We start from the raw sequence: 60948 nt of genomic DNA, 5'->3' as shown, positions 1-60948 counted from the left end.
TGGGTCAATGGTGGCCAGTGGTCAGTATATAGTAGTAGATACGTATGTAGAAGTACTGTATTGTTCTTTGCATGATTCTGAGACTATACTGGAAACACTGGACATACTTATTTACATCTACAGGGGAATTTTGGCTCTTTTTAAATCTTTAATGATTTTTGGAGAGGCAAACTAAAGCCCACAGTTTTTTCTAAAGCTCACAGTTTTGGAAATGGTCACCAGATCAAATTAGCTTCTTCCTTTTGTACTCCTTTCAAAAACCACAAAAAAGCCCTGGTTTTCCCTGTCTGTGTGGGTTTCCTCTCTGTGCTCTGGTTTCCTTTCACAGTACAAAGACGTGTAGTCTGGTGGAGATACTAGGTATGATTGTGTGTGAATGCGTGTGTGTTTGCACTGTGATGGACTGGCGACCTGTCCAGGGTGTTTCCTGCCTTTCGCCCAGTGAATCAGACCCACCAAGATGGTAATAACTATGACTATGAGTGAATGAATGATTCTCCAGAAAACATTTTGTAAAAAGCAATAAAACAAGAACCTGCTTTGTTCATTCTCTTCAACTCTTATCCATCTGACATAACTACACTTAAATACGTGATGAAATAATGAAATTGTGTGTAAATCATACACATTTTATGATTTTTTTTATTTGACGCCTGCAAAACAGTCCAGTAAAGTTGGGACAGAATTGAAATAAGAGTATTTAGAATATTTAAATTCATTACATTATGCAGGTGAACTGGTAACCAGTGTAGGAATCATGTTTGTGTATGAATAGAAGTCTTTGCAAGCAAAGGTGGGTTACGGCTCACAGCTTTTTGTGCCAAACTTTGTGACAAAATTGTTTGTTTGGATTTTAACATCATGTTTTACACTTTGGTTACATTCATGACAGGAACAGTAGTTACTCATTACACAAGATTCATCAGTTCAAAAGGTTATAGCGAACACAGTCATGATGTCTCCAGTTCTCCTCACTTGCATGTCTTTGGACTGTGGGAGGAAACCGGAGCGCCGGGAAGAAAACCCACACAGACACGGGGAGAACATGCAAACTCCACACAGAAAGGACCCAGACCACCCCACCTGGGGATCGAACCCAGGACCTTCTTGCTGTGAGGCGACAGTGCTACCCACTTAGCCACCGTGCCTCCCTGACAAAATTGTCAATAGGGAAACAGTTGTTACAGTTGTTCGAGCCTTTGGACAGCATTGCATGAGAAACCGCCATGCTACTGTGATGAATTTAGCCCTGTGGGCTTGAGTGTACTAAAGAAAATCGTTGTGAAATAACCGTGGCTTAATGTACACAAACCGAAAGCTATACATCAATTCTGTGAAACTCTGCCAGGTCCTGTGGGCCTGAACTCATCTCAGATGGACTGAAAATGGTACAGAGTCCACATTTTGGTTTGTTTTTGGGGAAAATGTATGTCAGGTTCACTATGCCAAAGTCAACAGGTATCTGATGATCTGTCTCCTGTTGAAAATGTATGGTGCATCATGAGGAGATCCAAGATGGGAACAGCCATAAGTCAAGCTTCCTGTGCTTTACTATAGCACTGACAAAATTGGTCTAATTGATTGAAGTTTCCCCTCTTTTTTCCCTTTTGTTCACAGACTGTGGCGGACACAAAGGCCGGCTGTTCCATGAACATTTACTTATCATCAGCTCAGGAGATCTAACATGTTTGTGAGGTGAATGGAAAAACAGAATATTTAAAATGAATGAGAACTTCCTCCCTCTGTTATAGTTAGAACTCTAATTTGACATTATAAAATATTTTAGATGTTTTAGACAACATGATATTATGTTATTTAAGTAATATTATATTATTTAATAGCACTTATAATACATAATAGATGCATTGAGCTGGGATGAAATATGAATGGCTACCATTTTGCCCACAAAAATCCACCCACAATTCCTCCGTTTGTCGTGTAGCAGATGACGTGTCTATTGATCGTATTTCACTTCACGCCTGTTTTCAGGACAGCCCCGCCTCTTGTGTTCGTATTCACGCAAGAATATTTCACATTCTGCGTTTTGATTGGTTCAAAAGTTGAAGCCTCATTGCCGAAATCAATCCGAGTAATGAAGGCGGGACTAGCCCGAAAACGAGTGGGAAGTGAAAACTGTCGAACTAGAAAAGTAGGTTACGCAGGCAGGCAGATCGCTGCTAAACTGTCCTGCCTGAATTACAAATGAGGCTTTTTTAACATCGCTAATTTAGTTTTGGATAAAATAAGTGTTAGTTCGTCGACTAAGGCATCATGTTCGTGTTTCCCCGAGCCCGTTTTTTTTTAATGTCCGTTTTAATCAGCGGAGCTTTGCTGTTGCTACAGGACGCTGCGGCTTTCTATCTTCCGGGTCTGGCTCCGGTTAGTTTCTGTGAAAAACCAACAGAAGGACAAGAATGTCAGGTAGTACATTTTATAAACGTTCATTTTTTATAACCAACTTGTTTATTCTGGTCCGAATGTGTGCCTTTTTACTAAAAATATTCGCCGAAATATTGTTAGCATAGTTGGCGCTGGGTTGCGTCCCAAACCGCATATTACCTCACTATAAAGGGGACAAGTACATAATTGATAACAAAACATTACTACACACTACTTAGTATGGTATTGTTCTATTTGGGACGCGACCCTGGCTCAGTTGGTTGTTTAAACGCAAGACTAACTTTTAGGACACTAAATGCTTAATGGCTAACATTTAAACAAAATACATTAATAAAGTAAGTAAAAACTATTAGGGGTATTTTGTCCTCAGTGTATTTACTAGCTAAACTTTATACTAACTATGTGACAGACCCATGTCATGCTGTTTGGTGGGATGTGTCTGATTCCCACATTGATGTGCAGTGCACTACACATAGTGAATAATTCATGAATTCATCAGCAGTAGTGTACACGAAGGTGTAAGAGAAGTGTGTCATGGCAGTACCTGCTGGGTCAAAGGTTTTCATACATAGCTCCTACATTTTGTTTATTATTCTGCTAGTTCTTCAAAAAAAGCTGTTTTATTAGCCATTAGCAAGTTTCTGGCACAGCTTTTATTCAGTCTAGTCTTGGCCTTGATGAGCTTAAGGTTTTTGAAAAGGCCAATCCAAAAGCTTCATTCATTCGTTCATTAGAGCCTGATTACTTATTTGGATAGCACTTTTATTACAATAAACACTGTCTCAAAGCAACTTTACAAAGTCCAGTACAGACAGACCAAAAACCCCTTGAGCAAGCCAAGGGTGACTGTGGCAAGGAAAAACTCCCTTAAAATAATAGGAAGAAACCTTGAGAGGAACCAGATTCAGCAGGGGCCCAACCTCCTTGGGTGGCCCGGAGATTGGCTATAACACCTAATAACATCCAAGAGTTAAGATTTACTTGATGTACAGTGGACCCTTGACTTACGAATTTAATTGGTTCCAAAGGGCCGTTTTTAAGTCAAAATGTTTGTTAGTTAAATCTATTTTTCCCATAAGAAATCATGTAAATAGAATTATTCTGTGCCAGACCTCCAAAACCTCCCCCTTACCTTTCTAATGTCTTAAATGGTCTTTTTTGTTATAAATACAAGTATATTTTTCCTTAATCTTAAATTATAGAATAGACATTCCTGTAATAAACAATAATGAACAACAATACACAGTAGTCCGTCCTGTACAGTACAAAAAATAACACACACATCACATTTCAGTACACTACGTGTGCTGTATCATACACCATAAAACATTTCTTCCTTTTTTTTTATTTTTTATTTTTATTTTTATTTTTTTTTTTTTATATATAAAATGTATCTACCAGAAACAACAATAACTGATATTTCTCTATTATTTCCTTGTTCCGTGTTGTATTTTGCAGGTGTAATTGCACAAAGGAAAGAATACTTTACTCAGAATTCCTTCTTTTCTCTCACTCACTGTCCCCTCTGTCTGATACACAGTGACAGCTACTGGCAGGAGTAATTATACAACAACAAATAGTAATAGATTTTTTCATTTTTCAACACTACGCTTTCTCCGCAAAAACACCGTCCGCTGTCTGAATGTTTGCTCACTGTATATATATATATATATATATGTTTTTTTTTTTTTTATATATATATATAGATATATATAGATAGATAGAGAGAGAGAGAGAGAGAGAGAGAGAGAGAGACGGTCGGAATCAACTTGCACGTGACATCACATGTTTCGCGAATTTCGGTTCGTAAGCCGAAATTTGTTCGTTCATTAAGTTGAAAAAGACCGTTCGTTACCCAAAATGTACATATGGTAAACCGTTCGTAACTCAAGGGTCTACTGTACTTCATTTTTCCAGCCACTTTTTACAGTGCGCCAGTTTTACTCCTGAGGGGCACTACTGTGCTTGACAGTAGGTACCATATTGTTGGGTTTGAATGCTCCAGATTTTTACCTACAATCATCCTTCTGGCCATTATGGCTGAATAATTCATTTGACCACAAATCTTTTTTTTTTTTTTTCACCATGCATTTCATGATTACTTGGTGGTCTTAGGCTGGCTGTTTGTTTTGCATGCTGACATTTCTTTATACTGTATTCTTTCTGTATGTTGGGATAATGCACATCATACATTTGTTTAGTTACAAACCAACTTGAGTTTGAAATGGATTTCATTTTCAGTTAAAATTAGATTGAATTGTAATTGTAGGGGCATGGAATAAAACCCGCATGATGCCTAGGTCAATGTGTCATGACACTCTGAAAGGGAACGTTTTGTAAAGAGTTAATTAAATCAGCTTACTAACCAAATTCATTTAGCATAGATGAATGCTGGTCTTTGTATGGTTGAAGTGGAATTTTGCTTGTTTCTGCAAAAGCTAAGGGCTTAATGTTTTTTTTTAACCAAAAAACATACACTACTTGAAGGCGAATGACAAAAACCCTTAGGTGGCTGCTTTTAATGTATAATGCAAACTGTATTTGAGTTTTGGGGTGCTGGCTTTGAAGTGGGGGTGTTTTCTTACACAGCAGCTTCTAATCCTATCGTCCATGTCTTATGACCTGGGGTTGCTTTGGTATTTGGATTACATTTGTCCATCTGTCTTCACTAGGGATGTAATGATACACTCTACCCACAATGCAATGTGATTCACGATACTGGGTTCACGATATGATTTTTTCCTTTTATTATTTCTCTTTAAAAAATAAAATACTGTATTTGTGCTTATCTTTTATTTATCTAAATAATGAATGCCCTTTTATTTTTGAGGTAGGTACAAACTATGCAAAACAATGCTGCACATTTCCCTTTTTGTGTAAAAAAAAAAAAACCTGAAATGAAATAAATCCCACATTAAATAAATAAATGAATAATACAAATAAAGAAAGTATCCTCACATGAATATATTTGGCTGGAAAATTCCGAACCTGGCAACCCTGTAGTGACATCAGCCAGACGAGGTGGATAGCGCCAGTGCCCTCTGCTGTTTAAAGTGAATATCGATTCATTATACATGTAAACCGATTTAAATCGTTACACATGTGAATCGATTTTTTAACTGTTTTGTGGTGCATCGTTACATCCCTAGTCTTCACCTTTGGAGAACTATGCAGAGCTGTCTAATTTCCACAGTCTAATGGGTTCAGACAAACCAATCACCAACTAACCAGTGACCATCAGTCATCGTTCATCAACAATTCTGCTTCTTTGGATGCCCTGCCAGGTCTATAGCTCTCTCTCAGATTTAAGCTTGAATCCTTGAATCCAACTGAAACCCTAGTAGGGGTTGCCACAACAGATTATCCTGATCTGCATACCCGAATTAGCAGAATAGTATATACAGTGGAATGCCTTTATTTGTCATATATACTTAAACACGTGTACAGTACAATGAAATTCTTTCTTTGCATATCCCATCTTGTTTGGAAGCTGGGGTCAGAGTGCAGGGTCAGCCATTGTACAGCGCCCCTAGAGCAGAGAGGGTTAAGGGCCTTGCTCAAGGACCCAACAGTGGCTGCATGGCAAAGCTGGGATTCGAACTCTCAACTTTTCAGTTGATAGCCCAATGCTCTACCCACTAGGCCGACACGCAACCCTGCGTATTTTTATCAGGGCTTGGGACCGAAACAGAGAGCGCCCTGACAAATGCACCTCCTAATGGCTAGGCTATTTGTGAGTAATTCACAGTAGCCAGTCCACATACAGCATGGTTATGGAGTTGAAAAGGATCCAGAACATGACAAACATTTTAGACAGTGACTGGTTTTTAGGATGAAACCCAAGACCCATGTTGATATGAGAGACCCACTTGCTGAGTCACCTGTCCCAAAAGCTTGCTGCACATTTTCTAACGACTGGGCGGAACTGCTTAATATAGTTTCAATGTACATTATTACCCAGTTTGAGTGAGCAGTGTCTGTGAATGCTTTACGTTCTTGAAACCACAGATTTCTATAGTAGTATGCAAAAAAACCTGAGAGTCCTGTCCTGCCAGTCTGGAGGGAACGTTTTTCTGGTTTCTGAACCAGCTCTCTTTTGTGTCATCCTCCACAAATAGCACTATACAGGAATCATCTGACATTTAATTTATACATTTAAAAATAAAATATATATAAATATTCGTAATAATAATTTCGATCACAACGATCACGCCCCATCTTGACGTGTGAAGTCGCTGGATTCTTTTTTTCACCAGTTGGTGACAGTGTCCTACATAGAGCTCTAACACATAGAGAAAGATGCTAGACTTGCTGTAGTACAAATATTCCTGTCACTCGTGTTAGGACCCGAATACACAGACTGTTATGCCACCTAAGCTATCTCTATTGTTGTGTAATTACAACAAGCAACTATTTAAAGATGTCTTCCTCAGAGAAGAAGTGAAAGCTAAAATTGGTAAATTGGGCTTTAAGAAGCTACCAAAATGTACCAATCCAAACGCATTATTATTATGCGCTTAACTAATTTTTGCATAAAACAGTTTTCTTTTAGTGCCAGTTTCTTTTAGCAACAGTTTGCTAGTGCCTAGTTTACATTACACGATTTTTGCCCTGATTTTCGCTCTGTGATCGAAACTCGGCTCTCAATCGCTATGTGTGAACTGCTCAACAACTCGATCCGAGCGACTCGCCGATCACTGAAGAGAGATATTCAGCTTGTCGAATATCTGGGTCTGAGTTGCCCAACTGGCAATGAATGCTATGTTGAACAGCCAATGAGAACTCAAGATACGAGGTGAGGAGAAACACAGGGGAGGAGTTGTAAAAAGGTGGGACAGGGGCTTAATATAGTTTATATTAGAATACATCAGCACACGCAAGTTTTACAGTATTTCTGACCTTATCGTTCTCTACAAAACATAACACCACCGCTGCATTGCAAAAATATTTATTAACCTCCAACTCACTTTAGAACAATCCATGCTGTTCACGTAGCCAAATCCACTCCATTTTTTCTCCTTGATTTTACAAACTTTGATCGCTTGCTACTTGTTGACGTGCATTTTTGGACGTGGTATCTTTAAACTAGAGATGGGACGATCGGGGGTTTTGGCTCCGATCTCCTTTCAGGGACATCGGCCGATTGGGGGTGGGGGGGGGGGGGTGGGGGGGGGTGGGGGGTTTAGCAGTAAATAAAATAAATAAACTTAAAGAGCCTCACAGTGAAGATAAACCGGAGCAGCGCGCGCGCGCGTGTGTGTGTGTGCGCCTTTAGAAGAGACGCTTTGTTCACTGTATCGCTATAAGTGATTCATTGATTCACGAGTCATTTTTCGCGAAGCGCAAGTTTCTCTTCTCAGTTATCTCTCCGTGTTTACTGTTATTAATTAAATGTCGTGGTTATAAATAAACACCAGCTACTACAGAACATTTTGTGTGACTCTCTTACATTAAAAAGCTTCATTAAAAAGCTTAATTAAACTGCTATTACCACAGATCTGTAACCGAGTCAGACTCATTCCATCTAAGGAGCTAAAAGTTCAGCAGATGATCCTGAACTAACGAATTTGCTAATGAATAAACTTTTGCCTCTGATTGGCTCTGTAACGTCTTCTGTTCTCATCTACATCACAAGTAAGAACCGCTTACGATTTACCAAAGTGAACCAGGAGTTTATATAACGTGCTGATAGAATCGACTCAGATGTGACCGGGTTGAATTATCTTTTTAAAGTAAATATTACAATCAGCAAAATTACATCGTATGTATGATGCACAACGTTAATGATGTTATTTTAGGTCATGAAGAGCTTTCACTGTGGTTTCTGTACGATTGTTGATGAGTGGTGATGTGATGGTTGGCGCGTCGTAGCTCAAAGTCTGGATCAATCCACTGAGCTGTTAACTTAACATGGTCTTTATATATCACACGATCGGATCGGCTACTATTAGGAAATATCGCCGATCGCCGATAGCATATTTTGATTAAAAATCGGCCGATACCGATTCATAGCCGATCGATCGTCCCATCTGTACTTTAAACCTTTCATCACTTCTCGCGTTTGTTTTTGTGGAAGATCAGAGAAGCTCACCTGCGATTCCAGTTGGTGATAGATGTGTAGTATGAAACCCCCTATCGGCGATCAGTCGTGTAGTGTGAAAGCCACACCGACTTAAAAGACTCCCGATTACAAGAGATCCAGTTGTGTAGTGTGAACTGTACAGCGACCTGACGACTTGGAAAGTCATTTACTGTGAACTTGGCATAAGCAATACATTATGGCGCACCATTAAAATGTAAAACACGGCGCCCAGGTGGCACAGCGGAATATTCCACTAGCACACCGGTGCTGAGATTCTAAACAACCCGGTTGACTGGGCGCCATCTAGCGGGCACAACTGGCAGTGCCTGCAGCAGACACATATTGGCCACCATGTCTGCTGGGTGGGTCAATGATCGGACTATGTGGGTGGGGTCTTCAAATGCTGTGCGAGGACCCTGGTTAGCAGACTGAGGCGCCAGTACAGGAAGTGGATAAGCCTCATGTGAATCCATCGAAGCTTGGGCGTAAAAGAAGGAATCAACGCTAGGAGTGTGCACGCGTTGGAGGGCTCCTCGAGCACAATTGGGGATCCACAGCAGCGAAAGACAAATTGACTACGCTAAATCAGGAGAAAAAGGGAAAAAATACATAACTAAATGCAAAAAAATTTATAAAACACAACACAGTTTCATATCAAAACAGTAAGATGATCATAAAAACAGTGATCAAACATGAGATTTTACACTGTCAGTAGTAAACAATTGCTAAATTAATATGCATACCAAACAACATGGATTGCTCGAGGGAGGTGTATAGTGGGAGATGCTCTGTTCACAGTGAGTCTCAAATCAGCAGTCTGAACTTCTACTAGCTCCTCTCTCAGTTCAAATCAAGCCTCAGCTGTTAGAAATGAATCTGTTAAAGGGAGACCAGGCCCCCACTTGGCCCCTCTGTAGAGCAAACACATTCTCTACCCAGGCTAAAAGATGAATAACACCAGAACAAAATTTTACAATACTAACAACTAGAGATGGACCGATCGGGGTTTTTGGCACCGATTCCGATCTCCTTTCAGGGACATCGGCCGATAGCCGATTCCGATCGGGGGGGGTGATTAGCAGTAAATAAACTTAAAAAGAGCCTCACAGTAAAGATAAACCAGAGCAGCGCGCACGTGTGTGTGTGTGCCTTTAGAAGAGACGCTTTGTTCACAGTATCGCTATAAGTGATTCATTGATTCATGAGTTGATTCGTTTTTATGTGAAGCGTAAGTTTCTCTTCTCAGTTATCTCTCCGTGTTTACTGTTATTAATTAAATGTCGTGGTTTTAAATAAACACCAGCTACTACAGAACATTTTGTGTGACTCTCTTACATTAAAAAGCTCAATTAAAAAGCTTAATTAAACTGCTGTTACCACAGATCTGTAACCGAGTCAGACTCGTTCCGTCTAAGGAGCTAAAAGTTTTCTAAAAGTTCAGCAGATGATCCTGAACTAACGAATTTGGTAATGAATAAACTTTTGCCTCGGATTGGCTCTGTAACGTTTTCTGTTCTCATCTACATCACAAGTAAGAACCGCTTACGATTTACCAAAGTGAACCAGGAGTTTATATAACGTGCTGATAGAATCGACTCAGATGTGACCGGGTTGAATTATCTTTTTAAAGTAAATATTACAATCAGCAAAATTACATCGTAAGAGCTTTCACAATGGTTTCTGTACGATTGTTGATGAATGGTGATGTGATGGTTGGTGCTTCGTAGCTCAAAGTCTGGATCAATCCACTGAGCTGTTAAGTTAACATGGTCTTTATATATCACACGATCGGATCGGCTACTTTTAGGAAATATCGCCGATAGCATATTTTGATTAAAAATCGGCCGATACCGATTCGCAGCCGATCGATCGTCCCATCTCTACTAACAACTATAAAGAAATCCTCACCTCAGTAACCCCCCAAAAACTGCTTAAATTATTAGGAGCAATAGGATAATAGAAGCAAACGCCATATAAGATATGAAAAATCAATTAAACTCTACACCCTCACAGTTACTCAAACACCCTAATTCATATAAAGTCTTTTCATGAATTCTTTTAAAGAAACATATTGACCCCCACATTGACTTTTTAAAGATAGGTGTTATTGCCCTGTTAATAAATGACCCGCTGTTATCACACTGTATTCGTAAGTTCAACATTATTGATGTTATGGTTATGACAGGGTGGCTTTTAAAGCCCTTGAACATTTTTGTAGCTATATACTATTCTAACTCTGAACTTGCTCTGTTCTTTTGTTTATAGGACAAAATCGAGCTGTTTGTGAACAGGTTGGACTCAGTGGAATCTGTTTTGCCATATGAATACACAGCGTGAGTACATCTCTCTTTTTTTTAAATAATCTGAGCTAATGGAACATTTCAAGCTGCTGTAACAAACACACACTAACACACTTAAAAAGAAAACTACCCCCTGCCCCACTGGTCCAATAAAAGACTTAACAAATTCCTTTGCAATATTGTTACCAATAAGATGTCATTATTGTCTCATAGATGAAAAATCTTTTATTAGGGGCGCTCAGGTAAAACACGCTAGCGCACCCTGTGGGTTTGAAACTCGGCTCTGCCGTCCGGCTGGGCTGGGCACTTACACGAATAGCGATAAGCGTGTTGTTCATACAGGGTGGGAGCCGGGCGGGACCTCATAACTGATGCAATTACGACCTCTGCTGACTGATTGAGGGATTCAGGGTGTGGCCTCGTTACATTTGCAGCATTTAGCGGGCGCTATTATCTAGAGCAACTTACAATTATGACTGAAAACAATTCAAGCAATTGAGGTTTAATTGACTTAACAGTGGCAACTTGGCATAGGTAAGGCTTGAACCACCAATGTTCTGATTCAGTACCTGGTCCAGTACGTTAACCACTGAGCTACCACTACCCTAGTGGTAATGATGATCAGTATTCCTAAAATATATATATATTGTTTATTTTTTTGGCTACTCCTGTGTTTTTCTTAGCGGCCACCACAACATAGCTGACCTGTCCCAGATTTATGCTGGATGCCCTTCCAGAGTCAACCCTTCTTGTTTTTATCTGGGCTTGGGCCATTACTGATAGCGTTTTTCCACCAAAAGAACCCTGGTTCTTGAACCGGTTCTGTTCAGAGTCGAAAAAGCTTCACGTAAAAAATAAAGCATAATGTGGCTGAATGTACTAAAAGTACGACATAGAAACACTACATTTCTCACCGTTATTACTGGTTATAAGTGCTCTGTACTGCCCAAATTCATCAGTCGTTGTTTTAGTGCAACAAGCCACGTTACGCTTTATTTTTCACGTTAAGCGTTTTTCGCACTGTCCTTGCGTGTAACTTTTACCACGTTATATCACACAATTCATCTTTTTTTAAGGCGCTTTGAAAATATAATTGGCAAAATTTCTTGGTGCTGTGAGAAAAATACATAAATGTTGGGGCAAAATGCATCCATGGCACTTATTGTCATGCTGAAAGCACAGAATTCTGGTGCAGTGTTGCTTGCTGCTCAGATATCTGTTAATGAGACAAAACATCGAAATTATATATATTTACATATTTATATATTACATATTTAGTTGTCAGCGTTTATAAATGTTTTATTGGCATACAAATGTCCAAGCAGTGGTCTGCACAGAGGTCCAGTCTATGAATATAACCAAAGTGAGTAAAACATGATGTTAAAATCCTAATAAATAAATAAATAATAGAAGAACTTCAAAGCTCCCTAACAAAATCACATGAGACAGCAGTTGGACCAGATTACATCCATTATCAATTCTTAAAGCACTTTCCATATGGTTCCCTGACTCTTATTCTCAGAGTTTATAATCAAGTCAGGACAACAGGGAAGATACCTCCAGTGTGGTGGGAAAAAGCGACTGAAATCCTGATATCTAAGCCATGAAAGGACGATGGTGAGCCAAACAACTATCGACCAACAACATGGGCTAGTTGCCTCTGTAAAACAATGAAAGGATTGTCAACAACCGCCTTGTCTGGCTACTGGGAAAGGAAAGACACCTAATAATTATTGGGTGTGCTAGACTTACACACATTTTTGATACATGGTGAAGCTGCCTTGTATTGTAACTGACATAACTTCACTAAATACAAGGGAATAGAGACTTCCCTCCCATTTGTTGACCTATAAGACACGTGTCACAGCCTTTCCTACTATGAACTTGGCCCAAGGATAGACCTGGTGTTAAAAACTAAACACTAAACTAAAGTGACAAATCCACCTAATAGTGTGCTTTAGGATTTTATTTATTTATTTATTATGATTTTAACATCATGTTTTACACTTTGGTTACATTCATGACAGAACGGGTAATTACTGGTTACACAAGATTCATCACTTCAAGTTTAACGTCAAACACAGTCATGAACAATTTTGTATCTCCAATTCACCTCACCTGCTTGTCTTTATACTGTGGGAGGAAACCCACACAGACACGGGGAGAACATGCAAACTCCACACACAAAGGACCCATACCGCGCCACCTTGGAATCGAACCCAGCACCTCATTGCTGTAAAGCGACAGAACAAAGTAGTACTAGTTGGCAACTTAAGAAGATATAACATACCAAACTCTGCACAGACTGTAAACAGGTGTAGATTTTAGCCCGGATCCCAGACCCACAGCAAATCTGTTCTGCATACAAGACTTGGCACAGTTTTTATGCCAGCAGCCCTTTCTGACCCAACCCTTCTAATTTTATCTGTGTTTGGGATCGGCACTGAGAGCAAACTGACAACTTCAAATCCCAATAGCTAGGCTGTTTCTTGCATCTATTATTTGCCACAAAGGGTGGCACAGTGGCTCCGTGCCTCACAGCAAGAAGGTCCTGGTTTTGATTCCCAGGTGGAGCGGTTTGTGTCCTTTCTTTGTGGAGTTTGCATGTTGTCCCCGTGTCTGTGTGAATTTCCTTTGAGAGCTCCGGTTTCCTCCCACTATCCAAAAACATGCAAGTGAGGTGAACTGGAGATACAAAATTGTCCATGACTGACAACTTGTGAACTGATGAATCTACCTGTTCTGTCATGAATGTAACCAAGGTGTGTAAAACATGACCGTAAAATCCTGATAAGTAATAAATAATAGTATTATTTACCACAAATTAATTCCATCAGATCTACTGTATGTGGGATTGTTATAAGTCATGTTATGTTTACCGCATAGTCCTATGTGTGAGAGTGCTAGCTGGTAAGTTGCCATGTGAATAAATCCAAGACGTTGTTACCAGTTCAGGTAACCTGGTGTGTGCACACGAACCCATTTTACACAAAACCTGGGCGGCACGGTGGCTCGGTGGGTAGCGTAGCACTGTCACCTCACAGCAAGAAGGTCCTGGGTTCGATCCCCAGGTGGGGCGGTCTGGGTCCTTTCTGTGAGGAGCTTGCATGTTCTCCCCGTGTCTGTGTGGGTTTCCTCCGGGTGCTCCAGTTTCCTCCCACAGCCCAAACGCATGCAAGTGAGGGGAATTGGAGATACAAAATTGTCCATGACTGTTTGATATAAACTTTTGAATGAATGAACGTTGTGTAACGAGTAACTATCGTGTCTGTCATGAATGTAACCAAAGTGTGTAAAACGTGACGTTAAAATCCTAATAAACAAAACAAAATGCACAAAACCTGTATAAAGGCTTCAAGTATCATATAACACACTGCTGGTAATAATCTGTTTCCTTTAGGGATGTCCCGATCACGTTTTTTTTGTTCCCGATCCTGATCCCGATAATTAATTTTGATCCCGATCCGATACCGAGTCTCAAACCGATACTTGTATTTTCTAGATATTGTCTAGATAAGAACTAGATAATACTGTTCACACAGTGCACACTTCAAGTGCATTACAGTTATTCAAATTAATCCAATGTATATGTTGACATGAACAATAGCTCAGTACTGAATAACTGAATAGCTCTGCAGTGCTGTAGGAAAGAAATTGCCTGCCGTGTTGTAACTGTAACAAACTTTTCTGTGGTTGTATTGTGACAGTGGTTTGATGGACGTTTCTACATGAAGGGAGTGTGTTTTGTCCCTTTGGGGCTTCCATAGTGCGTAAAATAGCGTGCTTGGCTAACGCGATGACTCTAGCTGTCCGCTATCCGGTACCGTAACAGAAGAAGTTAATAAAGTGTTATTCTCCTGACAATTTGTGAATATACCGTGTTTTTATTTCTTTATTAAGCAAGTGCATCACTACGATGCTCGGTTACATAACTAAGCCAATCAGAGTGCTTGATACTGAGATGTCGTTCAGTCTTGTAACACGTAAACTCGTAAAAGCTGTATGTCCTGAAGTTTTCATACTCGGATTAAAAGTTATTGTTTTGTAAACCGGAGTGATCCTTGACTCACACACCATATAAATAGTAAAATTCTACAGTAGTGAACGCGGCTCTGCTACTACCGCCTCGTGAAACGCTCGTATTGCAGACATTACACTTCACTGTTGGACTTGTTTCACTTTCCAATTTAAAGTATTTCCACACAGCGGACAAGCTGAAGTAAAAAGAAGGATCGGGATTAGGATCGGGTTTAGTAAAGCCGATAGCGATCAGTTTAAAAAATGCCTTGATCGGCCCGATTCTGATCTTTGAGATCGGATCGGGACATCCCTAGTTTCCTTACTTAAATATACTGACTGCAGTACTGTTATGTATATTTACTCATGGGTGACGGGATATGTGCATTCACTTGTGTAATTTAGACCCTATACACACTGAACTTGTTGGACAGGGTGTGCTGTTTGCCCTCTCCGCTTTGCTGTCGTGAACTTGGGAGTGGTAATCGGGTATTGGCTAACATACCTTGTGTTTGATGTAGACTATCATAAACATTAATGGTACAGGATATGCTTGTGGGCTTCTGGCATCACACTGCCAACGTCAAACTGATAAAGATTCGCTACATGATTTCCCAGAAGTCTTCATGTTTACATTTATCTCTGTTAGCAGAAATGTTAAAGGTTTATTAGCAGGCGTAATGCTTCCACAAACGGCATAGCAATTCCCGCTTTCCGGATGTGACACATGATTTCAACATCAATGACACACTTTGCACTAGGTTTTTGAACACTTATAATTATATTTACACTTAAGCTCTATGGGTCTGTCCGAAACCTAATGAGCTGCCTTGCTGCCTACCTAGGCAGCCTCCTAAGTAGGGAGGATTCTAATAAGACATAGAATAAGACAGATTATTCAGACACACTACTTAGACAGCGGTTACGTGATCGCAGTTTTCGCCAACTAAGCTATCACAGTTAGCCTCAGGTCATTCAAACCAAAGGACTGAGGTGGGACAACCCACTAGCATGCCAGCTAACATCATCCCCCTCTGTGTACCGAAAATGGTTACATTGTCACTGACAATGTTTATTGTCATGTTTTACACACTTTGGTTACATTCATGACAGGACAGGCAGTTACTGGTTACACGAGATTCATCAGTCAAACACAGTCATGGACATTTTTGCATCTCCAATTCACCTCACTTGCATGTCTTTGGACTGTGGGAGGAGACCGGAGCTCCTGAAGGAAACCCACACAGACACGGGGAGAACATGCAAACTCCACACAGAAAGGACCCGGACCGCCCCACCTGGGGATCGAACCCAGGACCTTCTTGCTGTGAGGCGACTGCTACCCACCGAGCCGCCCAAATTAGCACTAATAAAAATGTGAGAATTTTTTTTTTACATTTAAATAGAACTTCCTTTATTGTTCCGCATTCGTCCACAATATTTGAAATCTGTGTGGAGAAAAGTTGTGCCGCACTGAATGCTGGGATTGCTCGCACTGCTAAGGAAGCATCAGTGCTCCCTTGTTATTCAAACAGTTCATAGCTTTGAAATAAAACACCTCAGTAGGCAGCATTTTTAGGTATCTAAGAATTTAAACAGCCTTCTTCTCGGTCGTGTGTAGGATTACGTAAAATGCTGTTTATGTAGAGCGCTCACCAGGTTTTCGGACAGGCCTTTTATTTATTGGTTGGGGTGGCTCGGTGGGTAGCACTGTCGCCTCACAGCAAGAAGGTCCTGGATTAGATTCCCAGGTGGGAGCGGTCTGGGTCTTTCTATGTGGAGTTTGCATGTTCTCCCCGTGTCTGTGTGGGTTTCCTCTGGGAGCTCCGGTTTCCTCCCACAGTCCAAAGACGTACAAGAGAGGTGAATTGGAGATACCTAATTGTCCATGACTGTGTTTGATATAAAAAACTTAAACTGATAAATCCTGTGTAAGCAGTAATTACTAGGGATGTAACGATACACTCTACTCATGATGCGATACGATTCATGATACTGGGTTCAGGATTCGATTTTTTCCCTTTTTTAATTTGTGCTTATCTTTTATTTATCTAAGTAATGAATGCCCTTTCATTTCTGAGGTAGATACAAACTATGCCAAATAATGCTTATTGTGTAAAAAAACTGAAATGAAATTTTAAAACAAATCCAATGTTATATAAATAAATAAATAATACAAATAAAGAAAGTATCCTCACACAAATAAATTTGGCTGGAAAATCCCCTACCTGGCAACTTCATGAAGTGGCGTCAACCAGGCGAGGTGACTAGCGGCAGGGCCCTCTGCTGTTTAAAGTGAATATCGATTCATCTTAAATGAATAACCGATTCGAATCGTGGCACCGATTCGAAAATGTGCACTGATTTTTAACTGTCTTGTGGTGCATCGTTACATCCCTAGTAATTACCTGTCATGAATGTAACCAAAGTGTGTAAAACATGACCTTAAAATCCTAATAAATAAATACATTTATTGGTTGTTTTATTGTATTTAAAAAAACAAAAAAAACAAATGGTATTGTAGATTTTCAACATTTAATGTTCTTAGATCAGACAGACAATGGAACCCCTACTTTAAAACAGTTTAAACGTGTTAAGATGGCAGAATAAGCAAATATATTATATATTTCATGTTTATCTCAATCAGGGTTGTGTTGGGCCTGGCTTCCCCAGAATCACAGGGTGCAATGCAGTAATACAGCTCAGACAGGATAGGATGCCAATCCATTCGCAAGGCCTCAGCCAACACCAAACACACACATAATTAGCCAGTCACGTCAGTATGTACCCAACTGACTGATAGGACTGGTAAATTACACTGCGCCACCCGTACGCTGAATTTAATTACAGTATGGGTACTATAACAAATTGCTCACTGGAATTGAATTACATCAATTAAGTGATTTTTAGTTATTTAATTTAAAGTATAGGTTCAATGTACAGCACACCTACTGATGCAATTACTCAGTTATCAGTGCACAGGTTTGAGCAGTTTATTGCTTGTATACGTTTTGTGTTTGATTGTAAAATGAAGGTTATTAGAAGATTAAAGTGCATCCACTAGTAAAACCTGAAGAGCCTGATTAAAAATGCTCTTTCTGAATTCAGATCTGACTTTATTTCCAGTTTCTTTAAAGTTAACAATAAGCGTTTGTATTGTAAATTCAGAAAGTATCTGACCGCGTAAATCATGGTAGCCCACTACCACTTCAAATCTCAGCTGTGCTATCTGCCAGTCTGGCCTGAGCGCAGGCATGATAGACAACCTAGCCCCTGTGTGGAACCCAAGCCTGGATACAATCAGGAGGGTTGCATCAGAAAGCGCACTCCTGTGAAAAACTGTGCCAAATCAGAATGATCCGCTGTGGTGAGCCAGGAACGTGGAATTATCTACGCTTAATAATGATGATGGTGATAACTTCTTTACATTTACATTTTTAGCATTTAGCAGACGCTTTTATCCAAAACGACTTATGCCAGGTTCACACTACATGACTTTCCAAGTGTTCAGATCGCTGTACAGTTCACCCTACACAACTACACACAGTTTCACACTACACGACTGATCTGCGATAGGGGATCACACACTACACGATCTATCACCGGGAGGAATCGCAGACGAGTCTATCTGGTCTCCCTAACTACGTTTTGTCACGGAAACACACACGAGATGTAATGAGGGTATTAATGATGCCACGTCCACTGCACGTCAACAATAAGTGAGGATCAAAGTTGTTCAGCATAAAAGCGAGTGGGAAAAATAAATGAATCAGAGTGGATTGGGCTACACGACTAGCAGGGATCGTCTGTTTGTGGTTAATAAATATTTTTTGCAATGCAGCGTGGGTATTATGGTTTGCCGTGGATAATAAGATCACAAAATACTGTTAAGCTTGTGTGTGTGCTGATGTATTCTGACCCTCCCCCGGGTTTCCCCTCACCCCGTATCTTGTGTTCTCATTGGCTGTAGCTCAACAACGCCTTTCACACTACACGATTTTGAGTCGGCGACTGGTCCAGGTATTTAACATGCTAGATATTTTTCTTCAGTTGAGCCGCTCGGATCGAGTCATTAAACAGTTCACACATGGCGATCGAGAGCCGAGTTTCGATCCCCGAGCAAACGCCGAGTTGCCTCCGAGCTGCCACATCTAGCGGCGACCGGTCGGCGAGCGAAAATCAGTGTGAACTAGGCATTACAGTACTGTGACAGTATACAGTCTAAGCAATTGAGGGTTAAGGGCCTTGCTCAGGGACCCAACAGTTTGTAACCTGGCAGTGGTGGGGCTTGAAGCAGCGACCTTTTGATTACTAGTCCAGTACCTTAACCACTAGGCTACAGCTGCTAGGCTTTAATTATCCTGTAATGTGTCTAGACTTCAGCTGAATTGATTGCACTTTGGAATATTTTTACACTGCATGCCCCTTGTCTTTTCTGGACTGTGTTTCAGAACCTGCTTGCTGATGGTTGGCTTTGTTACCTTTTGAAAATGTTAAAATCTAGTTCCAGTGGTTATTTTGTGACTGTGGGATTTGTTTTGGGTGATGTATGATGTCCTTTATAAGTTGTGTATACATTTTATTTTTTATTTTTTATTTTTTGCCCAGGTTCGACTTCTGTACGATAAATACTGGGAAGCGGCCATCCGAAAACTTGGGCCAGGTTCTTTTTGGAGAAAGAATTGAACCGTCTCCATACAAGGTACCCTGAACACACAAGAGCACACGCACCACAGACACAGTTTTTAAACACAGCTTAACACTTATTAATTACTGCTGTTTTTTAGGATTCATTTATTTTTTCCTTATGATAGCCAAAACTGATATTTAAACAAAGTTTATGCTTTATTTGCATTTTAGTTTTAGCTTCACATCATTCACAGTGCTTAGAATTTCACCGGATTGGTCACTTTTATACCTGCGTTGAAATAACGTTTCAGATTGTAGCTTTTATATGTTTAGTAAATGTTTCCAGGTTTTTGTTCTTCTTCTTTTTTACAACCTCCAATGGGAGCAGCAGAAAGGTTTCCTGAATGAATAAATAAACAACATGAGTGGTGAACCTGGCAGTAAAATAAAATAGAACATTTACATGAATTTACACTGTGGCCACAAATATTTAGCAGCAGACAGCTTCTTTAAAGATGGGACTAACAAAACATCCTAAACAAAGAATAGAGGCTCAGCCATTATTTTTTAAATGCTGGTGTTAGTAGAGTAAGTTTAAGATGGAATACAGAATCCTACCCTAATTCTAATCCTACCCTATGCAGTAATAGCCTAGTCAGTTTTACACAGATAATTCAATTTTTCAAGATAATTTTACTTTACGTTCAGGTTCTGTACTGACACAAAACAGTAAGTTAAAAATATTTTTTAAAAAGTCAATTGAAGTTTTGTAATTTAGGGAGTAAGTGTCAGCTATTAAAAGGTAATAAAATTTGAAAATTAAAGTACAGTGGTACCTTGTAACTCAACGTCCCCTAAACTCGTCATTGAGAAATTTGTACTCTTAAACTTAACATGTTCTTTAAAAAAAAAAAAAATATTTATTTAATTTCAAATTTACAGTAAACATCTGCTTTGTTCAGCACTTGGCTTGAGAGTAAGACGTCATCAAAGTGCAAATATGAAACGAATTTGCATTTGTGTTTCAGTTTTAAACTTGTGTTAAAGCTCGGGGTGCTGAGAAATTGTAAGAAGCAGCTTTTTTGAACGAGTCTAAAATGCTTATCGTTAAAAAAAAGCTTAATGTGACTTAATGTATTAAAATTATGACATAGAAACACTAAACCTCTCTTAATTATTACTGCTTATAAGTTCTCTCCACTAATGAAATTCCTTGCCCGTTTTAGTACAATAAGTTATGTTAAGCTTTGTGTGACTGTTTTCAATTGTGTATCAGTGTTTTTATATTATATTTGTGTCAAAAAAAACCATTATTTTGCATAAAATATATGCAGTTCCACGAGACCATGGAACGCATTAACAGAGTTCCCATACATCCTTATGGGCAAAATACCTTGAAACTCAACTCCTTTTAAACTCAACACCACTCCCAGAACCAATTAACGTTGAGTTTCAAGGTACCACTGTATTGATGTTGATTTTCAAGGTACCACTGTACATGTTTAACAGACAGTATTGTTTGAACAATAACCAAATTGGAAAAAAAATTTTTTTACCACAATCACACACATAAAATTGACAATATTTTAATGATAATTTTCTTTATTGCAGTTTACCTTCAAAAAACAAGAGACTTGTATGCCTGTGTGCACCAAAAAGTACAACACTGCCAATGCACCGGACAAAGGTTTCCTAGATTTTCTCAAGAAGGGCATGTTACTCAACTACCAACATCACTGGTAAATCACTTTTTTGTTCTCCTGTTCTTGGCTTCTTTTTTTCTTATGTACGGTTCCTCTCTTCTGTCTGTTTGTTTGGACTTATTCTATTTAATATTTTTTCTTTTTTTTCTTTTTTCTCTATTTTTTCTTCCAATTTAGCGTAGTCAATTTGTCTTCCGCTGCATGAGACTTCGGTCGTGTCTGAGGAGGGTATTTTTGCCATGTACTGATCTCTGTGCTCCTCCACTTTATGTACAGGTGCCTTGGGCTACTAACCAGGGTCCTTACACAGCGTTGAAGACCCCACCCATTTTTCAGGCTTTTTATTTATTTTTTATTTTTTTACATTCGGCAATTTTAAAGGCCAATTTTGTCTGCTGCAGGCATTGCCAATTATACCTACTAGAGCAGTGGTCCCCAACCACCGGGCCACGGACCGGTACAGGGTCGGGGGTCATTCATTACCGGGCCGCACAGAAAGAATAAATAACTAGAGATCGCTACAATAGCAATGAAAACACTGCTTCCATTTCCAACACACAGCAGCTTCTCATTGCAGCGAAAAAAGCTTATTTGTGAGCAGTATGGTAATTCTATTTTAAATCCTTCCGCCCCCACCGGTCCGTGAATTTTATCTTATATGAAACCAATCCATGGTGCAAAAAAAGTTGGGGAGAGCTGTGCTAGAGGACGCCCAGCCGACCGGTAGCAGAGCTGAGGTTCGAACTCGGGAGTTCAGAATCCCAGCACTGGTGTGGTAGTGGATTATCCTGCAGTGCCACCTGGGCTTTTTTCTATTTTTTTACCCTTAATCTTGTATTTCTTTTTATTCAGTTTTGCATTTATTTTCTTGTTGTATTGTCATCTTGTTTTCTGTTTTATTTTACTTTTTTTTTTTTTTGCTCTGCTTCTGTTTGGTCTTTGCTCTTTTTTTTGTTGCTCATTTGTTTAGGTGTTTTTATTTTCTGAAAGCCTTTGTAATATTCAAAACTTTTCTGTCTCTTGTATTGCAGGATTGTGGATAACATGCCGGTGACCTGGTGTTACGATGTTGAAGATAATCAGAAGTTCTGTAATCCTGGTTTTCCTATTGGGTGCTATGTTACAGAGACCGGTCTGGCTAAAGACGCCTGTGTTGTTAATGTGAGTCTCCTGCTCCTCAGTTTTTACCTCTCACATGTGTAATCACTATATTGTTTCACTGTTTTGTTTGAATATAGCTTAGATGCTTTGATGTAGTCTGCTTTATGCTGTTGAAGTACACCAGAAGGCCAACCACAAAACAAACACTGCGTTTAAAACCATCCACAATTTGACTGTTGTTTCTCCTCCATGCTTCAATAACCCTAACCCTAACCTGAAACGATTTCAACAATGTTGTGGAACATGGCTGCAGAGATTTATGTCCGTTTTGTCAGAAGAGCATTAATAAGGTTGGAAAAGGTTGAAAAATCTAGAGAAATATCTAAAACTGTGCACTGTTAGACAGGCTCATTTGATGCCAAAACATTGTAGCTCACTGGAATAAAAAGGTCATTAGTTTACAAGGAAAGACAACAATTACACATGCCTGAAACCAAGAAAATGAAAATATAAAATGGACCAAAATATAAAGACAAGATAAAATCACTGTCCATTTTATCAGCTCCAATTACCATATAGAAGCACTCTAGTTCTACATTTACTGACTGTAGTCCATCTGTTTCTCTGCATACATTTTTAGCCTGCTTTCACCCTGTTCTTCAATTGTCAGGACCCTCACAGAGCAGGTATTATTTAGGTGGTGGATCATTCTCAGCACTGCAGTGACACTGACATGGTGGTGTGTTAGTGTGTGTTGTGCTGGTATGAGTGGATCAGACACAGCAGTGCTGCTGGAGTTTTTAAGTACCGTGTCCACTCGCTGTCCACTCTATTAGACACTCCTACCTAGTTGGTCCACCTTGTAGATGTAAAGTCAGAGACGATCGCTCATCTATTGCTGCTGTTTGTTGGTCATCTTCTAGACCTTCATCAGTGGGCACAGGATGCTGCCCACGGGGCACTGTTAGCTGGATATTTTTGGTTGGTGGACTATTCTCAGTCCAGCAGTGACAGTGAGGTGTTTAAAAACTCCAGCAGCATCGCTGTGTCTGATCCACTCATACCAGCACAACACACACTAACACACCACCACCATGCCAGTGTCACTGCAGTGCTGAGAATGATCCAACACCCAAATAGTACCTGCTCTGTAGTGGTCCTGGGAGAGTCCTGACCATTGAAGAACAGCATGAAAGGAGACTAACAAAGCATGCAGAGAAACAGATGGACTGCAGTCAGTAATTGTAGAACTACAAAGTGCTCCTATATGGTAAGTGGAGCTGATAAAATGGACAGTGAGTGTAGAAACAGGGAGGTGTTCATAATGTTAGGCCTGATCGGTGTAAGTAATAAGTGTGTGATACTGAGCCAGATCTATAAAGTGCTTCACATCGAAGAAACTGTTTAAGTGATAAAAATCTGTAAATATTTATAAATAAAGTGTTAGAGAATTTGTATTAAACATTTGGGAACCACTGCTTTGTACAACACAATTCCACTGCCTATGTTTGTCTATGTAAATTCAATGTGTTTTGCATGTTTTATACTGTATAAATTTTAATGACTGATGTGCCTGGAAAAACTGAACAACAAAGTAGAAAGAGAGGTGCATTTACTTCATGTTTTGCTATTCAAATATTGTACAGTGGTACCTTGTAACTCAACGTCCCCTAAACTCTAAATCTTTGAAGCTCAATGCCCTTTGTCGAGAAATTTGTACCCTTAAACTCAACTTTTCCCTTAAACTCAACATGTTCAGTTTGTTTTTCACAAATTTCAAATTAACAATGAACAGTCGCTTTGTTCAGCGCTCGGCTTGGGCGTTGCAGTAAAACGTTATCAAAGTGTGAATGAGACGAAACTGCAGAATCACTCTGAGAGCTTCACATGTAATTGTGTTTAGCTGGATTTTCCTCCTGTTTCACTTTTAAACTTGTGTTACAGCTCGGGGTTCTGAGATATTGTAAAAATCAGCTTTGTATGTCAGTGTTTGCGTATTATATTTGTGTTATTTTCAGTGTATAAGTGTCAAAAACAACCACATTTTTTTTTTACATTAGTCTAAAATATATGCAAGTCCATGGGATCATGGAGCGCATTAACAGGTCTTCCATACATCCTTATGGGAAAAAATACCTTGAAACTCAACACCTTTTAAATTCAACGCCACTCCCAGAACTCCTTGAGTTTGAAGGTACCACTGTAGTGTAAATAAGTCCAGCTCCCTCCTTTAGCTTTCTTATCACCAACAGCTGCTGCCTATTCAGTTCTTTTTCTGTTCTCTACACAGTCTGAATTCAATGACAAAGACACCTTCTACATGTTCAACCATGTGGACATTACCATTTTCTACCACATTGTGGAGAATGAAGCCGCTGGTGCCAGGCTGGTAGCTGCCAAGTTGGAGCCCAAGAGGTACATCAGCTGTTTTTACATGTTCTTAGTATACAGCAAGTTTATCATATAGAAAATAGAAGAACCAGTATTACAAGAAGTAATTGCACTTTAATGCTGCTAAGATTGTTTAAATCGCCTTTGATTTTTTAATCACATTCACCTCACATACCATGCGGTCTGCATGATTCGCTTCCTTGCGATATAGTTTGGAATTGATCCACCCAGTTTTCGACATAGCAGTGAACATAGCAGTAATGTAGAGCATTTACAAGAACATAAAGACCGGGGCCACAATTATTCCGCTTCTGACAGCTTTTTTTCAAAATGGGACTAATGAAACACGCCGAACAAAGAATAGAGGCACAGCCATTATTTGTGAAGTAAACTTATGTCTTTTGTATAGAACGTAGAAGAACTGGTATTACAATAAATAATTACTTACACTCTGCTAAACTTTTAGTTGCCTGTGATTTTTACTAATTCTTTTACCCATGTCATGCTGTTCTCTCTGAATTACTTTCTTCCTCATTATAGTCTAGAATTGATCCACCCACTTCAGTTATGTGTGAAGCAACCTTTTAAAAAAAAATGAAATTGTTACATTATTTAGCATCATCTACTATCCCAAATATCCCAAAGCCCTGTTCTCCCCTGTGACCTCCAAAAAACAAAGATGGATCAACCAACCCAATACTATATAAACAACATTTCATGGAAATTAAAAATTGATTTACCTCCCACATTCCCATTTACACAGACAGGTCCAAGACAAATCAAGGAGTCACCGCTGCCATAGCAATTCAGCTTAGAAATCAAAATTCCAAACCACTGCTCCATTTTTATGACAGAGACTCGAGCAAAACAACTAGCCTTGGGACCACATCCAAGATAACCAGCAGCTCAACTTTCGAATATGCACAGATTCAAAAGACTAGATTTCTCTCATTGAACAAAGTAGGGTAATTAGACTCCAAGCATAATAGCAGTAGCACTGTACACCAATCAGGGATAACATTGTGACCACTTTCCTAATATTGTATTGGTCCCCCTTTTGCTGTGATGCACTGTGTATTGTGACACAATTTGAACTACAGTAGCTCGTCTGTTGGATCGGATCACACGGGTCAGCCTTCGCTCCCCACGTGCATCGATGTCGCCGGTTTACCACTGTTCCTTCCTTGGACCACTTTTGATAGATACTGGCCACTGCACACTGGGAACACCCCACTGCACACCGGGAACACCCCACCCACCCCAGTTTTGGAGATGCTCTGACCCAGTTGTCTAGCCATCACAATCCTGCTTCTAACACATCAATAAAATGTTCACTTGCTGCCTAATATATCCCACCCACTAACAGGTGCCGTGATAAACAGATAATCAGTGTCATTTACTTCACCTGTCAGTGGTCATAATGTTATGCCTAGTCGGTGTATGTATTAATTTAATGTGGGCCTTAACTACAAAAAAACTGCACATTCTGTTCACAATTGTTTTTGTGAATGTTGATTAATCAGTTATACAATGATGGTGTTTTTATTATACCCAGTTCACATTTTCATTTTCTAATCTAGTCCAGATTTTTTTAAAAGTTTTTCAAGCAACCCACATTTTGTCCATGATTTTTACCTCAACCCAGGCAACACAAACAATGCATCAAAATAAAACACAAATATACACAAATTATACTTAATTAATAAAAATTCTGGACATCTGGTCCCAGGGGTTTTTGTATCTGTTGGTCCTGGATTTTGTAAAGTTGCTTTGAGACAATGTCTATTGTAAAAAGCGCTATATAAATAAAGTTGACTTGACTTGACTGTGGTTTACAAGATGTAACATAAAGCCTCCACAAGGGCCGTTTGTGCATTTGTGTTTTTGTGCCTGTTTTACATTCATTTATTTCATTATTATTATTTTTCTCTGCCATTTTTTTGTTCCCGTTGGTGGGTCATGACACAGGGTTTAAAAAAACCCTGATCCAGTCTTATAAAAACGTTATTAAACTGAATTAAGTTCAGCCTGTTGGATTGGCTCTCCATTAAAGAGTTTCTTCCTTATGTGGTCCCTGTCTTCAATGGTAATGCATAGTAGTGGTACTAATTTCACAGGGTATGTTGAGACTTTATCTTGGGTATTTTAACTGATTTAACGTAACACTTTTCTCTACCTGTTGTTATAATCAGTTCTGAGTGTTGAGGTTGTGCTACGTGTACAGTATGTAGACTGTCAAATGACAATTCATTTTTAATTGGAATTTTGTATTGTGTGTCAGCTTTAAGCATACCAACCCGGATAATCCTGACTGCAAGGGACCTCCCATGAGCCTCGGCAACACGTTCAGCGGGGAGATCAGCATCCCCTACACCTACAGCGTGCAGTTCAAGGTATGTTGTCTTGTTGTTGGTTAGCTTAATCTCTCAGGGCTGTGAAAAAACGCATCACAGGTTCAGTTATTAATTTCAATGTACTGCATTACTTCAAGTGCTGAGAGCTTTCATATGTAGTTAATATCAAGCTAATTGGGAAGGAATATTATTATTATATTTTGAAGTAATCTCTTTATATAAGAACACTTACTTTTTTGAAAATGTAATAGATAGATAAATACTTTATTGATCCCTTACAGAAAATTCTGTTACAGCAGCTCTTATCAAACAACTTGCCACATACATACATACACTGACAGTAAAAAACAGCTCTACAATCTAACAATACTAAACGAAAAAATCATGTAAACATGACAGTAGACATATGCATAGCATACAATAATTATAGGTATTATTTATTGAGTAGTCTGGGGGCAGCTGTTAGGAAAGACTCTTATTTTGTCCATGATTTTTTTTTATGCAACCCAGGTAGCACAAACAATGAATCTTACTCTGTATCTGCTCTGCTCTGCTCTGCACAATCTGGTTCAACTGTGGTTTACAAGATGTAACTTAAAATCTCCACAAGGGGTCGTTCTCATACAAGTTTATTTAATTCTTATTATTCTCTGCAACCCATTTTTGCCCTTTCTGTGTGGAGTTTGCATGTTCTCCCCGTGTCTAGTTTTGGATTTAAAATCCCAAGTAGCTGTTTTTTAATGGGAGAGTGATGCAGCAATTGTATTTAGGAGTCTAGTATGTTAAAGCATAGTTTTGAGTTTCATCACACTGTTTTGCTTGCTTGATGTTCACAGGAGGAGCCAAACATCCGATGGGCCTCTCGCTGGGATTATATTTTGGAGTCTATGCCTCACACCAACATCCAGTGGTTTAGGTGGGTACACACATTCTGACAGTCCAACCGTGTAGTTAAATCCATGTGTATAGAGATCATTGTTAGGACAAAACAAAGAAACTGGTAATGCAAATTTGTTTTCATATAAAAAGAGGCATTAAGCTACTTTTACCGTGGCTATTCAGAAATGTTTATATAAAAATATATTTTTAAACGTTCTTGTTCCTGATGTGTGTTTGGTTACAGTATAATGAACTCGCTGGTGATTGTGCTGTTCCTGTCTGGTATGGTGGCCATGATCATGTTGCGTACACTACACAAAGACATCGCCCGCTATAACCAGATGGACTCTGTGGTGAGTTTATTGCCGTGCAACATTATTTAACAAAATATCACAATAATATCTGAGTAGGGTGAAACATTTGCTCTTTATATAATGAAAAATAAACAGAAACATGTTAGACCTGTTAGATCTTCCCATGATTTGGGTATGGCATGCTTTGTCTACGATGATTGTTCGCATTTACAAACCTCATTCTGCAAAAGGGACCGTGTGTTAAATAATTTGTAAATTCTCCTTGACCTGCCGTAAAACAAAATATTTTATGTTTTACCTGCGTGGCACAGTGGTTCAGTGGATAGCACTATTGCTTACTGTAAGAAGATATAGGTTCAGTTTCCAGGTGGAGTGGTCCAGGTCCTTTCTGTGTGGAGTTTGCATGTTCTCCCCAGTTGTGTGTGGGTTTCCTCTGGGAGCTGCATTTTCCTCCCACAGTCCAAAGACATGCAAGTGTGGTGAATTGGTGATACTAAATTGTCCATGACTGTGTTTGACATTGAACTTGAACTGATGAATCTTGTGCATGAATCTTGTAACCAGTAACTACCTGTCCTGTCATGAATGTAACCAAAGTGTGTAAAACATGATGTTAAAACCTTAATAAAATAAAAATAAAATCATGTTTTACCTGAAAGGCATAAATTTAATGCCTTGAATTACTACACATTTAAAAAAAAAAAAAAAAAAAAAAAAAACTTGGGCCAAGACCATGTTTGCTATATGTTTACCATGTGACCCCAACCTTTCCCCTAACAAAAATTAATTTGGTGGTTTAGGACAGGGGTTTTCAACCTGTGGGTACTTGTCTGGGGGGGTTGCGAGTGCCTGACCAGTGCACACATAAGGCGCACCTAAGAGCCTTAAATTTTCTCAAAAATCTGCCGTGCGCCTTATAATCCGGTGCGCCTTATGTGTGCACTGAGTTCCAAAATCTGTAAAAATGTTGTTGTGCGACTCTGGTAAGCGCTCCGCTTGATTGACTATCGGACCATTTCCCGCTGACACAGGGACGTAATACGTACACTACGTACGCTGGCAGCGATAAACCAATCAGAGAACATTACGTAATACGTACAGTACGTACGCTTACCTCTGCCACGCCTCCGGTAGGTATACTACCGGTATGCTGCAAAACAACATTTGTTTGCATGCGCCTTATAATACGGTGCGCCTTATGTATGGGTTAAGTACAGAAATAGACCCCGTAATTGAGACTGCGCCTTATAATACGGTGCGCCTTATGTATGGGTTAAGTACAGAAATAGACCCCGTAATTGAGACTGCGCCTTATAATCCGGTGCGCCTTATGGTGCGGAAAATACGGTAGTCTCACTGACCACGCACGTTTAATGTTATTCAGTTCAGTTTGATAAAAACCTTCAAAATAGAGCTATCAGCGAAGATAAACCGGTGACAAAAGCAACAACTGCTGTTATAGGACATGTGTGTGTCCTTAAGAGAGACGCTCTGTTCACAGTATCGATACAAGTGATTCAGGAGTCGATTCATTTTAAGCACAGCGTAAGTTTCTTTTCTCAGTCATCTCTCAGTTTTTACTGTTATAATGAATGTTGCGGTTTTAAATAAACACCAACTACTACAGAACATTCTGTGTGACTCGCTTATTTTAAAAAGCTCAGGCTTAATTATACTGCTTATTACCACAGATCGGTAACCGACTCGGACTCGTTCTGCCTGTGGAGCTAAACGTTTTCTGTCAGTCAGAGCAGATGATCCTGAACTAACCAACTTAGTAATTGATGAACTTTTGTCTCTGCTTGACTCTGTGAAGTAACGTTTTCTGCTCTCATCTACATCAAAAAGCAAGAACCGCTTACGTTTTACCAAAGTGAACCACGAATTTATATAATGTGCTGATAGAATCGGCTCAGATGGGATTTTTTTTCTTTTTAAAGTAATATTTTCCAATCAACAAAATTGATTGTATGATGTGTACAACGTTAATTACGTTATTTTAGCTTGTCAGAAGCTTTCTCAATGATTTCTGTGCAGTGGTTGACGAAGGGGAGGGGGGACGGGGGCGCAAGTTCGCGGTTGGCACACGAAGGGGGGCACATGTCCAAAAAGGTTGAAAACCCCTGGTTTAGGAGACCAATTCTTTCAGTATAATTTTTTTTGCCATGCTTTTTTTGGTCCCACTAGGGGTCGCACACATCATATTATTCTTCTCTTTTTTTTGTCGCCGTTAGTCTCTCCAGATGTGTTCTCTCTATACACTTCTATCCTATTAGATGTTCTGTTGAGTGCAGTGTCTCTTTCACATTTTTTGTGTGTGTGTGGTGTTTTGCTCCCTCTCTAATTAAACACACTGTGAGCATATGCAGAGTGACATGCACATCCCTTTCTGATTTCTCTTTTTGATCTCCGCTAACCTTCCTTAGTGCATTGACCCTGAACGTCGACTATATCCAGCTGTTTGAACCCCCATCTATTCTCATTCCCTCCCGTGTGTTTGTTTTGAAGGAGGACGCTCAGGAGGAGTTCGGCTGGAAGCTGGTGCATGGCGACGTATTCAGGCCACCGCGTAAAGGCATGCTTCTGTCGGTGTTTTTAGGATCTGGCACACAAATCTCCATCATGACCTTCGTCACCCTCTGTGAGTGCCAAAAGCCCAGCACACACACTCACACACACAGGGTCTGTCTGAAAACCTAGTGAACTGCCTACTGCCTACCTAGGTAGCTGCCAAAGTAGAGAGGATTCTAAAAAGATAACTTATTAGGCAGATTATTTAGAGACACTACTTTTTTCCTTACTAAGCTAACACAGTTGGCTTGAATGGGCTGAGGCGGAGCAACCCGCTAGCATGCCAGCTAACATCTCCCTCTGTGTACCGAAAATGGTTTAACTGTCACTGACAAGCCCAAATTTGCAAATAAATGACACTTGTGCACCATTATACAAATTAATAATCAATGAAAATGTATTTACATTTGAAAAGAAATTAGTTTGTTGCTCCACATTTGTTTTTTGTAATATTTTTTGAGAAAAGTTGTGCAGCACTGAATGCTGGGGATTGCCTTCACCACTAAGAAAGCATCAGCTTCTCCCTCATTATTCAGTCAGTTTTTAGCTTTAAAATAAGGCACCTCAGTAGGCAGTTTTTTAAGGTATCTAAAAATTTAGAGAGCCTTCTTCTCTGGAACGCAAGTAGGATGACTTAAAATGCGTCTGTGTAGAGAGCTCACTAGGTTTTCAGACAGACCCATAATCTACATGTCCATCTATTCTTGCTTTCTAGAATGTTAGCATTGCTTTATCTTTTTAGTATTACTCCCATGAGCATACTAAAGATCTTAGAGACTTGATAAAAGTGCCCAAATCAAGAGGTCACTCAGGTGGTGCAGCAGTCGAATGCACTAGCAGTGGTGCTTTCGGACCTGGCAGAGCATAATAATCTTTACAATTGGCTGTGCCTGTGGGAGTTAGGGATGTTATCATGATTTAGATTGCCTCTGCAAATGGGTAGCACGGTGGTTTGGTGGGTGACACTGTCGCCTCACAGCAAGAAGGTCCTGGGTTCAATTCTCTAGTGGAGCTGTCTAGGTCCTTATTGTGTAGAGTTTGCATGCTCCCTGTGTCTGTGTGGGTTTCTTCTTGGAGCTCCGGTTTCCTCCCACAGCCCAAAGACTGGCAAGTGAGGTAAACTGGAGATACGAAATGGTCCATGACTGTGTTTGACATTAAAGATCTAAACTGATGAACCTTGTGTAACAAAAAACTACCTGTCTTGTCATGAATGTAACCAAAGAGTGTAAAACATGACGTTAAAATCCTGATAATTAAATAAATAATTATTGCTTCTGTAAATGTGACCTTTGCTGGCTGGTCAAGTCAAGCATGAGTGTGGACATTGCATAGTGTGACTTTCCATACACCATATAGCTCGCTGTGAAAGATCCCTTGCTGGCAGGACAGTAGGGAAGGCTCTCTACTGCATCTAGTCATTTTCAATTCCCCAATTCTAACTCCTCTGCCACTCCTGTGATGTAGAGGAAATGACCTGATGTATCAGTAGTTGACAAAGATATGTGTATAAATCATCCAGATGTGCAGGTTAATAGCTACCTACACTGTCATGCACTAAGATGAACAGAATATCTGGAGCTGAATATCACTCTTTCTTTCTCTGCAGTTTTTGCATGTCTTGGCTTCCTGTCCCCCGCTAACCGTGGAGCTCTGATGACGTGTGCGGTGGTGTTGTGGGTGCTGCTGGGAACTCCGGCCGGCTACATTGCAGCTCGATTCTACAAGTGTAAGTTCAACACAGATTCTGACCCCCCCCTACTTCTGTTAGGGCTGTGTGCACATCATTAGAACTAATCAGTGTCAAGAGGGGCCCTTGGTAACACAGATCGTTACATGTTCACCCTGTTTGTGTCTGAATATGTGGAGTCAAAGCACTGATTAGCAAAAATTTTCTAATTTTAGGTTATTATTTTGTTATAGAATGCGTGTATGTCAAAATAACTTACCATTACGTCTTCTTGTTCTTTAAAATTGTAAGTTTATAATTTTAATAGACAGTAGAAGGCACTCTAAAACATTGTTAGGTATTGGGTCCGAGCTACATTACAAAGTAGTGATCCACCATTCTGACCTGAGCTTTTTAAATAATGTTAAGGGTGTGTATACTTGTCGGCTTTGGTTTGATTAAAACAAATCCTGGTGAGACTGCTCTGTTAGTGCGGTTCGTTACAGTATGGGCGCATTCGCATTCACATGCATTTGTGTGAAACAACTGTCAAATCCACTTGTGTTATTGCTCGGTGTGCTGAGAAATTGTGAGAATCAGCTTTTCAGAGAGAGTCTTAAATGATTATCAATTTAAAAAGCTTAATGTGGTACTAAAAATACAACACAGGAACTCTAAACCTCTCTTAATTAATACTGCTCATATGTTCTCTACACTAATTGACTGTCTCGCTGATTGTTTTAGTACAATAAGTCATGTTAAGCTTTGTTCGCACTGCCTGAGTTGCTTTTACCATGTCTTATCAAACAGTTCGTCTCACTGGAGGAGCTTTAAAAAGGTCAGCGACAAACTGGGTCAAAGTTCAAGCACAAAAATCGCAAGCCCAATGTGGCAAAAGTGTAGAGTGCACGTCGCCTAGGGAAAAGCAGCAGCAAGATAAGCAGCACCGCCACACTCCATAGGAAACAGTGGCACAGCCGGCGCATGTGAATGCGCCCTAAGTGTGAAAGCTTCCTTTCAAATTCTGGTGCTCACCACATAAGTGAAATAAGCACAGGGGGCTTGGTCCGTTTTTAAACTAACTGTTTCAGGTACTAACACAATATGAACTAAAGGAATCTAAACGAACCAAACACAAGATGTGATGTCACCTTTCGCTGTGTTTCTAGTAGGGATGTTCCGATCCGATCCCAAAGATCGGAATCGGGGCCGATCAAGGCATTTTTTAACTGATCGGAATCGGCTTTACTAAACCCGATCGTAATCCCGATCTTTTGTTTTACATCAGCATGTCCGCTGTGTGGAAATACTTTAAATTGGAAAGTGAAACAAGTCCAGCATTGAAGTGTAATGTCTGCACTGTGAGCGTTTTACGAGGCGGTGGGAGCAGAGCTGCGTTCATTACTGTAGAATTTTACTGTTTATATGGTGTGTGAGTCAAGGATCACTCCGGTTTACAAAACAACGTAGTGATGCACTCGTTTAATAAAGAAATAAATACACAGTATATTCACATATTGTCGGGAGCAGAACACTTTATAAGAAAGTAACTTCTTCTGTTACGGTTCCGAATAGCGGACAGAGTAGCTATTTCATGCACTATGGAAGCCCCAAAGGGTCAAAACACACTCACTTCGCATAGAAACGTCCATCAAACCACTGACACAATACAAGCACTTTAAAAACTGGCTTTCCTTCATAACAAAAGAGCCTTTCCATTTTATTTTGGTATTCAGGTTTTACTGTAATGCTTTTAAGTAACTTTTTTACTTATATTCAAGTTAAGCTGCTACACAGATTTCTGTTCATTTTTAGTGCATCACTGCATTAAACAGATTTTTTTTCTTCGAATGTAAAGTTTAAAGTAAAACTGTAATTATCTCACTCATTTTGATTGATTTTGTAAAAATACAAAACATTAAGCCAATAGTTTGGATGCAGCATTTTTCCCTTCAGCACTGCAAAGCTGTTTAGTTGTTAAACATATACACTGGATTAATGTGAATAACTGTAATGTACTTGAAGTGTGCACTGTGTGAACAGTATTATCTAGTTCTTATCTAGACAATACCTAGAAAATACAAGTATCGGTTTGAGACTCGGTATCGGATCGGGATCAAAATTAATAATCGGGATCGGTATCGGAAACAAAAAAACGTGATCGGGACATCCCTAGTTTCTAGCAGTTTTACACAACCCTGATAAGTGCATTAAGTCCATTGTTCTAATGACTGGCTCGCCAAATACGTCATATGTGTATCATACATATATTTTTTTCTTTGTTTGATTGTAAATGTGCGAGTGTGAATGCTAAGCAAACCAAAATTAAAATGTAACCATATATAATTTTCTTGTTTGGTCTGGACCAAGGGAATCGAACTACAAGTATAAACACACTCTAAAAAAGTGAGATAGTAGAAAGAAAGAAAAAATCCTGTCCAAACGGGTTCAGAACTCCAGGTTTAATTGTTTTATCGTAGCTACTGTCTAGCAAATTAAACAAAATTTTCAGCTGGGTTATCGATGTAGCTGGACATCCAACAGGTACAGTTGACTGTGTCTGAGAAAGGGCGGTCGCTGCAAATGTGACCTCTGTTGGCTGGTTAGTAGCTGACCTAGGGAGCAGCATAGCATGTCAGTCTGTACGCCTTTAGCAGGTGAATAGAAGTGGCCGGTCATGATCTGTGGCTGTCTTTGCTCAGGGCGGCATGAACAAAGTTACAGATCAAATCAGATTTTTTACATTTTATATTTATTAAAAGTGTTTAAGTGAGGATAACGTAGTAACAGTGAAAATTTCATGTGTGCAATCTCTCTTATAGCATTTGGAGGAGAGAAGTGGAAGACCAACGTTTTGCTGACAGCGTTCCTCTGCCCCGGGTGAGTTTTATACATTTTGTTTATCACAGCCAAGAAAGGCTCAATCAAGTTGAGATTTATTATTTAAAATATAAAGAAAAAAAGTCTTTTAAAATGTACTTTTTATGTTTAAGAAATAATAATAACTTTGTTCTTTTCCCTCAGTGTGGTGTTTGCTGATTTCTTTCTCATGAACCTGATTCTCTGGGGCGAGGGCTCATCAGCTGCCATGCCCTTTGGAACCTTGGTTGCCATTTTGGCTTTGTGGTTCTGCATCTCTGTCCCCCTCACCTTTATTGGAGCCTACTTTGGATTCAAGAAAGCCGTGAGTAGACACACAGACAGAGAAATGCACACTGATGCACACAAGGGATGTCCCAATCAGATATTAGTATTATATTATTAAATTCTGAGTAGTGTCTGATAACTGTTCTTATTCCTGGCGAGGTGTGTTGTGAGATAGTTGTGGACAGTTGTAAGGTGGGGTGTTCAGGAGGCGCAGCTGCCTAAGGCGCTAGACCAAAACTTACCGGTTCGAGGCTGAGTGGCTGTATGAGCAACGATTGGCTGGTTGCTCAGTTGGGGGGTGGGACAAAGAACCGGATGTGGGTCTCTCTCTATCAGAATGCGATTACGACCTCGTACCTGCACAGAGATGAGGAAGAGTGCCCTTAGGGTGTGTCTCTCCGCATGCAACGCTAGGTGGTGCCACACTCATCAATGTGTGGGTGGCAAAAATGCATCCTGCTGCTGCCCATATGTCAGAGGGGCTGTGGGTTAGCTTCGATCTCCTCGGTCAGGGCAGGGTTCGGCATAGCCAGAGAGGAAGCACGATGCAAATTGAACAATTGGATGTGCTAAAGGGGGAGAAAAAGGGGGAAAAATGTAAAAAAAATCCTAATAAAATAAATAAATAAATCGTTATCAATTTTAGGCCGATATTAGTCCCAATGACGTTTCATATCGGGGCATTCATAACAAAAACACGCACATAAAAATCCAGTGAAACTCCTGTGTTAAATCTGAGATTCTGTCATTTGGATGCAGGGTATCGAGCACCCCGTGCGCACCAATCAGATCCCACGGCAGATTCCAGAACAGTCTTTTTACACAAAACCCCTCCCTGGCATTGTGATGGGTGGCATCCTGCCCTTCGGCTGCATCTTCATCCAGCTGTTCTTCATCCTTAACAGCATCTGGTGAGTTCCAGTGTTATTTTACAGTTTTAATTGCTCACAGAAAGAGATTCATGGTTTTTATGTGTATTTATATTTGCATGGTGCAGTTATATTGTTGGGTAGGCAATGCTGCAGCTGATGGGCATGTTTTATACTATAAAATATATCATTAAATCTAAAGGCATATTTCTAAAACATATAATTGGGGACAGAAGTTTAGGTTAAGGTAGCTTGTCCACCTACAGGCATGTTTTTAGGAGGGGTTAATTGAAGTCCGAGTTTTCTTTCCAACTTTGGCAAAGAGAGATCTACTTTTTTATAAATGCATTCAGCCATACTTTAAGGACGCAGAAATGTTACCAGCTGTATTCAGTCAGAAGGATTGGGGGTGCTGAGGTGGCACAGAGTTCTAATGCACTACCCTACCACCACTAAGATCTCAGGTTTGAATGTAAGCTGTGATATCAACCAGCTGACTGCCCACACAGACATCAGATTAGCTGTGTCTGAGGGAGGAAAAAGTTAAATGGGTTCTTCTACTGTCTGGTTGAGGCACCTGCATGAGGGGATGGTATGGTTAATTTACGGATAGTAGTGCTCGACTCTTTGGAGGCTGGGGATCTCAGCCCTCTCAGAGGAGTGGCTGTTGTTATCGCTAAATAGATCAGATCACATAGAGGTCGTTCTATTGCCATTGCATTTGTTTTTTTTAATCGGATGTCCAACAAACTCATGGTCAGGCGTCCAAATACTTTTGGTTGTATAATGCTCATAACCTTTCTTTCAGCTGAGCTGTTACAGTGGCTTAAAGTTTGAGAACCAGCTGGCTTACTCTGTTACTGAAGTCTAAGAATGAAGAGAGAGATAAACGTAGTGCATGGAGCAGCTATAATTGTAAACTAGGCAGTACTTTAATGTTGTTGTCTTACTGTATGTCTTTTTGTTTGTGTCCAGGTCCCATCAGATGTACTACATGTTCGGCTTCCTCTTCCTAGTCTTCATCATCCTGGTGATCACATGCTCTGAAGCTACCATCTTGCTTTGCTACTTCCACCTGTGTGCTGAGGTAACACAACACACACAAAAGGAAAGAGTTTTTGTGCGCTTGTAGAATTATTACATGAACGTCATGATCAGAACTAGTTCTGCATTTAACAGTATGTCAGCAGCTAAAGGCCCATTACTGGAAAAATATTGAAATGCTATTCCTAACCACATAAATATGATAAAATAGTCACCTGCCTACTTTTATATTGAAGTGAACAGTGTAATGTACTACATTACATCTGATTGCTAGCGGCTTTCTTTATTTTAATAAAAATGTGCAGTAGTTGACTTAATCACACCATGCTCCCTCCAGAACGGTGGAGTTTAAAGTTTGGCATGAGTTTCACATTTTGCTACCTCTATAGCTGCTGACCTCCACTCTGACTGCGGAGATCTGTATCGCGTACAGAGTCACATGAGTCTTCATTACCCCTGTCTCTGTGCAGGCACCTCAATCAGCCGGCAGAGATCATAATTGCAGTATAATCCCTTCCCGCAGTCCCACCCCTTGGACGCCTGTCAGTAGTAGAGCTGAGATTCTAACTCATGAGTTGGATATGTCAGCTTATGTGTGCTGCCATGTTTTACCACTGCACTACCGGAGCACCCCAAATGTTCCCTTTTAATCACACCTACACCATGAGTGCTTATGTTACTACTATGGTGCTTATGTGAGAGTGATCATTGTAGTTTTCAGCACTCAGCTTTTAAATATGTAAATGACCACCTGCATTAATTAAAAGTGGCTTATTTGTTAGTTATCTATTAAACAAACATATCTCCACAGTGTTTCCTCTAGAATTTTTTTTTAGCAGCGGCAGCTGTGAAACTGCTTTTGCGCTGTTCTTTCATATTTTAAGAGTTCATCTGATTAAATTCTGATATTTTCAAAGCGATGAACTGTGTGATATGAGGCGGTAAAAGTGCTCTAAACAGTACGAACGATGCTTATCGTGAAAAATAAAGCTTAACGTGACTTATTGTACTAAAATGATGACCGATGAATGTGCAGTACAGAGCACTTATAACCAGTACAGAGCACTTATAACCAGTAATAACGGAGAGAAATTTGGTGTCCCTGTGTGGTACTTTTAGTACTCCAACAGCACAAATGCTCACACATAATCTACACACTCCGCATTACTCCACATCACTACTCTTTACTTTCTTTAAGTAACGCCCACCGTTGATGACGCGTGCTTGGTTCCCAAAAACTGGTGGAAACGTGGGTTGAGTTCTTTGGGACGGGGGTCATTGCGGTTTCATGTCATTATATAAATTCTGATGGAGCGGCGGCAATAGTTAAGCAGCGGCGGGCCGCCACCGCAAAGTACATGTAGCGGAAACACTGCTCCATGAATCAATTAAAATTGTGTTTGCTTGGTCTTTCACCACATTTTTCCTCCTGCAGCTACAAATAAAGCTATCGCTCTCAAGCCATCACTTTAAGCCTTTGTTTTGTGTCTGTCAGGATTATCACTGGCAGTGGCGCTCCTTCCTCACCAGCGGCTTCACAGCGGCATACTTCCTCGTGTACGCCGTACATTACTTCTTCTCCAAGTTGCAGATCACGGGACTCGCCAGCACCATCCTCTACTTCGGCTACACTATGATCATGGCCCTCATCTTCTTCCTCTTTACAGGTAAATTCTGAAATGCATGCAGTGAATGAACAGAACAGAGAACATGCCTACAATTTGTGATGTGCAGGAACGTTAGATAGTTTTACTAAATTTTTTTTTCTCAGCGTCAGAAATAAACCAAAAATACACTATGGAAAACATACAGATCAGGTTACACTAGATGTAGAACAGGCTATTCCAGATTGACACACCAACACTTAATACTAGGAGGAGACCCCAGACTTTGCGAAGAATGTCAGACACCCATCACATAAAACATCCTGAATGAATGCCCAGTACAACAGTGAACGACAAAGAATAAATATGCACAGTACAATAAAACAAATCTCTTGGTAATATAGGAATGAAAACATACACTGATCAGCCATAACATTAAAACCACCTACTTGTTTCTACACTCACTGTCCATTTTATCAGCTCCACTTACCATATAGAAGCACTTTGTAGTTCTACAGTTACCGACTGTAGTTCCCCTGTTTCTTTGCATGCTTTGTTAGCCCCCTTTCATGCTGTCCTTCAATGGTCAGGACTCTCCCAGGACCACTACAGAGTAGGTATTATTCAAGTGGTGGATCATTCTCAGCACTGCAGTGACACTGACATGGTGGTGGTTGTGTTGTGCTGGTATGAGCGGATCAGACACAGCAGCGCTGCTGCAGTTTTTAAACACCTCACTGTCACTGCTGGACTGAGAATAGTCCAGCCAACAGTGCCCTGTGGGCAGCGTCCTGTAACCACTGATGAAGGTCTAGAAGATGAGCAACTCAAACCGCAGCAATAGATGAGCGATCGTCTCTGACTTTACATCTACAAGGTGGACCAACTAGGTAGGAGTGTCTAATAAAGTGGACAGAGAGTGGACATGGTATTTAAAACTCCAGCAGCGCTGCTGTGTCTGATCCACTCATACCAGCACAACACACACTAACGCAGTGCTGAGAATGATCCACCACCTAAATAATACCTGCTCCGTGGGGGTTCTGACCATTGAAGAACAGCATGAAAGCAGGTTAAAAAAGTTTGTATAGAAACAGATGGACTACAGTCAGTAATTGTGGAACTACAAAGTGCTTCTACAGTGCCTTGCAAAAGTATTCAGCCCCCTTGAACTTTTCAACCTTTTGCCACATTTCAGGCTTCAAACATAACGATATGAAATTTTAATTTTTTGTGAAGAATCAACAACAAGTGGGACACAATCGTGAAGTGGAACGAAATTTATTGGATATTTTAAACTTTTTTTAGAAATAAAAAACTGAAAAGTGGGGCGTGCAATATTATTCAGCCCCCTTGCGTTAATACTTTGTAGCGCCACCTTTTGCTGCGATTACAGCTGCAAGTCGCTTGGGGTATGTCTCTATCAGTTTTGCACATCGAGAGACAGAAATTTTTGCCCATTCTTCCTTGCAAAACAGCTCGAGCTCAGTGAGGTTGGATGGAGAGCGTTTGTGAACAGCAGTTTTCAGCTCTTTCCACAGATTCTCGATGGGATTCAGGTCTGGACTTTGACTTGGCCATTCTAACACCTGGATACGTTTATTTGTGAACCATTCCATTGTAGATTTTGCTTTATGTTTTGGATCATTGTCTTGTTGGAAGATAAATCTCCGTCCCAGTCTCAGGTCTTTTGCAGACTGCAACAGGTTTTCTTCCAGAATGGTCCTGTATTTGGCTCCATCCATCTTCCCATCAATTTTAACCATCTTCCCTGTCCCTGCTGAAGAAAAGCAGGCCCAAACCATGATGCTGCCACCACCATGTTTGACAGTGGGGATGGTGTGTTCAGGGTGATGAGCTGTGTTGCTTTTACGCCAAACATAACGTTTTGCATTGTGGCCAAAAAGTTCGATTTTGGTTTCATCTGACCAGAGCACCTTCTTCCACATGTTTGGTGTGTCTCCCAGGTGACTTTTTATGGATATCTTTGAGAAATGGCTTTCTTCTTGCCACTCTTCCATAAAGGCCAGATTTGTGCAGTGTACGACTGATTGTGTCCTATGGACAGAGTCTCCCACCTCAGCTGTAGATCTCTGCAGTTCATTCAGAGTGATCATGGGCCTCTTGGCTGCATCTCTGATCAGTCTTCTCCTTGTTTGAGCTGAAAGTTTAGAGGGACGGCCGGGTCTTGGTAGATTTGCAGTGGTCTGATACTCCTTCCATTTCAATATGATCGCTTGCTCAGTGCTCCTTGAGATGTTTAAAGCTTGGGAAATCTTTTTGTATCCAAATCCGGCTTTAAACTTCTCCACAACAGTATCTCGGACCTGCCTGGTGTGTTCCTTGGTCTTCATGATGCTCTCTGCGCTTTAAACAGAACTCTGAGACTGTCACAGAGCAGGTGCATTTATACGGAGACTTGATTACACACAGGTGGATTCTATTTATCACCATCAGTCATTTAGGTCAACATTGGATCATTCAGAGATCCTCACTGAACTTCTGGAGTGAGTTTGCTGCACTGAAAGTAAAGGGGCTGAATAATATTGCACGCCTCACTTTTTAGTTTTTTATTTCTAAAAAAAGTTTAAAATATCCAATAAATTTCGTTCTACTTCACGATTGTGTCCCACTTGTTGTTGATTCTTCACAAAAAATTAAAATTTCATATCGTTATGTTTGAAGCCTGAAATGTGGCAAAAGGTTGAAAAGTTCAAGGGGGCTGAATACTTTTGCAAGGCACTGTATATGGTAAGTGGAGCTGATAAAATGGACAGTGAGTGTAGAAACAAGGAGGTGGTTTTAATGTTATGGCTGATCAGTGTACATGTTACTTTCCTATGACTTCATATCCACAAGATATCAGCTGCACTAACTGACCGGGTTGTACCTTTCTCATCCCTGTAGGAACGATCGGATTCTTCGCCTGTTTCTGGTTCGTGACGAAAATCTACAGCGTGGTGAAAGTGGACTGAGCCTGGATAATTCTCTCTCCTGCCCCTGTGGGAGGAAAACAAGCACTCTCAGACAGATCTTCAACTTCCATTGGAGTTTGTTTAATTTTGTGTGTGTTTCACACAGGTAAAGGAGCACTACTGCATAATGCAACACAGAACACACGGTCACTAGTGCATATTTCTTAAGCTACATTTTTCAACTGATGTATGTAAATATCACTTTTTGCTAATGTGGAAGTGCATCAACTACAGACATTTTGCGGTGTTAGAAGTATGACTTTGTAAATGTATATATAAGTTTTCTTTCCTAAATGCTAAGAAACGTCCAAAAAGCAGAGCAGCTTCGTACAAATAGTACATCGTACTGCGGCTTTGAGTTGTTCGTTTGTTTGTTTGTTTTTGAGGGGGGCGGGGGAGTGTTATCAATCAGCTGACTTTTCTTACTTCTATTTAACGCTTCTTATTTTAATTAAGACTTTCTATTGATTTAAATCCTCACAATCTGTCTCATCAAGATTAAAAGAAACGTTTCACCTTGAACACTGCGAGCGATAAATAAAAGCTAACTCCTCTCAGATTTGATTCTTTTTTTTAGCAAAGCATGTTTAAAGTGAAATGTTTCTTGTGTACATGTTTAAAAGGGTCAGGTTTTGCCATTTGGTGTAAGATCTGACCCCAGACAAGCAGTCTAATGAAGGTTGTTTGTGCATATGAACCTGGTACTGGCTTATTTTCTTACCTTGATTGTGTTGGACTGTTATGGGATTCGGTGTCTGTCTGTAATTGTTTTTGAAGGGAGGTCGTGTACATATGCACACTATGTAATTCATGCTTAAATTAAAAGTAATTTTACTTACAATAACCAATTTCTTCACTGATTTGAAATGAGATTTCGAAATGGAAAAAATCAATGAATGTTGGAAATAAAAGTATTTCCTTCTCTAAAATAAAATGGGTTTTTTTCATGATTGATGATCATTCACTTATTACTGACAACGTGTAAAACTGGTAAAATGTTCTGGCTGTTTTGTAAATTGAAGTAGATAAAGTTTAGCATCAGGTTGGCTGGCGTATTCATTAAATGAGATTAATATTACATTAATATTAAAAAGTCCTATTTTAGCGCCCAGGTGGTGCAGCGGGATATTCCGCTAACACACCAGCGCCGAGATTCTGAACTCCTCCCTTTGAAACTCGGTGTTGCCACCGGTCGGCTGGGCGCCATCTAGCGGGCATAATTGGCAGTGCCTGCAGCAGACATGTTTCTGCTAGGGCGGTATGACCGGATTGTGTGGGTGGGGTCTTCAAACGCTGTGTAAGGACTCTGATAGGCAGGTAGAGAGGCACCTGTGCAGAGTGCATAGGTAAAAAAGGGGTTCCACTAATGGCTGCATGCAGGTCGGAGGAGGCGTGAGCAGCAATATACCCACCTCGACTGCAATCAGGGACAAATTGACTATGCTACATTGGAGAAAAATAGAAAAAAAAGTCCTATTTTATAGTTTGTGTGTACACTGAGAAATGCACAGTACAACTTATACACAGAACAAGCAAAGTATGGAGTGATAGAAACTTTTGCACTGACCTGTCCCATCATGCTCCTAAGTGTGGAAAGAAAAGGCTGACGTTTGATGGCGGTACATAACTTTATCTATAGTGCTGCTTCTCCATCCTAAACCTGTAATTGCCTAAAAAATTCAAATAAAAGAAGACACTTGAAACAATATCATTTCTGTTAGAGAATGTTTCCACAAAATTGGCTGTCAACCACACCAAACTAGCCATAATATTAAAACCACCTCCTTGTTTCTACACACACTCCATTTTATTAGCTCCACTTACCATAGAGAAGCACTTTGTAGTTCTACAATTACTGACTGTAGTCCATCTGTTTCTCTGCATGCTTTGTTAGCCCCCCTTCATGCTGTTCTTCAATGGTCATGACCTCCACAGGACCACTACAGAGTAGGTATTATTTGGGTGGTGGGTTATGGTGGTGGTGGTGTTAGTGTTAGTGTGTGTTGTGCTGGTATGAGTGGATCAGACACCTAACTGTCACTGCTGGACTGAGAATAGTCCACCAACCTAAAACATCCAGCCAACAGCACCCCGCAGGCAGTGTCCTGTGACCACTGATGAAGGTCTTAAAGATGACCAACTCAAACAGCACCAATAGATGAGCAATCGTCTCTGACTTTACATCTACAAAGTGGACCAACTAGGTAGGAGTGTCTAATAGAGTGGACATCGAGTGGACACAGTATTTAAAAACTCCAGCAGTGCTGCTGTGTCTGATCCACTCATGCCAGCACAACACACACTAACACACCACCACCACCATGTCAGTGTCACTGCAGTGCTGAAATGATCCACCACCTAAATAATACCTGCTCTGTGGGGGTCCTGACTGAAGAACAGGGTAAAAGCAGGCTAAAAAAAGCATGCAGAGTAACAGATGGACTATAGTGCTTCTATATGGTAAGTGGAGCTGATAAAATGGACAGTGTGTGTAGAAACAAAGAGGTGGTTTTAATGTTATGGCTGATCAGTGTATAATATTATAGTGTAAATTTCATAGTATTATTGTCATAAGTAATAATACTAGAATCCAATGTTTTAATATTAAGTCATATGGTATTTATAGTATTTGTTTACATATTAGTGCATAATATTGCACAATTTCAGCATTCATTACTATTTTAGTACTAGTATTAAGTCAATATCAATTTATGCAATTGTGTTATAGTATTTTACCAATACCTAGCTTATAATATGGTTATAATTTATACAATGGTGGAACTGGACCTGTCACAACCCTGGCCAAGATGAAGTGGGTCCAGTACCCATACCCTCTTCTTCCACAGCCATGTCTTTGTGCAGCATGTGGTTTTGCATTGTCTTGTTGAAAAATGCATGGACGTCCCTGGAAAAGATGCCATCTTGAAGGCAGCATATGTTGCTCTAAGATCTCGATGTACTTTTCTGCATTAATGCTGCCATCACAGAAGTGTAAATGACCTTTGCCATACCATGACAGACAGTGGCTTCTGGACTTGTTGCTGATAACAGTCTGGATGGTCCTTTTAGTTTTTGGTCCGGAGCACACGGCGTCCATTTTTTCCAAAGAAGACCTGGAATTCTGATTCATCTGACCACAATACAGGTTTCCACTGTGTGATGGTCCATCCTAGATGCCTCCGAGCCCAGAGAAGTCGACGCCGCTTCTGGACATGGTTAACATAAGGCTTCTTTTTTGCACAGTAAAGGTTTAAGTGGCATTTGTGCATGTAACTCTGTATTGTAGTGCTTGACAAAGGTTTGCCAAAGTAATCCCTCACCCATGTGCTTATATCAGCTATTGTTGAGTGGCGGTTCTTGATGCAGTGCCGTCTGAGGGATCAATGATCACGGGCGTTCAGCTTAAGCTTGTACCCTCTTTTTTAGATGATAAAGTTTTTAAAATAACTTTGTTTTATTTCCCATCAGTGTGTCTGTCTGGACTGAAAATCATTGCCCCAAAAGTTCTGGGAAAATGTCGCCATCTAGGGATCGGTCTTATCACGACAGTTGTGTCAGTCTGTCACCTCGGTGTGCAGGTGTGCTAGTCGATAGTTTGGTATACAGTAGTAAAAGAAAGCTTTTTAAAAAGAAGTAAACCACAGTAATCAGCCATAAAACGTGCTTTAGCTTTAGCAGCATCACTATCGACCAGTGAACAGCGGAAAGCTGTTTCAGGTAAGTCCACACCTGTACCAGAAGGTGGGTGATGTGGTTAGCATTATTAAACGTTAGCTGCGGTTAGCTCGCTGGCTAACGTTCATTTGTACTGTGTGCAGTAGATGGCGACTTCAGTGCTCATTTAGGTGTTATAACAACATAAATATAAATCTAGGAATCAGGGAGCAGCATTACACAAATGTAGGGTGACCAAACGTCCGTATTTCCCGGGACATGTCCGTATTTCACGTCCTGTCCCGGGCGTCCCGGGTTTTTTTTTAAAAAGTGAGGAAATGTCCTGGTTTTTAAATTACCTTCATTGGACCATTAAATTTACAGGCACTAGGGCACTGCGCACGGCGCTGCGTGTGACGTAATCCCTGAGCCGTGTCAGTGAGGGCAGCCCTGTTCTTAATCAGAATGTAGACAGCGTGACTGTCAGTACGCAAGCAACATGCCGAAGCGCAAGTGTATGTTTACCGACGATTTACAAAAGAGTTTCCCCGCAAAGCAGGCACATATGTCTCAGTGTCCAATGGAGGTGCAAGGGATCTGAAAAGCCACCTGGACACCGAGAAGCATAAAACAGCTGTCCGAGGCGAGAGTAGTGCTAGCTCGATCACACAGTACTTTGTCAAACTAGGGAACGAGGATGCAGTGAATGCAGCGGAGGCTGCATGGTCATTTCACACAGTGAAACATCACAACAGTTATTGATCTATGGACTGCACAAGTTCATTGTTGAAAAAGACCCTCCCCGATTCAGACACAGCCAAAAAGTTTAGTTGTGCCCGAACTAAGACCGAGGCTATTGTTGACGGTGTTCTGGCACCTCATTCTGTAGAAGTGGCGCACGAAGCGCTCAAAAACATCCCATTTTGTGGTGTAAGCACTGATGTTAGTAATCACGGTGCGGTGAAAATCTTCCCCATAATTATTCAGTACTTTGATTGGAAGGAGGGTGGTGTGCAGAGTAAACTAATTCAAGTGCAAGATACACCAAACGAGACTGCAACCACCATCGCCAATTACCTAATGGAAACATTGGCAAAAAACAATTTGGCTTCCAAATGCGTCGCATTTACCGGCGACAATTGCAACACTAATTTTGGTGGAACCCGGCGTGACGAAGGGGGAAATAATGTATTTGCAAATTTGAAGAGAATGCTACAAAACAAAACATTGATTGGCGTAGGTTGCCCAGCGCATATTCTTAACAACTGTGTCCATCACGGGGCAGACAGACTTGATGTGGACATTGAGAATATAATTTTTTTAATCTACCAGTACTTCCACATTTACACTGTGCGCACAGAGTCCCTCAAAGAGTACTGCGATTTTGTGGATGTTGAATACAGGAGGATGCTGTCACACAGCAAGACCAGGTGGCTCTCTCTGTTCCCAGGCATAGAGAGGATGCTGCAGATGTTCCCTGCTTTAAAAGCATTCTTTTCGTCTCAGGAACAGCCACCCATGATGATCAAGGGATTTTTTGAAAACCCATTTAGTGAGATATACTTGTGGCACATGCACTCACTCATGTCCGTCTTCCACAATCACATTCAAGAAATGGAAAGGGAGAACAACTCCATCATGGAGGTTAAGAAAATATTGAGCATCATCCACAACATTCTTATTGAACGGAAGAACAACAATTTCATGTCCCTCAAAGTTAAGGGACTGCTGGCCGAAAATCGCAGAGAAGGACTTGAAGAGGGCTGTGACAAGTTCATAGCTGATGTGCTCGGCATGTACAGTTCATGTTTGGAGTATCTGGAGAAGTGGATGACACCTATGGAAGAGTTCTCACCATTCATGTGGATGGACATGAGTGAGCCACCAAAGTGGAATGATGTGGAGTCCTGCATCAAGTACCTTGGAGAAAAGGGGGTGCCAATTGATGATGTTAAATGCTTTGACCAAGTTGCTAATCTGAAGAAATTCATAGAAAGCTGCAGTGGTGATGACGCATTCATGGGCCTGCAGGTGCACCAGAAGTGGACCAAATACTTTGAGAAGGCCAAAAGCATTGGATGCTACTCAGAACTGCTGAAGATTGCACAGTTTGTTTTTGCACTTCCTCCTCACAATGCAAATGTGGAGAGAGTTTTTTCACTGATGCAGAGCCAGTGGACAAAGGAGAGGAACCAGCTCTCAGTTGAATCATTGAAAGGGATCCTATTTGTGCAATACAATTTCAAAAATATGTCTTGCAAGGACTTTCATACGTATGTGTTGAGCCACAAGAAACTGCTGAGAAAGATCAGCTCTACAGCAAAATATAAATGGGCAAAGAAGGATGAGGAAGAAAAACCAGATGAAGAGGAGGAAAAACCAGACGAAGAGGAAGATGAGGATTAAGCAGGAAAGTAAAGATGGTCTATTGATATTTTTGTTGGTATTTTTGTATTTTTGCTAATACACAAGAGGTATTTTTTTGTTAATTGGCTAATTTGTTAATTTATTTTTTTCCAATAGCTGATTGTTAATTAGTTCATTTGTTAATTTATTTTTTTCCAATAGCCTACAGAACAGACAATATTTCGTTCATTACTGAGGGTAACTGAGTATCATGTGTTATTTGGAGTTGAGAGTTATTGTTAACTTTTGTTGTTAAGTGAGGGATGTTTAGATGAGACATTATTTCTTTCATTGTGCTATTCATTCATTACAGGAAATGTTAACTTAAGCATTTTGAATAAATGCATTTTGAATAAAATTATCATTTGTTATTGGAGTTTTTGTTGTTGACTTTTACTGAAAAGCATTTTTAATAAACCAACTGTAAATATCATGTTATTGTAGGATTACGTGGGCCTATGTTAAGTGAGTGCATGCCACAGTATATGTGCCCCCCAATGAAAATATGGTCACCCTACACAAATGTAAAGTTATTTACAACAGTTTGAACATAATGAATTTGGCAATACGTTCAGATATGTTCTAAATACTTAAGCAGACTTAAATTATAACATTTAATTAACGTATAATATAAAAATGGAACAAATTGTATCCTAATTGTCAAACACAATCCTGTTTATACATTTCTAATAACTTGATTTATACTAAGTGTAGTATTGCAACTCTGCAGACTTTGGTATACTGGATATATAGTTTTTGTGTGAATGTGAATAATTCATAATAAATGTAAATAAAAGCCTGTCATAAATGTACTTAACCGTTTACAAATATTTTTCTATCTATTCATCTATCTTTATCTGTCTACTTCAATATCATCTAAAATATACACTGATCAGCCACAATATTAAAACCACTCACTGTCAATTTTATCAGCTCCACTTACCATATAAAAGCACATTGTAGTTCTATAATTACTGACTGTAGTCCATCTGTTTTTCTACATACTCTTTTAGCCTGCTTTCACCCTGTACTTCAATGGTCCGGACCCCCACAGGACCACCACAGAGCAGGTATTATTTAGGTGGTGGATCATTCTCAGCACTGCAGTGACACTGACATGGTGGTGGTGTGTTAGTATGTGTTGTGCTGGTATGAGTGGATCAGACACAGCAGCGCAGCTGGAGTTTTTAAATACCATGTCCACTCACTGTCCACTCTATTAGACACTCCTACCTAGTTGGTCCACCTTGTAGATGTGAAGTCAGAGACGATCGCTCATCTATTGCTGCTGTCTGAGTTGGTCATCTTCAAGACCTTCATCAGTGGTCACAGGACGCTGCACACAGGGCGCTGTTTACTGGATATTTTTGGTTGGTGGACTATTCTCAGTCCAGCAGTGACAGTGAGGTGTTTAAAAACTCCAGCAGCGCTGCTGTGCCTGATCCACTCACACACACTAACACACCACCATGTTAGTGTCACTGCAGTGCTGATAATGATCCACCACCCAAATAATACCTGCTCTGTGGTGGTCCTGTGGGGGTCCTGACCATTGAACAGGATGAAGGGGGGCTAACAAAGCATGTAGAGAAACAGATGGACTACAGTCAGTAATTGTAGAACTACAAAGTGGAGCTGAATAAATGGACAGTGAGTGTAGAAACAAGGTGGTTTTAATGTTAGAGCTGATTGATATATATATAGTCCTGTTTTGTACCACACAACCTCAAAGCCAGAAGTCTTGCTTGTCTTGATCCCTTAGCCAGAACTCGAGAAAGATTGGCATCAGGGCTATTCTCTGTACTAGTACCCAGAGTGTGGAACGAATTTTCCCTGTCTGTTCGTACATCTGAGTCTCTCACCATCTTCAAAGGATGGTTAAAGACCCACCTCTTTACTAGACACTTCAGTTGAGAACTAACATGCACTTAACTTCTATACCAAATAATCTTCCACCTATACCTTTGTTCTGGCAGGGTTTCAGCAGATTTCTGTCGTTGGACTCTTGTGTACTTAAATAGACAATGTTTGCTGTGGAAGCGTCTGCTAAATGTAATTAAATATGCTTGAGGGTTTATTTTATCACACAGATGAGTCAGGGGAAGCCAGGGAGAAGGAAGAACAGCACTTGGTGATCTACATTTTACTTTCTCAGCCAGTTTGTAGCATTTAACAGGTGTTTGTGCAGTTTAAATGGCTGGAGTACTCTGTATTCAGATTTGTTTAGGCATTCTGTTTCAGGTGGCTTGAAAAGCAGTTCATATAGCTGCTGTAAATGTAACCTAGGTGAGGGTATTATGATTAAATATAAAATAAAGATCCACCAAAGGCTCAGTATTTGCAAGCATTTTTTTCTGAAATGGGGACTGTATTAGGTTATGCTATTAGTGTTAGTTTATTGTATTATAGTGTTGTCATATTATTTTACAAGTTCAGTGTATTTTATATTATTTAGTCATGACGTAGTATTTAATAGTTTTATAGTGTTAGTCTACAAAAACACAGTATTATATAATTGTATTCTTAAAAAACCAAGAAACGGGCAGAGAAAATTATTACTGACTCCTCACACCCTGGCCATAAGTTCATTCAACCCCTCCCCTCCGGCAGGCGCTAAAGGTCCATCCACACTAAAACTTCCAGCTTCAAGAGCGGTTTCTTCTCATAGGCCATCTCCCTCCTAAATAAATGACTGACGATACAGACTTGAGCGTGACAACTTTCACCTGCTGCCTATTGACTAAATATTGTATTACTCATCCTACATGCTGTGCACTTTACTGTTATTTTTTAAATATTCCACACGCTGCTAGCTTACATTATCTGCATATGACTGTATATTGTACATTGGTATGTTCCCATGTATTGTGTACCTCTTCTTATATGTACATACATACATTGGTCACTGAATACTGTACATACATACATGCACACGTCCATACATTTTCTATATATTGCCTGTATATAGTCTTATAGTTTGTATATTTTTTGTATGTAATGTTTAATGTTCTTGTGCATTATCTGCAACCTGTACATTGCTTGTATACTGGATTCATACTAGAGAGATACCATCAGCCAGAACCAAATTCCTTGTGTGTATCCACTTACTCTGATATAGCAATAGGCAATATTATTTATATTAGATTACAATATTACAGTATCCTACTAGTTCAAAGTAGTAGGTATGTTTCTGTGTCAAAATACTTGCTTTATTTAGTTCCATTCTGTTGGCATTTAACAGATATGGTGAACTCTGTTGACTTGCATATGCGATGTTTGATAAGAGATCCTACACACAGTTTCACAGCTTGGCACTAAAGCTTCAGGTGTCAGTGCACTGTGGAAAGATAAAAGCAGAAATGTCAGTAATATGGTTTACTATCAGTTTACTTTCAGACTACCATATAGTCACTTGTATCTGTTGGTTATATTTTATTCAAGTATAATAGTAAAACAAGACAAACAGCAAATAAAAGCTTGGTTGTTCTGTAAGTATTACATTTAAAATACATCTTTAATATCAAAATGTGTTTGAAGAATAAAATATATCCACAGACTGCGGTTTGAATACATGTCTGGTCTGTAATAAGGCAGGGCAGTTGTAGCCTACCGGTTAAGGTACTGGACTAGTAAGCAGAAGGTTGCTGGTTCAAACCCCACCACTGCTAGGTTGCTGCTGTTGGGCCCTTGTGCAAAGTCCTTAACCCTCAATTGCTTGGACTGTGCACTGTAAGTCACTTTGGACAAATGCTGTAAATGTAAGGCCAACCTAATTTTAAGCGAATAGTAACCCATCAGTCAAGACATAGTTGTGTAAGCGCAGCGGGATATTCCGCTAGCACATCTCGGTTTGAAACTCGGCTTTGCCACCGGTCGGCTGTCCGCCATCTAGAGGGTATAATTGGCAGTGCATGCAGCAGACACATTTCTGCTAGGGCTGGATCACCGGACTATGTGGGTGGGGTCGTCAAATGCTCTGTAAGGACGCCTGTGCAGAGTGCATGGGTGAAAAAGGGTTCCGTTGCACGTTGGTCGGAGGAGGCGTGAGCAGCAATATACCCACCTTGATTTCAATCAGGGATTCCCCAGCAGTGGAAGACCATGAGAAAATGCATAAATAAAATAGAAAAAAAGACATGGTTTGGTTTTGCTTTTTTGTTTACTAAAGCGAGATAACTAATATCTTACTAATTAAATAACTATTAAATAAATGTAGTTATTATTTAAAGGATGCCAGCATTAAAAGTATGTTCATAAAAAGGCTTTTCATTAGCTTTAGTCCATAATGTGATACGGACATTACACACTAAGACATCTTTTCTCCTTTGCTGATGCATTTTTGTAAGAACACAATGTTGGTCGACACACAACATAGCTCATAACTGTGAAAACGGGACACTAATGCCATCAATCATTCATCAATTACACACTAGCATTGTAGCTCCAGTGGGGGAAATCAAAAAAGCAACTGCTGGACAACAAATATACTAAGCACTATCAATGCACTTAATCAGCATCAGTTCAGGCTGTGGCATTCAACAATGTTTACAATATGTTATAGGAAGGCATTTTTACACCAGTACATCACCAGCACCATCGTGAACTGCCTACTATAGTCTTCCGGTCAGCTTGAACCAGTATGGCTCGTCTCTTCTGTCTCTCTTGTTAACAAGACATTTCCACCCACAGACTTGTCATGCACAGAATGTGTTTCTGTTGTTGTTTTCTTAAAAATGTAAGACTTGTATATTCTCATGATTAAATAATTCAGATGACTTTGGTTAGGTTTGGTGTTGTCTTACTGGCCTTAAACATCATGGGTCATCATGGATTGTTGCCCTTGGCTCTACTTTACTAATGCAAAATTCTTCCAGTAGGCTGTCCAGAGTTGTACATGATTAAAAGATACTACACCTTTAAAGACAGCTATTATTACATGCTTGATAAATTGTTATTTTTGCACTTGTTTTAGTAGCAGTCGCCTCAAAGCAACAAGGTCTTGGGTTGGATCCCCAGGTGGGGCGGTCTGGGTCCTTTCTGTGTGGAGTTTGCATGTTCTCCCTGTGTCTGGGTTGGTTTTCCTCCGGAAGCTCCGGTTTCCTCCCACAGTCCAAAAACATGCAAGTGAGGTGAATTGGAGATGCAAAATTGTCCATGACTGTGTTTGACATTGAACTTGTGAACTGGTAAATCTAGTAACGAGTAACTACCGTTTCTGTCATGAACAGGGGCGGCTCGTTCCTTAGGGCGATCGGGCGATGCACCACCAAAGGGCGAAAGGGAAGACATTTTTCTATCACAGCTGTGACTGTTCTGGAGTCTGTCTTGCCTCGGAATATCGTAGTCCAATCAGTGTCAAGTTGTGTTCCGTACAGTACCGCCCCTTTTGGTCTCATAAGCTGCGTCCGGAATCGCATACTTAGAGAGTATGTACTAGATTGGAGGAAGTATGCACTACTCTGCCGGTAAAAAAGTACATACTTCCAGTACAGAAGTATGCAGTATGCACACAACACTGCTACGCACTACATCCGCCATCTTTCCAACGTCAAGTGATGACGTGGGACGTGATGACGTAATATCACCATGGTTACAGACTCATTACAAACCCCTCTCGCCAAATTTTTGGATATTTATCATGTTTTTGTTATTAATTCGTCTTTAAAATGTTTTATTTTATTTATCTTACTTACACTTGTAAACAGAGGACCGCTATCTTTCTTGTTTCTTATTACGCTTCGAACGCCTACGCAGCTCCAGTTGCATTATGGGATACATTAACGGACCGCAAGTGTGCATCGCTTGCATACTCAAACATGGCTGCCCAATAAGTAGGTCATCCGGGTACTTCTCGCGTACCTCTTTGTGTATACTATGTATTCGGACATACTAACCGCTCTCGCGTCCTCATTTCGCGTACTATTGAGTATGGAAGTATGCGATTCCGGACGCAGCCATAGACTCTCATGTTAAGGCTCTTTTTTTCGAACTGCAGGCGCTGCAATACAATCTGAATGGGTTCCCGGGAGGGCTCGCACTTACGTGCTTGCGTCACACGTCACCTTGTGTCGCGATCTCGTCACCATTACCTCATTTCGGAGCAACTCCATCGTGTAATCAGGATAAATTAGCAACTTAAGAATTAGGGCCACCCAGACCAAATTTAAACATCAAGTTACAAGTAAATTACAAGTAAGTAATGTAATTTTTAAATTGTAAATTGTGATTTACTACACTTATCTCACTTGCGCTGTATCTCCCCAATTGTTTAATACTTCTTTATTCATTGCACATCAGCCCCGATGCCAATCTTTATTCTGGATCTGCTGCACCTAAAATAAAATGCTATCTGATAAAGACTGAATTAAATTGTTAGTGTGAAGACTTTACTTAATTTTATGATTAATGGTAAAGCTGGTCTTTCTCCATGTTCAAAGTTATTTGTGAGGGCAAACTGACAGATGACTTAAGATGTTAATTATTTAAGCTTTAATTTGCCCATTGAACGGGTCACCTTGGCCATCAAGAGATTTGGCAGGAGCCGCCACTGGTCATGAACGTAACCAAAGTGTGTAAAACATGAGGTTACAATTCTGATAGATAAATAAAATAAATAAATGCGCTTGTGTTACCCATAGATGGCGCCACTATCACTTTAGTTCAGGAGTTTGCTCTGTAGCACTTGTAGCTCACTGACGCTCATACGTTTAAAATAAATTAGCTCTGTTGCTTTCCTACTTTTGCGTCAAAGTTTGTGTAATGTGTTTTTTCTGCTTTAAATTAGTTCAAACAAAAAACAAACACTTAGCAAATATAGTCAATTATATAGGCAATCATGTGTTTAACCTATGACGTTTATCTGTGCAACGAAGTTGTATAGTAATGTTGCTAAAAATTGAGGAAAGTTTATAGCCACCAATTTAGCAACATCCCTTTTTTAAAATACAGAACACTGTTTAGCTTAGTAATTACAAAAATGTTTTATAGTTCATTTAAAAGTTCATTTTATAGTTTCATTAAAAAGTACACTATGTTTTTATTCGAAAGTAGACATAGTGGAACACACTGGAATAGGGATGCCAACTTTTAGAACTGGAAATAAGGAAAAACCTGGGCTGGCGGGTTAGTGGAAGGCATAGGGTGGGGTGGGGTGGGATGGAGGGTGTTTACCTGAGCGGGGGGTAGGCGGTTAGAGTTGCACCTATAAAAAATGTAACGGGTCTTGCACCGTCATAGGAACATTATCAAAATGTTTTATTTAGGCTGTTTAACATATATTATTTATAATAACATGCATAAAGAACATCATGTAACATTTTTTCTCAATAGTGCAAACAAAATTTTTACATAATCCATCTTCCCCCATAGCGCCGGCCCTGCTTGTGTTACTTTAGTTTCGCCCTAAGCCGGATTCGAATCTAGGACGGAAAAATATGCTCGATGCGCTCTGCCCACTGCGCTACTCAAACAGTGGAGTAAAAAAAGTAAACACTACTTAAAATAATAACCAAACGCTTTCTAATTCCCACGGTAGCAGCCGTTTCCTTCTGTTTCATACATATTGCCCTGTCTCAGTCTAATCTGCAGCATTACTCTAATTGATAAAAATAAGGGAACAAAGCGCGTCCAGTATCAGTTCAATACGGAACACGACGTTTAGTTTCCAATAAGGAACGATTCCGTATTTTACAGGACGGTTGGCAACCCTACACTGGAATGCATAATCCTAATCACTGCATGTGCATTTAAAGCAACTACCAATGCTGTCTTGAACTGCTAGGTGAATTTTTGTTTGTTTTATTAGGATTTTAATGTCATGTTTTACACTTTGATTACATTCTTGACAGAAATGGTAGTATCTCATTACACAAGGTTCATCAGTTCACAAAGTTCGATATAACCTTTAGCAATTTTGGAGAATTTTGTATCTCCAGTTTACCTCACTTGCACGTCTTTGGACTGGAAACCGGAGCACCCGGAGGAAACCCACACAGACACGGGGAGAACATGCAAACTTCACACAGAAAGGACCCGGACCACCCCACCTGGGGATCGAACCCAGGACCTTCTTGCTGTGAGGCGACAGCGCTAGCCACTTAGTCACCATGTCGCCCAAACTGCCAGGTTGAAAAACCTATATAGTCCACATATTAAAGATTTAACCAACTACATGTTGAATTTTCTAAAGCGAACACCATAGTAATCAGTTTAACAAAAACAAGACTCTAATGTAATTATGTTCATTTGAACTTCAACTAGGTTTAGGAAACCATTGAGGCATCAGTGACAAATCCTGACAGCCAATCACAGAACTGTAACTCTACTTAAAGCAAATGTATATTAGCTATCTAAGCTACTGGGTCTGTTAACAAACTGTCACTCCTTACTTTTTTAATATCAAAAACAGAAATTTTTGCAATGAGTGGGACTATTAAGGTTGGTATAACCAAATATTCCCCCACTTCTTTTTCTCTAAAGTAATAGCCTACTTAATCTATGACTAAATAAATGCTTTAAAATAACTCACTAAAGTTGGCTAATACGATATTTATTTAGTGTCTGCCTCACACTGACCAAATCAAAATACTTAATAAAACTTGTATTTATAGCCTTGTATTTATAATACCTTTGGTTCAGTAGTGTGGTGGCTTTCCTTTATAAAATAAAAAGAGAGAAAATGCCAGCAAAGTGTGGCTCTTGATGCTGAAGTGATTTAGTACGGCTGCTTGCATTGTTGATTCAAGTGGAACTTGAGTATATTTCTATCAAAGTAACACCACTTGGGTTAAAAGTGGTGCCAGTTTTAAGCACTTTTACAAACACACACACACGCACAGACTTAACTTATTTAGCATAAGGACCTTGCAGGATAAGAAGACAAGACGACTCTTCACTACAAAACCTCTAATGTTCTCCTCTAACAGTCATGATTAATGCAGCAGATACTGCAAAGTTAAACCCTTATAAGCTTTCAAATGTCTGTACTGCTAATCACTGCATTGACAGCATGTGTGGAGCATCCTTGTGTGTGTGTGTGTTAAAGTTCCAGATGGTGACTTCAGTCACTCTTTTGTTGTCGTCCTCCTTTCAGAAAGGAAGGTTTTACTACTTCCCTTAAGAAACCTGGCCTCTATTATGATATGTGAACAGCCTTTGAACTTATATTATTACATTCCTTTAGCAATATCCTGTAGCCAAATATAAACCTTTGTTTGTTCATGTAATCCTATTTTGACACCTGCAATTGTGTCATGTTTAATTCTTTAAGATTCTTCTTAATGTATAAATAGTTATAATAAAATATACTTGTAATTCAAGTGGTCAGTGTGCTAAGATGTGTCTATGGTTGACTTCTTTAGAGCTACAACACTTAGCATTGCTAAGACATTAGTGATGTATAAAGAAATCAGATTAGTATCTTCTAAACTGCATTTCAAGTCTTTATACGTTCTTTTCGCTTGAGCTTGTTTGCCAACAAGTTTGGCAACAAGTTTCTCATCCAGTGGCCAGTAGACTAGTACACTGCTGTGAGTTGTTAGGTACCCTGTGTCTTTCTTTTTTTACCCTTTTTACAAGCCCAGTACCCATACTGCACATCAATTAATTGAAATTTAAATATTTTTTGAATTTTTCTATTTTTCCCACTCCCCCCCCCCCCCTATTTTTCCCCCCTAATCTAGTCGTGTCCAATAACCCTGATTGCGTCCTCTGACTGAGGACACCTCTCAACTGATATACGTCAGTGCAGACTGCATTTTTCACCTGCACGAGTCGAGTTCATACACCGACGGGCACTGTGTACGGAGGGCCACACCCCCATCAGCATTATTCCTCAGCCCTGTGCAGGCGCCATCAGTCAGCCAGCAGGGGCCATAGTTGCACCAGTTATGAGGACCTATGATCCTTTTTTTTTTTTTTTTTTTTTTTACCCCTAACCATTTATTTACCAATCATTTAACCGCCCAGCCCAGTCGGAAGGCAGAGCTGAGATTCGATACGATGTATTCGAAACCCCAACTCTAGTGTGCTAGCGTACTTTACCGCTGCGCCACCTGAGCGGCCTGAAATGTAAACATTTTAAAAATTTTACAACAGGTTAATTTTCTGGAATTAACCTTTTGCTACTAATATTTTAAACTTTTATTTTTTTTATTCACCTTTAGGCTAGACGACCCCCCAGTTCATACCTGCTTTTAAAGTGGTGAACAAAAACAGATTCCAGCATGTGATGCTGCTAGCACCAAGTTAGCTCAGCAATGCACCTCATGTCCATTTTTCAACATTCAGGCACATGTGTAATGATTTTATGCAATGCAAGTCTTGAGGCAACAGCGAGGAGAAACAAACATTTAATCACAGGTTTTTATTCTTTAATATACTTCTAATTCATATGTTCACTTCCAATTTACATATAATGTCTTTGTCAATGATCAAATATGTACAGTGTATCACAAAAGTGAGTACACCCCTCACATTTCTGCAGATATTTAAGTATATCTTTTCATGGGACAACACTGACAAAATGACACTTTGACACAATGAAAAGTAGTCTGTGTGCAGCTTATATAACAGTGTAAATTTATTCTTCCCTCAAAATAACTCAATATACAGCCATTAATGTCTAAACCACCGGCAACAAAAGTGAGTACACCCCTAAGAGACTACACCCCTAAATGTCCAAATTGAGCACTGCTTGTCATTTTCCCTCCAAAATGTCATGTGATTTGTTAGTGTTACTAGGTCTCAGGTGTGCATATGGAGCAGGTGTGTTCAATTTAGTAGTACAGCTCTCACACTCTCTCATACTGGTCACTGAAAGTTCCAACATGGCACCTCATGGCAAAGAACTCTCTGAGGATCTTAAAAGACGAATTGTTGCGCTACATGAAGATGGCCAAGGCTACAAGAAGATTGCCAACACCCTGAAACTAAGCTGCAGCACAGTGGCCAAGATCATCCAGCGTTTTAAAAGAGCAGGGTCCACTCAGAACAGACCTCGCGTTGGTCGTCCAAAGAAGCTGAGTGCACGTGCTCAGCGTCACATCCAACTGCTGTCTTTGAAAGATAGGCGCAGGAGTGCTGTCAGCATTGCTGCAGAGATTGAAAAGGTGGGGGGTCAGCCTGTCAGTGCTCAGACCATACGCCGCACACTACATCAAATTGGTCTGCATGGCTGTCACCCCAGAAGGAAGCCTCTTCTGAAGTCTCTACACAAGAAAGCCCGCAAACAGTTTGCTGAAGACATGTCAACAAAGGACATGGATTACTGGAACCATGTCCTATGGTCTGATGAGACCAAGATTAATTTGTTTGGTTCAGATGGTCTCAAGCATGTGTGGCGGCAATCAGGTGAGGAGTACAAAGATAAGTGTGTCATGCCTACAGTCAAGCATGGTGGTGGGAATGCCATGGTCTGGGGCTGCATGAGTGCAGCAGGTGTTGGGGAGTTACATTTCATTGAGGGACACATGAACTCCAATATGTACTGTGAAATACTGAAGCAGAGCATGATCCCCTCCCTCCGGAAACTGGGTCGCAGGGCAGTGTTCCAGCATGATAATGACCCCAAACACACCTCTAAGACGACCACTGCTTTATTGAAGAGGCTGAGGGTAAAGGTGATGGACTGGCCAAGCATGTCTCCAGACCTAAACCCAATAGAACATCTTTGGGGCATCCTCAAGCGGAAGGTGGAGGAGCGCAAAGTCTCGAATATCCGCCAGCTCCGTGATGTCGTCATGGAGGAGTGGAAAAGCATTCCAGTGGCAACCTGTGAAGCTCTGGTAAACTCCATGCCCAGGAGAGTTAGGGCAGTTCTGGGAAATAATGGTGGCCACACAAAATATTGACACTTCAGGAACTTTCACTAAGGGGTGTACTCACTTTTGTTGCCAGTGGTTTAGACATTAATGGCTGTATATTGAGTTATTTTGAGGGAAGAATAAATTTACACTGTTATATAAGCTGCACACAGACTACTTTTCATTGTGTCAAAGTGTCATTTTGTCAGTGTTGTCCCATGAAAAGATATACTTAAATATCTGCAGAAATGTGAGGGGTGTACTCACTTTTGTGATACACTGTATATATATATATATATATATATATATATATATACTGTATGTATATATATATATATATACAGTATATACATACACTGATGAGGCATAACATTATGTGCCCCTTCTGCTGTCCCATATGCAACAATCTGTGATGCACTGTGTATTCTGACACCTTTCCATCAGAACCAGCATTAACTTCTTCAGCAATTTGAGCTATAGCTCGTCTGTTGGATCGGACCACACAATTGAATTTGCTCCCCACATGCATAAATGAGCCTTGGCCACCCATGACCCTGTCGTTGGTTTACCACTGTTTCTTTGTTGGACCACTTTTGATAGATACTGACCACTGCAGACCAGGAACACCCCACAGGAGCTGCAGTTTTGGAGATGCTCTGACCCAGTCGTCTAGCCATCACAATTTGGCCTTTGTCAAACTCGCTCAAATCCTTACGCTTGATCATTTTTCCTGCTTCTAACACATCAACTTTGAGGATAAAATGTTCACTTGCTGCCTAATATATCCCACCCACTAACAGGTGCCGTGATGAAGAGATAATCAGTGTTATTTACTTCACCTGTCAGTGGTCAAAATGTTATGCCTAGTCAGTGAATATACTCTATACAGTATATTATAAATAGATAAGTAAAAATATTCAGACATTAGTTCTTTGTTTTAAAGAAAAGTCATACATGTACTGCAGTAAGATGTCAAAGATTTTATACTCATCTGAACAAGTCTAAATAAATGAATTGAAATCATTTCACCCATAACGG

General features: G+C 40.1%; 1 protein-coding gene across 1 annotated transcript; it reads left to right on the top strand.

Annotated features, from left to right (window-relative positions):
- Positions 1–2096: 2096 nt before the first annotated feature.
- Positions 2097–43755, top strand: tm9sf2 (transmembrane 9 superfamily member 2). Its single transcript, XM_063009667.1, has 17 exons — positions 2097–2421; positions 10748–10815; positions 19408–19501; positions 21040–21167; positions 22163–22292; positions 24523–24647; positions 26905–27016; positions 27814–27893; positions 28101–28209; positions 30679–30811; positions 32351–32470; positions 35233–35290; positions 35435–35594; positions 36317–36468; positions 37402–37513; positions 38966–39137; positions 41982–43755. Exons 1-17 carry the CDS (start codon positions 2272–2274, stop codon positions 42047–42049), a joined length of 1971 nt encoding a protein of 656 aa, XP_062865737.1. The 5' UTR covers positions 2097–2271; the 3' UTR covers positions 42050–43755.
- The last annotated feature ends 17193 nt before the right edge of the window (positions 43756–60948 follow it).

This window comes from Trichomycterus rosablanca, chromosome 15, assembly GCF_030014385.1.
Source record: "Trichomycterus rosablanca isolate fTriRos1 chromosome 15, fTriRos1.hap1, whole genome shotgun sequence".
In the NCBI taxonomy this organism is placed as follows: domain Eukaryota; kingdom Metazoa; phylum Chordata; class Actinopteri; order Siluriformes; family Trichomycteridae; genus Trichomycterus; species Trichomycterus rosablanca.
Note: the sequence above shows the minus strand (reverse complement) of the source record. Positions and strands in the feature narration are given on the sequence as shown.

Excerpts from the sequence above, each read along its gene's own strand:
- tm9sf2 (XM_063009667.1), top strand. The coding sequence starts at position 2,272 with ATGTTCGTGTTTCCCCGAGCCCGTTTTTTTTTAATGTCCGTTTTAATC. Across the intron at positions 27,017-27,813 it reads CCTACAGCGTGCAGTTCAAG|GAGGAGCCAAACATCCGATG; the intron begins GTATGTTGTCTT and ends TGATGTTCACAG. Across the intron at positions 27,894-28,100 it reads ACCAACATCCAGTGGTTTAG|TATAATGAACTCGCTGGTGA; the intron begins GTGGGTACACAC and ends GTTTGGTTACAG.